Raw genomic sequence first — 60,948 nt, forward strand, 5'->3', positions numbered from 1 at the left:
TACATTTCGAAACCATTTTAAAAACCTATCTATACCATTTTTAACATAGTAGAGATTTATCTAGGGATGTAAAGGGTTTTCAATTAACCCCATATAAAATTAAATGAGTATGAAGATTCACAATTGAAAGATATGGGCAAAAGGATTATTTGAATATATAATTTATTAAAACAAATATGTAAATAGAGTTAACACTTAATTGGTAACCCATTTACATCCTGTACCTATCTTAGGTATAAATTATTATGCAAGAAAATTTTACAAAAATAATTAATATATATTTCCCATTGATAGAAAAGGTCATTGAGAAAATTGTATGTTAAAAAAAAAACATTAGAGGGACTTTTAGGTATTAACAAAGTTAATTATGAGAAATAATTTTAGAAAAAATAAATTTCTTATAAAAGGATAACTTTCACCTTTTTTTTAATTTTATCAATTTAAATATATATCCACCATTATCAAGAAGGAAGCAAGGGTTTCTACGTATAATCTCTTACCAACTGTTCAAGATAAGGGTTCATTGCTTGTTTTATTAAAAACTATAAGAAATATTCCAAGATTAAATTTGATTAATGCTTCAGATTAGCATTGTTTCTTCCATATTACCTCCTATAAAAGTTTTGGGCAGTGTCTTAATTAATCCTGATATAACTGATCGTGGTTTCAGATATAATTGTTCATCATCTTGCATTGGTATCTAATTAAGCTTTTAAGCTCACAGCTAGTGATGATCTAGCAACAACTGTTCCTCCTAAGTAATACTTTTGCAATGATTTAATTTTTTTTAATTTAATACAGTTTTTGTACTTGTCACTTACTTTTATAGTGAACAAAAAGTTGCTTTAAATTTGGTAATCTTTCATTTCATTCTTTTACTAGGCTTTGCATATTCGTTTTGCATGATGAATTTAATGATCATCTTGGAGGCAGACACGAGACAATCAAGACAATTAAAGATAGCTCAAATTAAGCTAAGCTATGGAATTAATTCAAGATGCTTAGCAAATGACAAGCATTCAATTCTTCCTACAACTCTTGCTTTTTCCCTACAAACTCAGTTTGATTAATGGACGCGCAGACAGACCACTTTTAAGGGTTTAGTGATTGATCATTAATGTTTGTCTTTTACGGACTATGCTCATAATTATGATTTCCATTTCCAAGCAGATTAATTGACACAAATAATAATATTTCTCAGCTACATATCGTTGTTTAACTTGCCATTTTTATATCCCCTTTTCTTTCTCAATTTTATTATTAATCATATTATAATTATTGTAAACAGGATTATATGTAATAAAGTTGTAGTGATGTGAGAATAAGAGCACGTGATTAAATTGAAAAAAACCACTTGATTGAATTTTTTTAGGGTATATAAGAAGAAGAGTGTCGGTAGATACTTGCCAATAGAGTAAATGAAATAAAATAAATTTATAATAAAATAGATGAGAGGATTGAAAAAAAAAATGACTAGAAACTCTTGAACATGATATTAGGATATAATAATTGACAAAAATATAACTATGGGTAGAGATCGTTCTTGGAGAGGTATAATTCATATATATAATCGAGCTTAACCACCTACCAAGATAAAAATGCTTTATGAATTTTTTTTAAATACAACATAAAATGTAAATAAAAAATATAAACTATAGTTAGAAAATGTTACATGAAACTCTACAACTATATATGAGAAATCCATATAGGTAACTAGATATATAGGTCGTGTATAGAATATAAGTGTCACATGCCAACCACCTATCAAAACCCCTGTAAACACCCTGACGATGAGTAGTATATACTTGGAGCTGAGCTCCGCTCCGCTCGGCATCTTAGAAAATTAGCATGGCCAATATTGAAAAGGAAGAGATAATTACGTACAAGCATTAGAACAATGGAGTACTTGCTTTTGCTACGGCTTTTCTCTTTTGAAAGTTTTGGAGAGAGGATTTAATATTGTTACTTATGTGGCTTTGGTGACCTTTATATATATCTCAGCCTTATCTGCCTTCTTGTGTGTGGCAGACGCTTGATTTTGCAAGCTTGATGATATGAGCATGGAGAGAAATGAACTCATTGTGCTAGATTGATTATTCTATCTTGTCGTCCTTGCTGCAAGGGTGGCTTGCTGGTAGGTAAAGGAGATGGATAACTATTACTCAGGCGTTATGGTATATATGACCAACATCCAAGCAACGTACTTGTTGCCCTCTGGTCAATTGGCAACGAGTTGTTGGGGTTAAAGTTGACTATGATCCATAGGGTTGTACTGTTACCCAACATGTCCTAGCTAAACATGGGTTGATTCTAGTTAAGGGGGGTGAACAAAATCGCACTCAGCTGCTGAGGGTCTCTCTTGTAACGATGTCATGCATGCGTCTGTTATGAAATATCTATTAAGATTAAGTTTCTTTGGAAGTAAATAAGAAGAAGATGATGATGTATTTACAAATATGACCCTCAAAAGTGTGGAATTTCGTGCTGTCTGTTTCACTCTCATAAGTGTGGACACGTATATATGCAAAGTACAACAGGGAAGGGAAGGGAAGGGAAGGGAAGTTAGTTGAATGCAAACACACGTGAATCAAGAAGGCAGAAGCGAATCACTTTTGCTAAAAGAATTGGGGAGTGGCATGACGATCCACACGATAATCTTCCCCTTCCAACCGTTGTGGCTGCTTTAACTACTGGATAATCTTACTTTATATCGGACATTATCATAGAAAATTTCAAAGAGATCTTTTGACTAAGCGTGCGTGGTGATCAGACATGTCCGCATGTCTCATGATCTCCCTCTGTCTCTGGTCGTGTGTGTTTGTTTATATTTAATCTCACCTTTAATTTGCTGCACGAAGAGCGCGAATAATGGCATCCGATTCTATGCCATGTTTCATTACTTTTGCTTCCCAGATCAATTTGGTCACTAAGTACTCCATCCCACAATTCATATATCTTTCTTTGTAGAAGCACTAAAGGGCAGAATCTCTTAATATCAAGATTATTATGTTACTCGACATAAAATTACAGGGGTGGGTTTAAAGTTTAAGATTTCTTTACGAAACCCACAGCCCAGCCCTTCAATTGATTCAAGTCAAACAAATTTTATATTACACGTAGACATCAAAAAAATTTCACTCTTAATATATCATTTCTTCTAATTTGTTTAAAAAAAAGTTAAACAAGACGTCAACCAGCGTTTCACACTGACTTCGTCATCCTAATTTTGACGGTGGGCCACAGCTTAATATGAAACCGACACGACACTTCCTTGGCGTCTGCATGTTGATATTTTTTAACCCTCAAAAATCTTTTACTCCAGGAAGAGCGGTAAAATTTTCCCGCGAAAATCCCTGTTCCCATGTGCAGCAGCAGCAGCAGCAGCAAGTCCACAACGGCTTCCTTTCTTCCTCCACGTGTCACTGTCACTCTCCAAATCCGAATAAAGAATGAAACAAAGACGGCATTAACGGTAGAATGTTCACGCGAAATGACGAAAACCCCCCATTCTCCATTAACGCAGCCGCGTACGGCCCTGCGGAATTAACGCCTTAACTGTCGGTGGGCCCCAATGGCGGTTCTGTGAATAAAATAAACGATGAATGAATGAATGAATGAATTGCACTCATATGACCGGTGGTGGGTGTCCGTTTCACCGACTGACTGGGTTCTACTAACCTATGTATATACGAAGATGAGATGGGTGGTTCCATCACCAGCGTTAGGTTCAACTGACAGTAATATTATACATTTAATTTTGTTTTAAGTATAGATTTACTTTAGTTCAATTAGCATTTAATTTAGCTCACTCAGGGTTTAAGTAATACTAATGGTATTAGTAATGCAAAGGGGGTGTCTTTGTAGCTGTGTTCAAATTGGCTAAACCAAATTGACTTAATCTGACTGCCACACTGCCAAACCACCAAAAAAAAGAAAAGAAAAATAGATTATTATTATTATTTGTTAGTCTTGAAAATTATCAAACTGCCCACCCACCTTCCCAAATCCCAAATAACTTTAGAGTAAAATTTTTTAAACCATAAAAAATGCATAATTTTTATCTCACTTTCAACCATGCAAATTAGTAACCTTTGCGGCTTAGTTTAATCGATAATTTTAAGTTTTTTACAAAGATAAAAAAATTATTATTGTTGTTAATATATTTTCTTTTTTATTGCATACCCATCAATATTTATGCAAAAAAAGCTTAAAAGTGTCTCTCATGGACATCGTGCAGAGTAAAGCAAGCAGGAGGGTCAATGCGATGGTTTTTTTTTTTTTTGGAGTATTGAGAGATTGAATTCTAGGGTCTCCATATTATTGGAAAGGGTCAGTTAAATGTTTAGTCTAAATATATATAAATTATATTCATATTTGAATTTATTTTAAAGTACATTAGAGAGAATGTTATTTATTCTTGAGAATTAGTCGGACAAAAACTCGATTATCTAGATAATAAAAAATTAAATTATAAAATAATATTATTTATTTTAAAACGAAATTTGTAGTTTTTCATTGGCCACCTAGATTTCATATCCAGTCAGCAATACTCAAACTATAAATAGCTTCTATAAATTATAATTATTTTTAAATTATAAAGAGTTCTGTGTTTGTGTATAAGTAAGCAGAGCTCACTGAGTCCAGACTGTGAAAGTGTCTGAAGAGAACTGTCGGTAGAGTTCTGTTCTTCTTCAGTTTCTGGGTTTCTCCGCCGGCCGGAAAAGTTGACGACAACAAAATTAACACCTGGAAACAAAGAGGCGGGTTGACCCACTTGTATGCCTAAAAGAATGGAGGGTCGCCGCCTGTTCGCCCAATTTCTCTGCTTCTTCTCTATGGTAGTGGTGGTAGTTCAGTGTTGGGTTGTTTCCGGCGTGCCTCTCCGCCACGTGCCTGACCCACATTGGTACCCCGCCACCGCCACCTGGTACGGCAGCCCCGACGGAGACGGCAGCGACGGGGGCGCGTGCGGGTACGGGTCGCTGGTGGATGTGAGGCCGCTGAGGGCAAGAGTAGGAGCGGCGAGCCCGGCGCTTTTCAAAGGCGGCGAAGGCTGTGGCGCTTGCTACAAAGTGAAGTGCCTGGACAAGTCCATTTGCTCCCGGAGGGCCGTGACAGTGATCATAACTGACGAGTGTCCCGGCGGCTACTGCTCCGGCGGGCGAGTCCACTTCGACCTCAGCGGCGCCGCCTTCGGCCGTATGGCCGTCGCAGGCGACGGCAACCAGCTCCGTAACCGAGGCGAGATCTCCGTCATCTACCGCCGGTATCTATACACACTTTACCCACTTATTATTATCTTTCCAATTTGTTATGCTTTTTTTTTTTTTGGTCAAAAAATGATTTTGGCGCTGAAAAACAAAAATGGGTAAAAGTTAAAACCCCTCTTTCTGTTTTCATGAAAAAAATATAATTTTATTCTTAGCAACGACTTTAATAGAGTGACCCAAAATTGCAATCTTTCTACTTTTATAGTAAAGCTTAAAAAAAAATGGGTGAAACCCTTTAATTATATCAAATACTTGATATCGTTTATTATTAAGTTTTGTGTTCTTAATAACAGATTTGATTATGGGTTTATGTGAATATATATATATTATTTAAGGACGCCATGCAAGTATCCGGGAAAGAACATTGCCTTCCATGTAAACGAAGGATCGACAGATTACTGGCTTTCTCTTCTGGTTGAGTTCGAAGATGGGGATGGCGACGTCGGATCAATGCACATTAGAGAGGTAATAACTTCATTCGTGTTTTACATTAATTTCCATTTCATTTTATTTATTGTTAATTTTTCTTTTCCATGATTGAATCCTAAATGGTCAAACTTTCATCAATTTCACGATGGACCCTTCAAAACAGGCGACGTTTTCACACTTGCCTCGAAAATGGATCAGAAAAAAAAATAAAATAAAAAGAATCATATTATATGTATAACCATTTTATACATTTTGAACTACATAAAAGGGTATTATGATCAAAATACTTTGCGCCTCACATGCACCTCACGCGTCTCTATACGCCTTATGAGGAATTTTTTTGTCATTAATACACTTTTTTATGTAGATCAAGATGTACAGATAGCATTTTTTAAAAGAAAAGGACCCTTCCAAAGACTTTTTGGTGTAATTAATTAACTGAAAATAAGATGTCCAAAGATTAATTTCTATAAAGAATAAAGGTTTTTTTTTTCCTTAATTTATTATGAATCCCTGCCGGCACCCGACATCTTAGAGCTTCATGGAGAATGGAAATGGATACTTCGACTGCCATCAGATGAATATTATGAATTGGGTTTGTTGATGATGTATGCAGGCGAGCTCAACAGAGTGGGTGGAGATGAGGCATCTGTGGGGGGCATATTGGTGCATAAATGGGGGGCCATTGAGAGGGCCATTCTCTGTGAAGCTGACCACTCTGTCCACAGCAACAACCCTCTCTGCAAGGGATGTCATCCCAAGGAACTGGTCCCCAAAGGCCACTTACACTTCTCGCCTTAATTTCTTCTCTTAACATACAGTATGTTGCCTGTCCCACTCATCAAGCCCTAGTAATCCTTCTTCTCCTCCTCCTCCTCCTTCTTCTCCATTATTATTATGCATGACCCAGAAAAAGTGACCGTTGTCGCTGTGTTTCTCAAAAGAAAAGTAGCCGTTGGGGCGTCTAAAAAGAAGCAGCCAATGCTCTTTCTTTAATTTATGGGTTAATATATTATATATAGGTAGATACATATATATATATATTTGACTGCTTTTGTAGTGTGTTTTACCCTTTTAGGTACTGTTTGTTTGTTGTAGACCTTGGGAAATTGTGGCCCTCCCCAAAGAAGGAGAGAGAGCTTCAGTTGATATATGTAACAATGTTATGAGTGTGTTAAGTAATTAATTTGTATGTGAGCTTCAGTTGAGCTTTTGTGAGCCATCTGGTTTCTTGATGTGCCCAGACCCAATTAATGCAAGAGTTCGGCGCCTGTCTACTCAATGGGACACTGATAATTGTCAGTTTTTTGGGTTGGAACCTTTTTTAAAAAATAAATATTAATAGATTAAATGATTAATTATTTTTTAAATTAAAATATAAAATAATTAAGATAAGAATGAGAAATATTTTAAAAAATTTATTAAATTATTTGTTAAATTTTTTTGAAATGTATTATAAGACACAAACGTAATTTTTTTTTCTAAGGATCAAAATATACTTATCAAGTAGGAGAAGAATAAGTATATTTTAAAAAATTAAAATAAGAAATTACATAATTTTTTTTAAATTCATCAAATAAATTTAACAAATATATTAAAAAAAACAATCATTTTTTTGGTCTTACATTTTCTTTAGCCGTTGGAATTGAAAAATTGATGATTCAAGTAGTAACTTAATTTTGGTAAGAATAACATTTTATACAAATATTACTATTTTTTTTAAATTTGTACACTGAAAAAGAATTATATATAAATTCTTTAACCACCCTTAAATTTAGTATTTACTATCACACAAAACAAATAAACAAAATTGTATAATTTCTTATAGATTATGAATGTGAACGGGGCTTTGTCCAATTGACTTGTTTGTCAAAGCCACGTGAGCTATAGGGCCAAGGATGTCAGAGGATATGACTGTTAAAAGCTGTGGAGGACATTAAAGCTCACATGCAAAAGATCTAAACTTGCTGAAGAACCAGTTCTGGTGCTTACATGTGAAGCCTGTCCCATTAAATTCTTTCACTTCTTCCCCCCACCCCACTCCACATGGATGATCATCCTTCATATGCTACGTGTGTTGCAATTTTTCTGAAATTTATGTTATTTTATTCGATAAATTTAACTTTATCAGTAACAACAGATAATATTTGATTGATTGGAGATGATCATTTCTCCTATAAAGGCACAAAATAATTTATTCTAAAGATGGGTAGCAAAGATACTTTAGGTGACTGGAATTCTTCTTTCCTATTAGCACAAGCCCAGTATTTCTTTCTCTTCTCCCATCCCATGGCTTGTAAGAGGGGATTGAATGTGGCATTTACACGCCCTGACGGAACCGCTGGCTATAGCACTGGCCCCAAAGGCAGGGTCAAGTCTCTGCATTCATTGTCATTGAGGGTAGCCATTAAAGCCACAAAGCCTTAAAGTTCACCCGAGTCGAAAGCAAATAACTCCTTCAAACTCAAATCTCAAGTCTTTCTCATGCCACCGCCAATGCTTCCTAGTAACATGCATACCATAAATTACCACAGCATACCATAATTTGGTCAGTTTCATATATAAGGAAATATAACAACACTGATAATTCTTAATCCCCACTTAGTAAAAGTTAGCTAAATGAATACTAAACCTCTGACCGTCTCTGCCAATGGTCAAAACATCTATAAAGCCGTTATATGAAGGAGATGTTTATTATACTTTAGTTTCTAAGTCCCTTTGGCTTTCGCATAAAACTGCCAGTAACAGAACATAGGCAGCAAAGAAACAAATTACTAAAACTTAAAAATGGGGTAAACACAGTTTGAGTGTCCTAAAAACAAGTTAGAATAAAAGCTGTTTGCAGCACATGCTGCTTTGCCATGAAGCATCAAAACGCGGCTGCTCTTATTCTCTATGCCGAATCACGATGGGGTGTTCCAGTAATGCCGGAAAAAAATGGATGGAAGAAAAAGAATATGAATTAATTAGGAAAAAATTACTAGAAAATGGTCAGTGAGTCATCAGGCTGTTGTAGCCGATTCAGTTTCCGCGACTTGTTTCTCATCAGTTGCAGCAGGACCTTCCTGTTTGGCTGTTGCAGTGAAACCATCCGTGGCAACAGCATTTTTAGAAGGTGAAACGGGTTTGTCTGCAGCAGCAGGATTGGCATTTTTCGTGGGCGAGGCAGGTTTGGCAGCGGCATCCTCAGCTGCTGCTGCTGCTGCTGCTTTGAGCGTGCCTTTCCCGTCCTTGTCATCCTTTCCTTCTTCGGCCGCTGCTGGCGCTGCATTTTTCTCGTCCTTTGCATCTTTTGCATCTTTGTCATCCTTTGCCGGGGGTGGTGGGGGAGGTAGCATGTGAGATGGAGGCTTCTGCTTTAGCTTCAAAATAAGTTGCCGCATTCTGGCAAGATCAGTGGGTTTGCCAGGCTTCGGACCCTGAATGACGGTTACTGAAGGCTTCCTTTCATCATCCTTCTTTCGTCCTCTTTTCTCAATATTAGCTACCTCGCGAGGAATGATCTCTGCTATCGCTTTCCAGTACTGTTTGTCAGCTTCTTTGTGGAATTTCTCTTGGTTGGTCAAGTAAAGCTGCTCCCAACACAAATTTCATTATCAGAACACTAAATAAGCAAGTATACAGAATATGCATAAGAGAGCAAAAGGAACAAAAAGATTTTTGGATTAGACCTTCTCTCGTTCTCTATTATGGGCCTTATTGGTCTCACAATTAATCTTTCTTTTCTCGTAGAAAGCTCGCTTAAACTCCTCTGCTTCATTAAAAATCTGGGTTCTCATCTCCTTCTCCCTGTGCTCCTTTTCCTCCAGATAAATGGCATTTTGGCTGGCAAGAATATATAGAAGGTTAGAAGAGGCTCAATACACAAATATAGGCAATATACCTGATGAATTAACCTGCAATATTATTAATAAAGCAAAATTATCATCTTATTTCAAAGTTTGGGCACTTGGTGTTTCTCTACCTGAGCATCACTTCCATAATAAGCCCATGCAATTTAGCTGGCTTACAAGGGAAAGAAAAGCTAACAACAAATATATCTTCTCTTTTCACATTTCACATTTCACATTTCCACCCATTTAACCCATTTCACATTTCCATATCAGTAACAAAAGCATATATCAACCAAAAAGCCAGCTAACCTCAGTTGGCTTGAGTATGAAATTTTAAGGGCTAATTGGCTAAATAAAAGCACTGCAATAGAGGATGATCATTAAAAAACTTGGACCCATGCCCAAGGAATAAATTATATGGGCTTCAAAATGAATTTCCATTCAACCCATTTCTCCTTTCCGTATCTAACAAAAATATAGCAAACAAAAACCTAGCTAAACCTCCACTAAGAAATGAATTGCATTGGCTTGAGTATGAAATTTCAGGGGCTAAAAAAGGCACTGGAAATCAATAAAAACCTTGAACCATGCAAAAGGAAGAAATTGATAATTTACTGGAATTGGATACTGATAATAACTAAAAATCCCACAATACAGGAAGAAAGCAGTAAAAATGAATAAAAATACACCACATCAGCAAGATCATCCAATGCTTAATTTTCATTTGCAGTTTAAAGGAATCTTTATTGTTTACTTTTTCTTTTCAAACATCAGTCTATTACTTCTTTATACCATTCTGCCTGGAGGCTATAAATTATCGAGCATTCTAACTTGTGTTGTACTTGTACAAGGTTTTTCCCCTTGGCACTTTTGTTAACATACATGTGGTTGACAACTCAGAGCTACAACCGTTGTATACTAAGGTAGTGTTAGTTAAAATGAGTACAATAAGGTCCTATCAAGATAACTTCTATATGAAGTTCAAGAGAAGTTATTCAAATGGGAGGAAGGGATAAATTTATCTTGAAAGTTCAAGATAAGAAGTAATGTGACTTCTTTCCAGAAAATTTAACAAACACAGTGGAAAACACTTTTGTTCAGGATGCTTTCCATATCCCCCTTTTTTTGGTCTATATCTTGATTAATAAACACTACCTAAGCAAATAGAGAAAAAAAGATTCTACCAGTTCAGGAGTAAAAAACAGTTCTCCACTAATGCAAGGCATGCCAGTGGGGCAAACATAGGCAGCTCACATAGCAGCTGCATCAATACCCAAAATCAAGAATATTCATAATGCATTCTACATACCCTCTAGTAAATTCCTTCCTCCAAGAATCAAATGCATGATTATATCTTCAACTTAATGCAGAAGATTACTATTTTATACTTTTAAGAACATCAATCAGGAAAGAAAAGGAAAAAAGGAAAATGAAAGCCTGGTAATCTCTGTACAGATGGCTGGACAAACATGAAATGATTTTGGTAGTATTGTAAAATTTCACATGATGACCCAGTGCTTGTTATGGGAGCTACAATCCACTTCGTCTTCAACCCTAATCCTGATATAGAAAATGTGAGACATGTATTGAAAATGGGAAACCGTAACTACAGGGCTGTCATCTCAGACAGCACCTATTGGTTGTGGAATTACATTGTTCATTTCTAAAATTACAACCATTTGTTTTCTGCCAAAGAAAGGGAAGAGAAACAAGAGAAAATTTGGGAATTCAATTATTTGTATCAGAGAAATATTTGCAACAAAATCATAGAACAAACATGCCTCAAAACACCAAATGCACCACATTAGCCCAAGTGACAACAACCCCTGCCAGTGCAACATCCTTAATTCGATGTTCTTAACAAAACAAGCACCAGGAACAAGTGCAAGCACAGAAAATCTGTCCTACAAGGCTACAGCCTCCACCAACCCCCTTTCAAAGTATCAAATCAAGCAAAGATTATCTAAATATTCTTTCACTTTTTGAGAAACCATGTTGATGTATTCTTAAGCCATTTAGGCTTGACTTTGCATCTAATAGCCCCAGAATAAACCGGATAAGGCTTCTGTAAAATTATATAAAATTGAGTATGCCAGTAAACTTGCTCATAATTTAGCAAATATGTCACTCTTATTCTATTATTAGCAAGCATCCTGGTAGGCTTGAAGAAGTTCGCTGACTCAGTACAATTATGTTGCACTGGATTTCTTTTTGCATTTGTCAAAAATCAAAATGGAGAAAGATTCAGATGTTTAAATGATTAAAAATAATGGAACAAAACAGTAAGAATGATTTAAAAAACCCCAGCTCGGTGAAATCATCCAATGCTTAATTCAATTCGCAGTTTAAAGGAATCTTTCTTGTTTCCTTTTCCTTTTTAAATATCTGAGTCAATTATGTAACAATGGATTTCCTTTTCTTTTTGAAGCATCCCGGTAGGCTTAACTTTCATCCAATGCTTAACTTTCTAGAAATGTGTGCTTGCTAACTTTCTTTCTTTCTTTTTTTGGGTTGATGGAGAGGACAGGAGAGAGAGGGAGGGACAATACGTTATTTTGGATTTCATACGGAGATCCATCAACCAAACACAGACAGACACCACCTCTTAATTACAACTACTTTCCTTCAAAATAAAGCAAGTCAACAAAATTCCACACTAGAAGGTTCATCAAAGGAGTAAGATAACTAAATAGTATGTACCAACAAATAAGTAAAATCTTGTATCCTTTTGGTCAAACAGAACATTCAATAAACTTAAGAGAGGCAAAAGTATGAACATAGTAGATATAATGACTGATATAGTACAGCATGAGTCTTCATCCAAATCAAGGAAGTTCCGGGAAAATATCTACAAGAATAACACATCAACCCTATGTGGGGTTAGCTACATGAATTAGCTAACCCTAAAAGCCTCCTACCAAACTTTTCTTGATCTTCATATCTACCTCTTTTGCTAAGGGTTTGTTTTATATCATCCACTCTCCTCACAGGAGTCTTTATTGATCTCTATCGATCTTCTTCTCAAATGATCAAACCATTCTAATTGTGTCTGATGCATCTTATCATCAATTGGAGCCACTTCAATCTTATTGCAAATAACCTCATTTCTAAGTTTTATTGTATGAATGCACATCTACCACAACGTTCTTATCTCTACTATACTTATATTTTGCACATGTTGATGCTTTACTACTCAACATTTTGTGCCCCATTAACTATCTTATTAAATTTTTGTTTTAGCTTTAACAAAATCTCACTATCAGATAAAACATCGAATTTCTAACCATATTACATTAATTCTATGGGTAACATCCTTAATCTTTTCATCTTTTTGGATATTTTACCTAATAAATTTAAAATGATCTTTCCTGAGATGGCTTGATCTTCAAGGTTTACCCTAACATCATTTACAATTGTATTTTTATTAAACTTAAATTCCACATATTCGACTTTGAATGTGTTTAGCTTAAGCCACTAGATTTTAAAGTGTTATTCTATATATTGAGCTCAATATTCACACATTCTTTTGACTCATCAACTAAGAAAATTTATCTGCAAATAGCATGCAACACCTTGTTTGGATGTGTTTAGTGATTATTAGGACAAAGAGATACGAGCTTAATGCAGATCTTTGATGGAATTCAATTGCTCAGTATTCACAAATTCTTTTGTCTCATCCACTAAGAAAATTTGTCAGCAAATAGCATGCAACAAGGCACATTTGTTTGGATGTGTTTAGTGAATTCATCCATTATTAGGACAAAGAGACACGAGCTTAATGCAGATCTTTGATGGAATTCAATTATAATTGGAAGTGTCTCAATATCTCCACCACAAGTTTCTGCTCCATGATACATGTCTTTCATAACTTTTATATAAGCAATTCAATCTCATTTATTCTCTAAGAACCTCTATAAGACATCTCTAAGAACTTTTTCATAAGCTTTTTCTAAATCTGTAAACACTATATGTAAATCCTCTTATATAAATCTATATCTTCTTCCAATTAGGTGCAATAACAAGTATATAACTTCTATTGTTGACCTACCAGACATGAAATTAAATTGTTTTTCACATATCTAAAAGTATTCATAATCTTTACTCAATCACTATTCCAAAAGTTTCATAATGTCACCCATTAACTTGATTCATTAAAATTTTCAACATATCCATTATTCTTTATGAATAGGTATTACAGTGTTCTTGAGTTTTGTAAATGAATATGGAGACTTGTTAATTTTGATGTCTATCATGATTCCCTTAATAATTTAGTATTTTGTTGGTTAGGTAAAGTTATTAGTCATTCTGACCCTATATATGAATCTAGTTTGCATAAACCCAAAAGGGGAACTTGTTTTATATCTAAAAGGTTGATAAGTTGTGATAAAAAGTTATCCAAAATGCTGCAGAAATGATGCTAAATATTTTCTAAGAAGAGAATGAAGCAAAAATAGAACCAAACCTACGCCTTTAAGCTGGGTTTTTTGAAAGCTTCGGGGACTGAATAGTTTCCATAAATCAGTCCAAAAATGGGATAAAAATTGGTACGAGAAGAGGTGAAGAAATGGGCTTGGTTTAGGTTAGAGGTTTGGGCTTTAAGATTTATGTATAAGTGGGCTAAGAATAGGCCCAAAATCTAGTGGGCCAAAACTTTAAAATCAAGACCCAAAAGCGTAAAGAATCAGCCCAATAGAAAACCAAAAGAGGCCAAGAATTAAAGCCCAAGATCAAATAAAATTTAAAAGAGAGATAAATTGGGCCAATAGACAAGATGTAATGGGCCAAAGGGTCCAAGGTGGACCCAGCCCAAGTAAAAAAGAAAAAAGAAAGAAGGAACAGGGTCAATAAAACCCTGTTGGTCAAAGTCAAATCCAAGGTTAATTAAAAGTTAACGTAAAAGGTTAAGGAAAACTCAACATTGATTACTTGAACTAAAGGAGATCCAACTTAGTGATTAAGATACTTCAAGTTGAAGATTACTTGAAAATGAGTTACCCTGAATCATAAAAAGACGTGTGTGTGTGTGTGTCTCTCTCTCTCTCCCTCTCTCTCCTTTTTTCCTTTTTCCCTTCTGCACATGAAAACATATGTACTGTTCTAGATAATATTCACATGAAAAAATCCTACATTTAGCTTCCAATATCCTTATTAAACCCTAATGTTTTGTGTTGCCCTTTGGCCATGGAATCAAAAGAAGATATATAACTTCTGTTCTGTTGAGACATCCAACACATAAGCTTTGAAAATTCTGCAGTTAAATACTCTGGAGAGGAAAAACCAGTTCTTCCTCCATTACTAACATCCAGCACAAAATAAGTTACAGGCAACATTATTCCCAGATTCCAGATCTGGCCAACATGTTGTAATATGGTGAAGCTTCATAAATGATGCCGTTTTGATAAGGGGAGGAGGGCCACCTGGCAACCGCTCAATGGCTGCTCCAAAACGATGGCGTTTTTGGAGCCCATGAGCTCGGAGGGCCAAACAGCAACCCCCCTTGTCGTTTCACAGCTCATTGATTCCTCCCATACTATCTTAGCACTTAGCTTGCTGCTCTATAGGCCGTCGATCCCTTTCCACAATCATATCTCCACCGCTGCTTTTGCCTATTTATTTCCACCGATTCCTCAAGATTTGTGCAAGGAAAGAAAAGAAAAGCAAAAGGTTGAGTCGGGTTGTTCATTTTAGGGTTTTCTCTCTCGTTTGTACATGTTCTACATTTTTGTTTCTGGTTTCATAGGCTGCCTTCTGATTTGTATGTAATCTTTGGGCAAATTTTGTTAGGAAACTAGTGTGTGTATAGTGAGGATTGTTGTTTGTACAGTGAGAGTGTAAATCATCTTTTCCGTCTAGTGCAGTGAGCTCTTCTCGTTGGAGCTCAACGTGGACATAACCCTAATTTAAAAGGTGAATCACGGTAAATCTTGTTGTGTTCGTTTTCTTTTATTTCCTCTTCTGCTTTATGTTTATGTTTATCTATGCTTCCATTTTTCGAATAGTCGTTTCAAATTTTGTTTTGGCTCTAAGTGTTAGAGGTGGCTGAGCCTTAACTCGACCCAACACAACATAATTTTGGAACCACAAAATAACTTAAATATTAGGCGTTCAAGATTGAAGTCCATCTCCTGCATATGATTGGAAAATCTCTTAAGTGTTTTTCAAATTAAAAGCACTCTGAACCTAAAAGCAGCATTTGAGAGACTGGTAAGCAGAAAGAATATTTGGTTCTAAATTATGTATAAGGGTACACTTTTATAGACCTAGCTGAAAAGTTTACTTTCTCTTTTATGTTAACCAGCACATCATTGCCTTTTTTGATCCTATTGAGACCTATTCTTCCCTGAATAGAAATTCAAGAGTAGAGAATTGCCTTCTACATGTCAACTTACCTTGTGATCTCTTTAGTCCACAACATAGGTATACAATGTCAAGGGTCAATAAGACGGTACCACCAAGTATGTTATACTTACCCCTGCTGAAATCCTAAATAAGACTTAGCGAAGAACTAATATATGCAGTCCAAATACAAAATTCCTCATACAATTTTCCATTCAAAATCCTGCATGTCTCCCTCCTTGCAAATCCATCTTATACAAAGCCCAGTAAAAACCTAGCAAGAACATAAATACCAACAAATGAACTTTGCCCTTTCCTCAAAATGGAAAGTATCATATTGAATCGTGTGCATGCAACAAGATAAGATTCATTAACTAAAGGGCAGATAAATATCATATTTTCTCTGTTTTTACCCTGAGGAATGTTGCTATGAAGATATTTACGAGTGCATTAATTATGTCAGTACATTTGTTACTTAAGGAGTACTGATGATTGACGAAAGCAAGAGAGTTTTGTTACGTAATTCTTCCAAAATAATTAGTTTGAATTAAAATTCATCATCAGGATTTTTGTGAGTACAACTAATGGGCATATAATATGTAACCGGTGCTTTGAAATTGAAGGGGAAAAGTACTCAACCCCTCAATTGAGTTGGGAATCACAGATTTCTGAAGTATGAGTTGACATGTTTTTCAACAACGTTAGAACTACATCATAGCACCCAGCTTTGATTGCATGGTGTGTGTTGCCCACCATAAAACAGCACGTTACTAAGGGTTTTAACAAAGGCCGGCAAAAAATTCTTCATTTAAATCAACCTACCATTCAACACCTGCTTTTCATTAGTCATGTCTAAATAACTGAACAAACAAAAAACGAAAAAGCAGATTAAATAAGACATACAAAATTTAGAAACAGAATAAAACAACAAAAATAAAACAAAATCTACTGAAAAAACTACAGGACCACCATTTACAACGGCACAATTTGCAATTATTGATACAGGCCAAGAACAAAGTTCAGATCGACAAGCAGACGAAAATAGCCAAAGGCAAAACTCACCGACGCCACTCGCGAAATGCAGCACCTTGCTCCCGCATCTCGGTGGGGTCTGGAAGGAGAGGACCTTCGGAAGCGGTGAAGAGGCCATCCGTGTCAGCTCCAATATCGTAAGGCTTGCCAGTGCCATCCGATTGGGGAACGGTCGGTTCGAACGAGTAGTCAGGGTTTGGTGCCGAGCCAAAACCGTAGGTCTCCGGCGAATGAAGATTGTTGTGGATGTGGTGGTCGCCGGCCGAAGCGAAATCGTCCGCCGCGTATATAGGCGGGTGAGGAGCGTGATCGTCGGCGGTGGCGGAGGGGAGGTCGAAGTCGTAGGGCTGGGAAGCGATGCCAGAGTCGTAGCCGTCGTTGTCGTAGGGCGGCGGCGGCGGCTGGATTTCTTCTAGGTCGTCGTTGTTGATGTTGCCGGTGGCGTATGAGTCATCGTCAAACGACGCCATTTTTCAGCTCTCTCTCTCTCTCTCTCTCTGCGTGTGGAAAATGTGAGTTCTGTTCAGATCGGAGTGGGACGAAACCTGCCGAAGAGAGCGTTGGATCAGAAAGTCCTTTTTTTCAAAAATGAAACGAGTGTCAATTTCACACGATCCACACGTGTTGTCTAACTAGTTAACGGGCCAGGCTAAGAGTTCGGGTGGGTCCGCCTCCACCCGAAAAATAAAATAATAAAGTAAATTACAAAAGGGTCTTCCCATATTAAGGAAATTACATTACGAAATTTTAGGAGTAATTTTTAATGTAAATATTATTTTAGAGAATAATTTGATATTCCTTTTAAATAAATAATAGAGGTAGATAGTCAATCTAATTTAAAAATAAAAATAAAAAATATTCTCTATAAAATTTGATATATCAAATTTCAACACTATTTGATATTAATTTACTCAAAATAATAATATAAAAGCTTGGGCTTGACAATTGGAGGTAGCAGTTTATCGCCGGATCTATAACACATAAAAACCATTTTAGAGTTTATGTAATTACTGTGTTTAGAATAAAAATATTTAAAATCTTTAAACGTTAAAACTAGAATTTCGATTCAAGTCGTTAGGGAAATTTAGAATTCTTAGACCTTATTTTTTCATTTTTTTTTTTTCCTTAATACACTTTATTAGTCTCAAAAGTATAAACGTACTTTTATAAATTTTATTTATGCGATAACAAAACATTTTTTTAGCTAAAAAGTATGTCTAAATTCGGCTCACTCATTTTAAGCCTCATTTGAACATTTGAAGGGAACATCTCAAATGTTTAGATATCTAAAATCCACTTTAAAAAAAACTTTTAGATATCTAAAAGAATTTGTTCAAACATTTTAACCTTCCTATAAAACCATTACCAATTTTAAGCCTCATTAAGGCATAAATAAAAAATCCCTCTCACATCCCAATCTTTCTAGGGACTATCTTTTTTTGAAAGATTTAGGCAACTAGAACAACACACATACTTTGACTAAAACCATTACGAATTTGTTCCGCACATTCGTCTCTTATACACACACACACATACTTTCTCTGTCTTAACTACTCTTATTTTTTTATTTGGTTGTGTTTCCTCAACTCCATCTCTCTCTCCAATGATGTCTCCTCAGCTCATTTTCTCCATCCGGTGAAGCTACAAAATTCTTGCTTAGGCAACTAGAACAACTAAGAACATAAAAGAAAAATCTAAAAAGGAAGGAAGAAGAAAGAGAAGAAGGCTAAAGCTAGAGCTACTTTGACTTTATTCATGACTGATTGCAAAGAATCATCTTCTTCCTCGTCTTCAGAATCAAGTGACAATAAAAAGAGATGGAGCTAATGAGACACCCAAAGAAAAAGAAAGAGCTAAGGAGACATAGCTAGATAGATAGAAAAAAAAAAGAGAAAAGAAATGTAACAGGAAGAAATGTATGGGATGCTAAAAAAATAAAAGACGTCAGATGAGATGGAGTTGAAAAAAGAAAGAGTTGAAGAGACATAGCTAGATAGAAAAAGAGAGACTGAAGGCATCATCAAATTTGAGGTAACGTAGCCAAAGAGAGAAAGACAACTAAAGAGATGCCGAACAGATATATGAGATGCTAGAAAAGATGTATTCGAAGAAGACACAATTGGAACAAATGCAAGAGACGTCGAAGAGAAAGGAAATGCAACTAGAGAGAGAAAAGGGAGTTGATGAAACATCGTTGGAAAGAAAGAGAGAATCGAGAAAACGTCAAAGAAAAAGAGGAGAAGGGAGTTGAGAAAATGTTGGAAAACTGCCACATCAATGTGTGTGCGTATCAGTTGTTGCTTAGGTATTTAAATGAGTAATTTTACAAAGTTTAAGGATATATTTGGAACCACAAAAAGTTTAGGGATCCATAAGAAAAAAACATAAAATTTCAAAGGCAAAAATATACTTTTAGCCCATTAAAAAATAAGCACTAATAATATGATCTTAAATCTCTTTAATTACCTTTTTATCTAGCAAAAAAATAAATAAATAAAAGATAAAAATTACTCCGTTGTATACAATTTTAAACCTTTCAACAGGTTACTTAAGTCAATTGTATTTAGTTATACAAAGAGGCTTGAGTAGTGATGGGTGATTTTTATATAAAAGTTAAGAAGTAAATCATATCATCTACTGTTATAATTGTGACATGTAATTTAAATTTGACTGAGATTGAAATTCTTAATTTGACCATGATTATAACTTCAAATTTAACTGTAATTATAATATTGTCAAATTTGATTTTATATGAGATTTATCTCATTTAGAGGAATATTCTTATGCATCATCTTCTGATCAGGATATGATTTCCTGTGTTCATCCATAGATGATTTTAGATCTATAAATAAGTGTTCAATACTCTAAAATTTGTTGCAGCTATATCACTTTTGTATTAGTGATATTTTGTTTTTTTTTTTTTGCCTTAGTTTTTCTTAATTTGCGTTTTCCACGTTAAATTTGTGTTCGTATGTGGTTGATTGGTTTGATTATGGTTTGTTGTCGATCCAATTTCATAACAAATTGGTATTAGAGTCGTTGGATCAAACCATCAACATTTAGTAGATCTCAACCGTTGGATCTGCATCATCATCTGCATCAGCTGGTTTCAGATTGCCCAACACATTCAACCCCCGCCACCACCGCATGTCGCCTCCTCTTTCTCCGTCGCCAACAACCTCGCCTTCACCATATATCGATCGTGTGCCCTTACCCTCACCATCACTTCAAATCCAATCATCTTCCTCTATCTCATCGGTTATTTGCCCTTCGTCGTTCGCACTTTTGTTAATTGGAACATTGCCAGTTGTTGTCAAACTTATTGTTGTAGATTTGCTCTCTCTTCCACCGTTAATCATCGGCCAACCTTTGTCGCCTTGCTCCTCTACCGTTGACTATTGACTTTCCTTGCTGCTTGTCGTTCATCAACACAGTCGCCATTGCTGATTGGGTTTCCCTTATTACATGAAGCTTTAAGCTTCAAGATTTTAACACACTTAGATTTGGCTCAGATCTTGGTCGACCCAACTCAATAGGATTCGACCCGCTTGGCTGCACTCTCACCCTGTAATTAAAACACAATAAAAACACATTAAAACTTTTATATTTTTTTTCTTTATTTTGGTAAGAGGTTTATACTCGTCAGTGTACGAGTACAGTTGTAGTCCAAATTTAAATTTATATTTTCTAGACGAGTCCAGGTTGTCCACTAAGAGATTTATTTATGACAAAAAAAAAAAAGAATGTCACACACATGCACACGCATTTGGACAAATTGGCAATAAGATTTTTTTTATGTATTTTTAGATAACAGATACCAGGAAATAAAGCAAGGTAAAAGTTGAAATAAACGCTAAAGGTGAAAATATGAAATTAGATAGCACTTGAATTAAGACAATTTCAGCACCAACCCATTGATTCCCAAATTTTAGTAGAAAAGATTAGCAATACTAATTTAATTTCAGATATGAGGGTTTGTTATTAAATGTAATTAGAGATGATGATAGTTCTAGTTTAAGCAATCCTCATACATGATATGTGGGATTCTAATTTAAGCAACTACCATAAATTCAATTGTAATTAATACACAAAACAACTAAATTAATCATCCGGATTTGGGTATGATAGCGTTTCCAGTTCTAGTAACTCTCATACATGGCATGAAAGCTCTAAATTAGGCTTACGCTCCAATCCAAACCTAGTGATTTCTCAATAATTACTACACATCCATACTGAAATTTAAATTAATATTACTCATTTAAAGTGCAACTTTCTTTGAGAATCATTGGCGTTGGACACTGTTCTTGCCTTAACCCAAGGTTGGATTTAGCTACTCATCTCTATGTAAAAGTTAATTGACAGGAATTTAAATGGTATAATTTAAATGACAGAAATTAAAATAGCAGAAATTAACCGGCCATTTAGGAGGTGGATAATAAAATGACAGAAATTAAAATTACAAAAATTTAAAGGCAGAAATTAACCGGCCATTTAGGCGATAGATAATAAAGTAACAATAAATGACATAAAAATTCAAGATAAGAAAGAAAGAAAGTAAGATCACAAGAGAAAACAATAGAGAAAATAAGAGAGAATAAAAATAATTCTCAAAGAGAGAATTCTAAGAAAATAACTAAGATTTGATTCAAGAATAATAATCACCCTTACAAATACAATCAAGTGAGTTATTTATAGCCCACAAGATGCAATACAAACCACACAATTTCAATTATTCAACTAGACATAATTATATCTAATGGGCACTCACACACTTAAAGTTAAATGGATTTTAGTTATAATATACACCTAAAGTTAAATGGATTTTAGTTAAAATACACACCTAATAAAGTACTCATAAAGTTAAATGGATTTTAGCTAAAATACATACCTAATAAAGCACTCATAAAATAAATATTAAAAAAAATAAAAATAGATTTCTACAATTGGGTTTTTAATCTTCATTAGGATTAAAATTAATATTTGGGCCTTTTCCAAATGATGTCTTCCATGAGCTTGCTCAAGTTGGGCCTTAATTCTTTATGGGCTAGGTTTGAATTTTTCATTCTTCAGTCTAATTTTGAATCTCCAAGCCCACTTTCTTCATGCCTACAAACAAGCAATTGAGTGTTATTAAATTATATATTAAGTATATATTTATATAATATATTATATGGTATATTATATAGATGCTTCATTCATGCACTCTATTGAATATATGTATTATATTATAATATATATATTATATTTACATGTTTATTATAATATATTATATTATATATATATTACACATAACTATTCAATTAAACCAATTTAAAATCAAAACAGAGGTTATAATTATAACAAAATTTTACAAAATTAACCACTAATCACTGCTTTAAATCCAGCCAACTAGATTTACAGATCCAATTCTGTTTTTATGTCAAGATTTGGCCTAGATCTAGTATTTCAGTTCGTTTTCAATTGGGATTTTGTTTATGAACCACTTGGCATTATTTGGGGTTATTTGATCTTCATATTGGCTATCTTGAAGTATGATATTCTATTATTAGATTGAAATATTTATATTGATATTGTTAAATGTAGAGTTATTAAGATCAACAAAGATATGTTGAGACTGATATGTGGTTATGCTTTAAGTACGGTTGAAAATATCCATTACAGTAAATTTTGTGTGGATTTGAGTGGTATTTCCTGTGGATTTGGCCTAGATCTGGTATTTTAGTTCGTTTTCAGTTGGGATTTTGTTTATGGACCACTTGGCATTATTTGGGGTTATTTGATCTTCATACTGGCTATCTTGAAGTATGATATTCCATTATTGGATTGAAATATTTAGTTCTCACAATGGCAAGTTAAGATACTTGTAATTTTGGATGAATGGATTTATATGAAGGTAGAGTTATCAAAGGAGATTTATATTGATAAATGTGGAGTTATTAAGATCAACAAAGATATGTTGAGACTGATATGTGGCTATGCTTTAAGTGTGGTTGAAGATATCCACTATAGTAAATTTTGTGTGGATTTGTATCAGAAAATTAATTCTTTGTGATTTTGTTGAAAGAAAGAATTTTGGATAATTCCATATTTAAATTTCGTGTCAAGGTGGATCTTATTACAATTATGACTTAGAATTCAAATTTGACTGAGATTGAGACTCATAATTTGACCGTAATTATAATTTTGAATTTGACTGTAATTATGATGTTGTCAAATTCGATTTTATGTGAAATTTATCTCATTTGGAGGAATATTCTCATGCATCATTTTCTGATCAGGATATAATTTTCTATGTTCATTTATAGATAATTTTAGATCTATAAATAGATGTCTAATGCTCTAAAATTAATTACAGCTATATTACTTTTGTATTACCAATATTTGATTAGTGATATTTTATTCTTTTTGCTCGTAATTTTTTTCGATTTGGGTTTTTTACGTTAAATTTTGTGTTTGTATATGGTTGATTGTGGTTTGTTATCGATCCAATTTCGTAACATTTACCTTTCACGTCTAACCACTTTCAACCAAATAATTATTAAGAAATTTGTATAACTTTACAAAACTATTGTTATTATTGAAATATAATAATTAAAATTTATTTATTTTGAAAAAACTCAATAAAAAGGCCAAGCGAGAACAAAAGGTGTCCATTGTCCAAGAAAACAGGGAAGTATCCCTAAAAAGGTTGCCCAAAGAGGTTCCTCCCTTGTTATGCAAGACAAAAAGCAATTAGAAGTCACGTGAGAATTTCTTGGGTGCAAAAGGTGAGAATTTCTTTGGGTGAGCCCTTGATGCTCAAGTTAAGTGTTGCTATGGTGGAGAAAATATACAGATGCAGGTGAATTATGCAGTTGGTGTGAAAGATATGTTCAATTGATTGACCAGAAGTATGAGGCTATTATCGACGAACTACTCGAAAGAGTCATTCAAGTCACCTAAAGAGTCGGGAAGCAAAAGAGATATTGGATCCGAAATAGAAATTTGAATCCCCAAACAGGAGGAGTACTTATAGACCTTAGTTGGCAGCTGGGACACGTGGCACACGCGTGCGAGAGACATGCAACTCCTCGAATTCCAGGTTGAGTGGCTCTCTTGGCCACACGCGGCTCTCTTGTGGTTAAGATCATAGGGACTCTGGTGAGAAACCTCCCAGGAATTGGTCCCCCAAAGGATGGAGGCGGGCCACATTATGCGGAACAACGTGGGTTATGCAGTGTGAGAAATGGCCCTTCCTGATGACTTGCGTGGGAGGATTGCTCAATCGGGTGATTCACGCAGAACAAGCCATTGGGGAATTGGCCACAAATACCTCTTCCAGGAGAAGGCCCTCTCCCAAGAATGATTGTCCCCCCTCTCCCGAGGGCCTCTTCTCGAAGACTTCTCCAAGGAAACTGTTACCTTCGATTACAACAACTATAAAGATACTTAGGATACCGTAAGTCTGAGTGTATCACTAAATTATATTAAGGATATTTTGATATAATTTTAAATAATTAATATAATTTTTGTAAATCAAGACATACTCATGCTCCCCATACTAAATCTCTTGTATGCGTCTGGTGTAATTTATATAAAATAATAATAATAAAAATAAAATTATCCTTAATTATCTTTAAAAGTTTGACGACTGCAAGAGGAATGAGAAAATAATGAATATTATTTAATTAATATTACGTGAATAGCCAATAATCTGAATCAGCCTTATTGTCTCACAGGAATAGATTTTTCTTTGACTAAGAAAACCAAGCAAAGAATACTATTACTAGTTACTAGCAATACAACTGAACCCATTCCTCCATGTCCAGGCAAGAGCAAGCTTTCGGCAGGCCAAACTGCAGCTTCTTCCCATCATGTTTTCTACACAACATTGGCATTGTGTCCTAGTACTATCAGAGTAATATGGTAGCTGCAAGGGTTTCCCGATCGAATCGGGTCGGAAACAAAACCAGAAGAGCAGCAGTAATCACTCTTTCTGCACTAGATGCTCAACATCTCCAAGCTCCAATTCACTTCCCGGCAGCTCATGTTCACCCTGAAACATCAACTCAATCTGCTCCAGAGACTTCCCTTTTGTTTCTGGAACACACGTGTAAACAAAGGCGATAGAAAGGGCTGAAATGGCTGAAAAGATGAAGAAGGTTCCGGACACCGAGATTGCCCGGGTAACCGAGAGGAAGGACATCGAGATGAGGCCACTGCAGACGCGATTCCCCACTGCTCCAAGTGCGGCTGCCTGCGCACGCACCCGCAGCGGGAATATTTCAGATGTCAAAACCCAGCAAACAGGGCCAATTCCCACAGAGAAGAAGGCAACATTTCCACAGACTGAGAGTATTGCCAAGCCAATGCTTAGAGGCCCATCCTTTAGCAAGGCTAGAGTAAGGCCTACGCTAAACAAACAGATGGTCATGCCAATTGTGCTCACATACAGCAGTGGCTTTCTTCCGAGTTTGTCGATGAGGCAAATGGCAACCAATATAAATGCGGTCTTTGAAACGCCGACTGCAACAGTGGCTGCAAGAAGCTTTGTGTTACCTTCAATGCCGGCTTCTTTGAAGATTGTAGGGCTGTAGTACACGGTTGCATCAATTCCGGTGATCTGCTGGAAACACTGGATTCCAAAGCCGGTGATCAGCATTCGACGAAGCGATGGAGAAGGGCTCAGAAGTTCACGCCACACGGGTTTTTCTTCGTGCTTCTCGCCGTTGGTGTTTCCAGCTGCTAACTGTATTTCGGCGAGTCTCTCCTCCACCTCTGCCTCGTTATCGTTCGTTTTAAGTAACACTGCTCTTGCTTCATCAACCCGGTTCTGCATGACCAGCCACCTTGGTGACTCGGGGATGATGAACAGAGCAAGTGCGATGAAGACTGAGGGCAGAATTCCTACAGCGAGCATTATCCTCCAATTTGTATGAGCTGGAAAGCCTGAAAATGCGTAGTTAGAGACATAGCCAAGTAGAATCCCAAGATTTATGAAAATCTCCGGGAATGAGGTGAGCGAGCCTCTGGCAATAGTTGGTGATATCTCGGCTATATAGATGGGGGCTATCATAACTCCGAAACCAATACCAACCCCAGCCAAGAGTCTTCCTATCATCAGCACTCGAAATGAAGGAGCAAGTGTCATTATAGCTGCGCCGGTTTGGAAGACAATTGCGGCTAATCCCATCGTCCATTTTCTGCCAATGGCGTCCGAAGTTCTTCCACCAGCTAAACTACCCAGAAGGGAAATGACACTCAAACAACCAACAAGCACTTCTTCTTGCACATCTGTTATCTTCAGATCTTCTTGAATGAATAGGATTGCTCCACTCATAACACCCACATCTACAAATTGAACAAACTAATTAGAAACTTCAATTTTAGTTCATCTCAAGAAACTCTCCTACGAACAGAAGACGGGCAATACAGATATGAAGCCTCTTCCGAATTTCTAATGAACAGACTGTATAGGAGCCTGAAATGGGGAAGATTGGCTAATTCTAATTCGGATGCTAACCTGCAGAAGTCCAGATTAACAATGGGAGAGATTATAACCCCTAACGAGCACTATAACATGAAGTTGCTTAGTTTATAATTGTCCGAGATCCTTGAAGCATAAAGATTCTACTACTGGCATAGAGTAAAAGATTCTTCTACACAATGTCTTTATCTTGTTATAGAAGATCAAGTTTTCTACCCACTTCAGCATCTAAAGAACGAAAAATATGCAAGAGATGTAGGAAATTATACAACCAAGAGCTGCTCGATGGGTGAAACAGATGTAAGAACATCAGTTATGAATTCCTCTGCCAAAATGGTCTTCTTTTTGCTTTTTCCGATGACAAGTGTGACAGATAAATTAAACAAGAATCATATCGCAAATGTCGTAGATAAATCTGACTATTCCACAAGTAATTGAAATCATAATTTGATATGAATCTGCAATTTTCTCATTATTATATCAAGTAGGTAGGCATTTGGCCTCTCTAATCTATTCTTTGCTTTCCCAAATTTTTATCTCTAGAAACCATTGATTAACCTCCAACACTGATATTTCAAGTGTCAGCCGACTGCATTTTGTGTGTCCTAGTTTTAATGCTTTTTTTTTTCCTGGCATGCTTTAAAACAACCAAAGAACCCCCAAAACGGAAAGTCCAACAGGCGCCTTACTACCGCTCCCATTTCCATGCTATAAAGAATTTAAAAGCAAAGTTGGTGCATATAGGCACAAAACAATTAACAGTTTTGATTCATGATGGCCAGATCAAACTATTAGGATCGGATCAGGAACACCAATTACCCAGCTATCAACAGAAAAAGAGAAGACACAAATTTAACGTGGTTGGCCCACAAATGCCTACCTCTACATCCCACAACAACGGAATAATCCACTAAATCTATAGTTTTACACAGACAAACTACAAAGCCCGACACAATTTTTGCTCAGAGAATACTAGAAACCATCCCAAAACGGAGGAAAGAGGTCAAAGATTGAGGGGAATTGCTCACCATAGCCCAGAAGCACGGAATTTAGAGAGGCAAAAACTGCACAAGCAATCACATATTTCCTAGTGCTGCTTCTGCTTTCCTGCTGAAGATCACCATCGTCATCGTAACCCCCATCTTCCCGGAGCTCAGAGTTCATCCTCTTGTATTTGTTCTTGCTTCCCAAACCCATCTGGGCGCTCCCATTTTCTTGGGCACCCATCAATCCTATCTCCCCTTTCCCTGATTCTGCAAAGATGCAACAGACCCAGAAAGATTTATGGGGTTTTTGAGCTCTCCAAACCGAGTTCAGGACTGGGTCTCATTCAGATCTGCAGATGAGAAGTGGAGGCGAAGACTTGAAGCAAGTGGGACCCTTTTGGTGTAGTAAGGAAGTGCTGCTAGGGAATTGGCAATCGACAACTGGGAGATATTAATCGGTGTTGACCTTGCACTTTCATTAGATAAAATGGAGTTTTCTGAACATTGATAAGAGCAAGGATGAGTTCTACTTCAGATCTTGTATTTAAATTTGTTCATGTGAAAAAAGAAACAAATTCAAATATGTTTGTTCTTACAAAATTTCTTCTCCAATGATTAATGGAAATAATGATATGAAAAAGCATTTTTAGTATATAGGAGAAAGTTAGATTGCACGAAAAAAAAAAAAAGAATATTATATAAAATTAAAATGCAAAAATGATATTTTTCATAAAAATTGAAATATAAGAAAATACATAAATAAACAAATATAGAGTTTTTTTACAAATATAATTTTTAATATAAAAAACTAGTTATCTAACACAAGTTCCATTATCTATAAATTATAACTTAATAATTAAAAATTAACAATAAATCTAAAAAAAATTATAAAATATAATACAATTTATAAAAATCCGATTAATTTATCATCATTCTCTTTCTCTATACATACGTTTACAGAATATATATACATACATAATACATAATTAAAAAATATATATACAGATGAGATAATAAACACTAATTGATTAAGAGCTCGGAGTTGTAATTGCTGATCAAAGATGAACAAAAAGACGATAATAGTCGATGAAACCACAAAATGGTAGAAAATCGAGAAGCCGAAAGGACGACGAAAGTGAACAAAACGACAAAATAATAAAAGATTGAGAAGATAAAAAGACAACACATAACATTTTGATTTTTGCAAAATGAAAAAGGAAAAACAAATTTAGGGCTGTAATTTTCAATTAGAGATAGAATTTCCTCCGACTCTAATATGGTTGCGGGGGTAGACATTTTTAATATTTTTATAATATTGCGCTATGGTTTTGAAACATTTCTAAATTTATAAAAATAACCTAGAAACGTTTGTGTGTGTGTTTTTTGGCATTTTGGTCTAAGAAATGTTTTGAAAATGTTAAAACGATATCATTTTGATATTTCCGTACATCAAAGTAGGAAAGCATGTTTTTATGTATAATTTTCTTCTTGCAGAGTTGACAAATATTTTTGTAACTTAATATGATAGTATTAGGATCAAATCATGCATAAAAATAAAAACAAAGAAAATTTAACACAATAGGAACTTCACATATATATTTACAATTCCATAATAATGAATAAATCCATTTAATAAACAATAATGTAATTTTTTTAGCTCAAAATAAGAAATATAAACAGCTTACAATATAATTTTTAAATAGGAAAAAATATAAATTCTCCTAAATCTCAAAATAATTGGGCCTTCACTTTTTAGATGGCTTGATTATCCAATAATTGCATACTCTTCTTGGCATACTAAAATTGTATTTACCAAATGAATACATTGATATTTCTATTTGATTTAAATTTGAGAGTTTATTAAAGAGTGGATATTTTTTTATTCATCTAGATGAATACATATTTATTGGTTATTTCCCCCACTATTTGAGATGAATTTAAAGTTAAAAATATAATAAAATGGAGGAATTAATTTACTACTAACCAATTGATTTTGTTATATAGTTCATTTCATCTGCTCCTCAAACTGAATGTTGATTATAAGATAATAGTGAAAAGGAGAAAATTATCAAGGATAATAGAAAAAAAGAAAAGGCATAACATAATTTTTTTTTATTTTTTTTATGGGCACCTTTAATTTAATTGTGAACAAGCTGGAGGCCAAAATAAGGTCTCATGAATACTGAATAGGGATATAAAATCATTTCCATGATAACTCTTAATTCATAAAAAAAAAAAAAAGATATTTGGGAATTATTTGTATTTTTTATATAAAACACGACATAATGTTATTTCTTTTTATGTTAAGTGAAAATTACAAAAACTAACTACAGCTTTAATAAAAAATTTGTTTTTAACTCTTTTTTTGAAAAAAAATATTTTTATCCCGTAAAATAAATTAATTATATTCTATAATCACTTTTATCAGTGCAGTTTCATTTGGCAGTTAAATTCGATTACGAATGTAATTTTAGTTTCAATTTTTTTACATAATTTTTGGTTCAAATTTATCTTAATATATTCTACTTACAACCACAATCGAAATTGACATACAAAGTGGTTATAAAATATAATTAAATTGGTATAAAATGTAATTAATTTGTTTAAAGAGGGTAAGAACGTTTTTTTTTTTTTTTTCAAGAAAAAGTTAAAAAAAGATTGTGTGTTTTTGGTTAAGTGGAACTTAGAATAGCCTATGGATAGAAGTGGATGTGAGTGAGAGCATGAAGTAAAGTGCATGAAGCCGATTCAATCCATTTAAAAAGCCCCCCATTTCTGAGATACATTTGACCAGGATCCATCCTCTTCCTTTTAACATTGGTCACCGGACACTTTATTATTATTATTTAAACTATTTAATTTTAGAGTAGCACATTGTCTTAAATATGTTATAAATAAACAAACTAATGATATGATAATATACTTGATAATTACACGTAATTAATATCATCAACTTAATTACTACTTCACACAACCATTATATGACCACTTTCACTCTATCCATCCATCCCACCCATCAAAATTGGAGTCCCCTCCAAGTGCTAGAATTAACAACCAAAACTCACAACAGTTGGGTACTTTAATTACAGGCAAGGCAAGAAATTCTAGTGCTGTGCTGTGCTGAGCTGAGCTTTGCTTTGTTAAGCCAATCCGACGAGCTTCTCGCTGACCTCCCATAATTTTCGCGCCTTCTCTGGATCGCTGGCTTCTTGCGAGAGCCGGTTCTCGAAGGAGGCAGAATTCTTGTTCCAGCTCCAGTACACCCCGGACTTTGTTAAACTCGCTTCACTTACTACCTGGATCAGAACTAAGGGAGTTGAGTTTTACTAAGCCAAAAGCTTACAACAAAACCAACATTCCCGCGTTTTGAGGGTTTCTATACTGACCTGTGCAAGTCGCTTCCCGGCTTCCTCTTCAGAGACATAACCCTTGGTGATGTATTTCTGGAACGGGGGGAATAGCAGCCTGAACAGGGGGATGTGTTCCCTGAACAAACCGGTTGTGGCAATGCAGCCGGGGTAGAGGGAAGCGAAGGTTATTCCTGTCTCCTCGTGGTATCGCCTGTGAAACTCTTGCATTGTGAGCATGTTGCATACTTTGCTGTCTTTGTAGGCCTTGGCACCGTCAAACTCTCCCCCATCTATCATGGCCGAGCTGTTTATCCCATTCAATCCTCCTCCCAGTCCCCTTAGATCCCCGAGATTTGCCTTTGGAGGCACATTCCCGGCTATGGTGTTTGTATTTCCTGAAGTTGAACCCCCAGATAAATCAAAAAATTAGCGTTGAGAAATGACAATATATTAAGATAAAAAATCGAGAAGGGGACATGTTCTATTCTACTCTGCATTTTCTACTCTTGTTAATCTGTGAACTCTTATTAGAGGGTCGCATATCCAGCCCATTGTCATAGTTTTCTCCAGTTGGAATTGATAATAAGAATCTAGGAAATAAGCATACACTGCCATATACTAACCGATAGGATTCGGAAACAAAGTATGCACCTGTTATGGAGCCAACGATTATGAGACGCTTTAGTGGGTAATCTGATTTTTTCATGTCATCAAGCAGCAGCCTTGACAAAAGGAAGTGCCCGAGATGGTTAGTGCCAACACTGAGTTCAAAGCCTTCAGCAGTGAAAGTTGGCTCCTTGGCGGTGGGCAAGTAGACTGCAGCATTGCAAACCAGCACGTCGAGGGGCCTCCCTGAACGACGAAAGGTATCCACGAACTGGCGGACACTGTCAAAGGAAGCAAGGTCTAGATGCATGATGGTGTAGTTCTGCTTAGGAATACCGACAGATTTTGCCGCTTTCTCAGCCTTGAGAAAATTTCTGCATGCCATGATGATGTGCCAATTTTCTGCCTCAGCCAGAGCCTTTGCTGTGGCTAGTCCCAGCCCAGAGGATGCACCGGTGATTATCACATTGCCCTTCCTCAAAGTTTTCTTTCCTTCTGGCGCAGCCTGGGTGATTCCTGGAGTTGTGGCAGCTGTTTGAGCTACAATAGGTTTAACAGAGGATTTTCTCTTGAATTCCTGCAAAAGGCAAGGAAGGAAAAATACAAATCCTCATCAAGATTGACAGTATAAAAATGCAAGAACAGGATTGTCAAGGATCAAATCCACCAATACCCAGAAGAATAGTTTAAACTTCCCGTGGTAATTGCCTGCAAGGCTCAAATCAGGCCTTAAGAGGTTCCACTTGATTGAATTTGATTTGTGTATTTAGTCTAATCATGGGTGGAAACATTAGTTTAGAATTTAGGCTGAGCATGAGAGACTGGTGGGATAAGGGCTTGATATGCTGTTGTTTATGAGAGACTAGCTAGCATGATACTGAATCCAATATTGGAAGTTACATAGAAAAGATTCAAGTATATAAGAAGAAGCAATGAATCTGATTGTCAACTCATTAATTAATCTCTTTGCACGAGTTCTTGACTCAATCTTTACATGTCACTGAGTAATTAATGTGAAAAACTCCCCCTAGAATTGGTACTTTATCTGTTAAACATAAGAAAGGCCTACCATGACAATAGAAGATATGCACTTGTGGGTGAAAAATCTAGCCCAGACTACAGGCAATTAACAACTTCAGTGTCAATATGATTCATTAAATTGACTCTAATATATTTGATGCTATCTGCTACTTGGATAAAATTTTCTTTGTGAATGAGTATTCTGTATTTTACGGCACAAATATTTTCTCCTTGAAAAGATAGACTAGAGGCTCTTATTGAAGATAAAATGCATGAGACATAATTAAGATGATTTGATCATGTGAGAAGAAGACTAACATAGGCTCATGTGAAAAAAGTGAATGGAATGGGACAAGTATTTAGCAAAAGAGGTAAAACAAGAACAAAAAAAACTTGATGATGGACACTTGGCCATCCTATTAGCTATAAGGGCCTTATCTTCTATAAGGCCATAGATAACAATGACTGATGAATTAAAATTCATGTAGCCAACTCTACATAAAGGGTGTTTGGCTAAGCGGTTTGACTGCTTATAAACTATTAGCGAAACTTAGGCGTTGTATAACTTATTTAGTTATACATTTGTTAAAAATTAGAGAATTTAAATGTTGCCGAGCTTAAACGCTATTTGATAGCGTTTTAGAAAAGTTCCCCGCTCTCAACTTTTCTCAAAAACGTTGTCCATAGCTTATTTAGTTAACCAAGTATTTTACAATTTTGCCCTCCAACAACTATCATATTTTCAACTATCATAAAATATTACAAAACTCCCTCTGCCTCCCTCATCTCCTTCTCGTCGTCGCCTCCATCTCTGTTCATTGCCTCCATCGCCACCTCTTCCATCTCCATCCATCGCCATCGCCTCCATCGCCATCCCTTGCCCTTCTCTTTGTGTATATATATATTAATATCTCAACATATATATTTAACATTTTTATGAAACATACATATTTTTTAATAATTGTATATAACTTATCAACATCTAATGGTAAAAATTTTATCAGTTGAACATCAATTTATAATTTATTTTTATTAAAAATTAGTATTTTATCAATTTTATTTGTATTATTCAACAACATGTCCATTTTAGTATTTTTGTTAAATTCTGATAGCTTATCAGTTTTTTCAAACTAAACATATAATTATATAAATGACATTTTAAAACACATTTATCCAAATATGTTATCAACTTAAACGCTAGTTAATTTTAAAACTTTACACAGCTTTTAAGTAGAAAAACTTAGAGGGCATTTGGCTACGCAGTTTGACCGCTTATAAGCTACTTATATAGCTTATAAGCTGTATAGCATTTTCCTATTAAGTGTTTGACAATATTAATTAGCTTAAAAGCTATGTAGCTTAAACACAATAGTGTTTTGCAAAAGCTGGTGCCCCTAGCTTTTGCAAAAACACTGGTAGCAAGTTATTGGGTTGACCAATTAATTTACTATTTTACCCTCAAATATTTTCAATATTTACAGCCTTGTCCCTACTATTAACGTTGCATGTTCTCTCCATTGCTCTCCTCTCCCATCTTCCCCTGCCTTCTGGCCATTACCGCAACCCCTCCTCCAGATCTGCTATCGCTGTCGCCCCTTCTCTAAATTCGTCGTTGTCGTCATCCAGTTGGGCTGCCGCAAGCTGCCGTCGGGTTGGTGGGTCTCGCCATCGCCATAAGTCGCCACTGGGTTCCATGTCAACCTCTTCCCACCACCACCGTCGGCCATCGGCCATTGTGCTTCTCGCTACATGTATATATATATATATAAAACAACAATAAACGTAATATATGTTATATGTATATATATAACACATAATAATATATATTTTTAATAATTATGTATAATTTATCAACATCTAATGGTAAAATTTTACATCATTCAATATCATGTCTGTTTTGATCTTTTTATCAAGTTTTGATAACTTATCAGCTCTTTCAAACCAAACACATAAATATTAATTAATAGCTTAAAAATACATTTATCCAAATACATTATCAGCTTAAACCCTACTCAACTTTTAACTTGAAAGCTAAATAACTTAAAAGCTATGGAAAAAAAAAGGGTAAGCCAAACACCCCCTTAAAAGCTATCTTAAAAAAGGGTAATGCCAAACACCCTCTCTTAGTAGAATAAAGACTTGGTATATTTGCCCCCACGGGCATAGCACAATTGGTTCTCAGGTAGCATATTGCACTCAAAGATGCAAGTTTGAGTCATGGCAGCCGCAGTGTGAGAGTTTCACCTTCCTGTGGGGTGGCTCTTTGTGGGCACCATACATTGTGCCTCCTACCTAATGCGCTGCCATGTACCGTGATTAACTCCTCCACGTACGTGAGACAATGTGTGGGGGCCCTTAAGGTGAGGGATTTCACCTTTTGCACCCAAGACTTGGTATATTTTTATTGTTGCAAAGATAGACTTGAGATTTTCACTGGAACCATGTACCTGAATTGCACGCAATATCAATGAAACTAAGGCATTGCCTATCAATCTACTTCCCACGTTATAAACTTCAAGTTTTCTCAGGAAATGAATCTCATTTTCCATTTGGGTAATGCAGTAGAAAAAAGGGGCTCTCCACAAGGCATGGGAGAGTCGTTTTTACAATTTCCATAACGCAAATTAGTGATTTTCCAGTCACATGTAAGCAACCTTATCGAGCACAAGTAGGATCATTTCAATGGCAAAAAATTCTGCAAGTACATTTCAATCAGGGTTTCTGAGGGAGGGAAAAAGAGCGAGAAATCAGAGTGTCTTACCTTGCTTGTGATGCTGTACGTGTTGAATTCGGCTTTGAGATGATAGACTGAAACTGATCCAAAGAAACTTGTTTCCCTAAGAGAAGCATTGGGCTTCCCCTGAAAAACACAAACTCAAATCCAAATTAAACAGAGACCCAGAAAGCATTTGAAGAAGATGAAATGGGCATTTGAACAGTATACCTCTTTGCAGACAGAAATCGCAGACGGAAGAAGAGAAGCTGCTTGGAAGGCCATCTGAGCTTCAAGGCAACTCGACTATAATGGCGTTTCTCCGGAGCCTTGTATCCGTGCCCAGTGGGTTTTTCCGTATGGGTTTCAGAGGAGATTGAAGGGGATAAGATAGCATTATGGGGCTATTGATGGAATTGCCATTTCAGCTTCAAATTGGCCAATCAGAGTTTGAGTTTCGGATTCTCATTGATATTTACACAGTTGAGTTGTGCGCGCTTGCCCATCCAGAACTTTCCATTCCATGCTTCTCTCTGCTTTGGGTTGGGCTTCAAGAAGATGATTGTGGGCTGGGCCACAATAAAAAGAGGCCCAAAATAATAGTTTGTCATGGAATGTCTGATTGAAGTCCTAATTATTATTGTTGAAAAGATGAATTTGTCACCCGAATCCTACCACAGTGCATCTGGATTATGCCATGCATTCATCACTCATTTTAGTATTATGGATTTGGTGCCCGATGAATATAAGATTTGAACTCTAGATCCAATAATTTTTTTTTTAATATATAAATATGAATTGTATTAATTGAAAAATATTGTAAAACGTCTACCAAACAACTACTAAGGTTGCGTTCTCTTTATTGTTTTCAAGTCATTTTTAATTTTCAATTTTTTAAAATAATGAAAACGCGTTCTCTTTACTGTTTTTAAAAATATATTTTTGAAAATAAAAAAAATTGTAAAGAAAACTCAAAACAACAAAAAATTATTTTGAGTGTTTTCATCCAAAACAAACTCAAAACTCAAAACACATTTATTTATTTATATTTTATTATTATAATGGAAAAAAATATTACAAAATTCATTAACTTTAAAATGTAAATATTTTTTAATAATTTATAAACATTAAATATTTTTAATTTACTGAATAATCAAATTTATTGAATAAAATATCATTAAAAAATTATTTTCAAAATTTTAAAGAGAACACGTTTTCTAATTTTCTGTTTTGAGAAATAGTTTTTCAAAATAACAAAGAGAATGCGTTTTCAATTTTCTAAAAATAAACTACCAAAACAGAAAACTAAAAATAAATTTAAAACTCAAAATTAAAAATTAAAAAGCAAAAAGAACGCAGCCTAAGCAACTAAAAAACCTTAGCACCAAAACAGAAGAAAAATAAAAGAAGTCCAAAATAAGAATGTACAACTGTCGTAAGTAAGAGTTGAAAGATGATCAACAAGGCAACAAGCACTAACTGCAATCGACAAAGAAAATGAGGCCCTAAGGATTATGCTAGATTCAATTATATAAAGCTCACTATTATGCGGCATTTCTTGGGATACTCACTAAAATAATCACAAGATCAAGAATCATCAATTCATAAGGCATAATCCAAAGTTAAATAAAAAAGAAGGCATCAATTCATAAGGCATTATGTTTAATGTTCTAATTAGATGATTCATCATCTAACTTGAGTTTTGTCCCTAAAATATTCAAAAGTTTCAGATGTTGTTGTGGCAGATACAGGTGCAAAAAATGTATGTGACGGCACTTGTTAAGTGCATAATGATTATAAAAGTGATGTATTTAAATTTCTACTACTTGAACTTTGAACGTTTTGAAAATCCATAGTGTAAGAATTAATTTATGATCAATGTTAGAATGTTAGGTTCGATATTTGCTTCCGCTATTTATGAATATCTAGTCTACCTTATTTGATATATAATACTTTTCTATGTTAGATAGATTGGTGTAAATTTTGGGAATTATATTATATTGAGTTATATATCTAAAAAAAAATATTTCAAAATTCCCAATTTATAATATGCCCGAGAAAGTGAGATGTTACGGGAAGAGCCTATGCACGGAATAGTCTTCTTTTATTTTTGTTATTTAAAAAATTACAAGGTTTAAATAATTTCTTATATTGTATCAATGTAAATAAATTTATTTAATGGGTATTCTTTTATTAAAAGATAATTTTAAGATTTAAATAAATTCAATAGAACATCTAAAATTTATTAATATAAATAAAGTCATTTATCTGTATCATTTTATTTTCTCCTTTTTCGTTTGGAAAGAATTAAATCAAACGAATTTTTAAAATTTTATACTTCTAAATAAATGTATTTTATTGATTGACCTATCATTTTTTTTTTTTTCTTCTATTGAAAGGAAATTTTCAGGTTTAAATAAATTCAATAGAATTTGCAAAATTTTCAGGTCCAAATTACAAAAAGGATTTGAGTGAAATTTATTTTTTTTAAAATTACTAAAAAGGCATATTTAAGACACAAAATCGTCATAGCAAAGTCATTTTTTTATATAACTTTACGTTTGTTTTAAGAAACTTACTTTTACAAATCAAACTAAATAATAAAGAAAATCTTAAACTCAAATCAATAAAGATCTTTTATTTTTATTAACTTATACATACATAACACGAATTACATCTCTAATCAACAGTAATAAAAGAAAACCTTAAACCAACACAGAAGCATGATGCCTATGGCACATATAAAATCTATAGAGATTCAATTGAAGTCATGTGCTTAATATGTGGGTGTTAATTTGATGGGTTGCGAGTTCGATTTTTATTTTATGTAAGGGTTAAAGGCTCAATCTGTAATTTACCTCTCTTATATAATTAAAGACATAAAGATCAAAGGTTGTGCAAGAACAATCATCTCAGAATTCAATTAAAGTCGCTTTAATCAGTCTCTAAAAGCATTTCCAAGGGGGAGTGCTATTTTGAAGTGCTAAATTACCTATTTACAACTTTAAATAGTATTATAGTACTTCTAAAAGATAAATCTGCTCTAATGGCAGGTGCCAAAATAGGGGTGTCATTTAATATTTTAATATTTTTTATCAAATTTTAAATTCAAATAATTAATTAAAATAAATTCTAACAATTAATTTAAACTCTTAACAATTAACTAAAATAAAAATATTTATTTTTATATATAATTGATAATTAATTAACTAAAATAAAAATAATTATATATATAATTGATTATATATAGCCTTCTGCCTTTCCAGAAACTTCCTTCCCCTTTCTGTGTCTTTCTCTCTTGCCTCCTTCTCCGTGACGGCTCGCCCTCGCTCGGTCGCTCCTCGTTGCTTTGCCCTCGTCGGTCACCGCCTTACCCTTACCGGCTCTCCCCTCAGTTGGTCGCCACACTCTCGCTTATTGCCTCTCTTGATTCTTCTTGCTCCGTCGCTTGTCGGCGTCGCCACCTCGCCCTCGCCCCTCCAATCCTCATTGCCTCTCTGGCTTTCTCTCCCTCCGTCACATGCCTTGCCTGAAAACCCATGCTTCAGGTAATCTGTATTTATTTTATAATAGAAGTTGAAATAGAGCCGTTGGAAATGGCAATTGGAATTTGCATCTCTTCTTTTTTTTCTCTCCAGTGGTTATAAAAGTGGCACTATAAGAGGGTTGTTGCCATTTTACAACCCCATATGCCACATCTGTTGAAGTGGTTGATTTTTAATCTGAGGTGCCATTTCAACAGTTATGAAAATGGCACCCCATATGCCACTTCCCCTCGGAGATGCTTTAAGCATGCAAGCTTTGTCTCCTTGCTATCTGCTCCTTATGCTGCTAACTGCCTGCCCTTGACTGCATGAAGAGCTCAATCTCATATTTTAAGGTTGGGCTGACAATGCAAGCCTACCTAATGAGATGCCGACACATAACATATTAGTTATCCCACTTAGGTGTTGGTTTGAAGATGAAATGTGTGCTCATGCATTAAAAAGATTTATAAAAAAATTTATAAGTAGGGGTGAATGGAATACAAGAAGTTGTTTTTAACAAAGAAATATGTTGGTCCCTTAGGGTATGGCCACTCAAAAGGGGGTGAATTGAGTGATTATTATTTTTTTCAATTTTAATAAATATTCTTGATTAATAATTTTATTAAAAAATATATATTTGATAAATATAATAAATTATATTTGAGATTAATAATAAATGTAAAGTATAAGATATAACAAAAATAAATATAATGAGGCATAACATAATTTATAGTGATTCGGTGTTTTCATATATACTTAGTTCACTTTCTCAATGTCTAACCACCCTTGAAGTTCCACTAAATCAAAATCACCAAGGTTTTCATAGTAGCTCACCTTGAAAATTAGATATACACTTAGATTACAATAGGTTCTAGGTAACCACTACACCCAGGTTTTCTCCTTAGCTTACCTTGGAAACTAGATTCACCTAGATTTTAACGGATCTAGGAAACCTATACAATTTTCAATAATAATTTAAATGTTTATAAATAATTTGTCCACGTTTGGACACAAATAAGCAATTTAGAATAAATTATACAAGGCAATAATATTTAAGTAAATAAATTTGTAACCTCAAATATGGAGAAGTTCGGATTTATCGTCGAAAACTTAAAGAATTTTTCTCCTCTTGCCTTGTGGCTCTTTGGTGGATGAATAATGAATCTTTGAGAGTCTTGAAATATTTGGAAATTAGCTTGAGAGATTTTGGGAGCTTTGGATGTGCAATATGTGTAATAGATACTCAAAAAATGAGTTTGATGGATATTTATAAGCATTTTAGCCACTAAAGAAATGATTAATATGAAGTTTGAAATTCAAAAAATGTTTAGGCTTTATCAAACAATAAGAAAACATGTCTCACCTTTAATTCAAAATAAATTTACTTTTTGTATGAGAAATCAAGATTTGAAAATTCAAATATAAGCTTTTGAGACATAAATTATTAAAACAAGAAAATATGTCTAAAAGCAATCTCTTTTAATTCAAAATAAATTTACTTTTTGTATAAGTAATAAAAATATTTATCAATAAATGAAAATTCAAATATAAACTTTTGAGACATAAATGTTCAAAAAAAGGAAACATGTTTAAAGACAATTCACCTTTAATTCAAAATAAATTTACTTTTTGTATCCACTTTTAATTCAAAAATAAATTTATTTTTTTATATGAGAAAGAAATACATTTATATCATAAAAATATTTTTGTTAATAATCAAAACTTAATTAATATGAGTGTAAGCACCCCCACTCGGTTATCCCAACCGTCCGGTCTATCCGAACGAAAGCACTTACATAAGGGAAGAAAAATAGACATAAGACAAAAATACTCTGGCATGCATACATACAAAAAATACAACAGCGGAAACAAAATAATATACATGCACGCCCACAAGTACCCTGCTGAAACAACAGTTAAGGAGTATATAAAAATATACAGACACCTGTGCCAACAAATAAAAGATACCAGGAACAACCGGGCACAGTAAAAAATGAGAGTCAGAACTCCTAACAAAACATTAGAGAAGACGAGGGCAACTAACTATACACCCGACCAACATGGCTGGCTGCTAGGTGGCGCGGTCCTCGCCCTCGACTTTTGCTTTACCCTTACTTGGAATAATGGAAAGCAAGGTGAGTCGCAAGACTCAGCAAATTTATATGAAAAGGAAAGCTGTAAACGAAACAGAAGAGGAGATCACCCCAAATATAAACCCACATGTACACATAAGCCATGTGATGCAACAACGCAACAGTGCCGCATAATAAAAACATATACCGGTCCTTGGGGCCCACATAAGATACCTGGCACCCAAGTCCCATACCAACCTGTCGCTGCCCTGAAAGGCAACATAGATCTCCAACAAACTTGTGCGCATTGTCTCGGGTTGGTACTCCTGTCACCCGTATCCCTGCCAGTACTCCCAACAGCCGAGCCATAGGCTCCCTTGGAACGGTACTCCTATTTGAGAACTAAATACTACCAGTAACCATGCAATGCATATAAAATGCAATAGCGTAATGAGCATCAACGTGATACAAGGTGCCCATACATTCAGGCATCAGGCCATGCTCCGCCCATATAGTAAATCACACGCGATGCATATGCCCGTGCTGGATGCAACCTGACCAATCTAGAATGTCCGTGATCAAGCATAACCAAATCATGATAATCCCAACATGCAGCTCGTACCCATGTGCATACCAAACCATGCAACAAGAATAAAACATAACCAGGCATGCTATAATCACATAACGACAGAGCTAGTCAGCAGTGCTTGGCACCGGTCAGCGATCCATGACTAGGAGAGACCATCTGACGGCCTAAGATAAACCGTACGATAGTCACACCGTCACCGAACAGCTAATCCTTGCCCCCACTACACAACAGCTCTAGCCAATAAATAACCAAAAATCCAATAATAATACCCGACAGCTAAGAACCTAGCCCCGGGTGAGTACGATATCATTCCCATAGGCTTGGGGGTGGCACAAACCCCCGTAGGCAACCAACGAAGAAAACTCTTGAGACCAGTTTAATAAATTAATTTTTAAAACAAACTGTTTTAAATTCCATAATTTATTAACAGCCGAAATCAACGAAGGGAGGTCAAATAAATTGACATCGAAAGAATCGACAATGAGGGTATAAAGAACTTGCCTTTCCTAAGATAGCCTTAGGCTCGCTTTGATCAAACACGGTCAAAGTTATACAAACTGTAATATCCCAATTATTGCTAAAATTAATAAAATTGGACCCTAAACAAAATCTCAACCGCATAGAATATTAATTACTAGTTTAATTACATACCTGGATAATTAAATCTGGGATTAAACGGATTTTAATCCGATTTTTGAAGCCCAAAATCTTTCAGTTTCACGTCGCGAGCTCACTGAAATTTTCTATAATTTTTACTGTTTGTAGGCTCAAAACACGCCCGAAATTGGGCTTTAAATGCGGCCAAAAGGAGCAAAAAGGGGGGCACCACATGGCAGCGCACGGCCAGCCGCTGGGGGAGGCCACCGCCTCACCGAAACGACGCCGTTTCGGACGTTCAATGGCTGAATTAATTCAACCAAAAATTCCCCCCCTCGCACGCCTGCCCGCGGCTTCGAAGCCGCGTCCATCGCCTGGCCGCCTCACGCGCGACTGCTCATGCCCGCACGCTCACCTTAACCTATATACGCCACCATTTAATTTAAAGGGATTCTCGATCCCTTTTCCGAAATCGCGCCAGCCTTCCTCCAAATTCCATAAATCACACACACACCCCTATTTTAATTACTCTAACACCTTGAACTTTCAAAAATCACACAATCTGATTTATTTTAATTTTTCTCTAATTCCAAAAATTCCTAAAATAACAAAATTAATTATCTTAATTTCCTATTTCCTTAAACTCACAAAATTTAATTTTATTTAATCACAACCAATTATTTTAATATTTCTTTTAAATCAAGTTATCCCAAAATGAATTTAAATTACCATTAATGGGGCATTACAATGAGCAAGTTGGTTCAACAATCTCATCTTTTTTTATGATGACAAAAAAATGATTTATGAGGTGATTAATGTGATAAAAAAAAATTTGAACTCCCCTTTAATTTTATACTATAAGCTCCTTTCAAAAATACTAATAGCATAAAAATATTTTTTTATAGAGTTTAATAGATAAAATAATTTTTAAGAGTTTTAAAGACCAAACCTGATTGCTAAATCTGATTGCTTTGATTACACCTGCTTAATGTCATATCTCTCAGATATACTTTTTCCTCATATACACGAAAAAATATCATAATACATTTTTCTTCTTCCATACAAAAATAATATACAATTCACACTCTCATACATACAATCTCTCATCTCATAACATCTTATTCTTCTCATTTTTTTTTTGTCATAAACAAAAAGACATTGTTAACAAAGAAAATAAAGATATATAAATAATATAGCTCATGAGAGAAATATATCGAGTATAATCCACAATATCGAGCATAATTTAAGATTACACAACATCAGAGAAAGTAAAACATAGTATAGTCAAGGGATATAGTAGCATTACAAAATTTACAAAACAGTAATCTAAGGCACCCACGTTGATAGCTTTGAATTTCGCAGACGCTCAATGCTGATGATGGTTGCCGAACACGACGGATCCAAGTTCATCTATATCATCTGGGAATGGCCATTGGCTGTTGCTAATTTCGACTGGGTAATGTTGCAAACTAGCCTCTTGGAAATAAGGAAACGACACATTTTCTTTTTGAATGACTGGGTTTTCAAAATTTCAAATAGGGTTTGGATCATCCACGAGGAAAGATCCATTGTCATAATATGGATTTGAATTGGTTTCTGGGTGAAACCCATTTTGAACATTGAGAGGGTTTTCAAATAATAATTGCTCCAATAAAGATAGATGACATTGAAGATCGGCGACTTGCTGTTGGAGGGAAAAAATGTAAGATATACAACCATAAATAGGATCTTGAAGCCTAACTTGAGTTTCATACAAGAGTGTAGTAACAGCCCCATAACAGTTACTAACCAGAAGCTGGTCCAATAGTTTTGAGGCATTACTGGCATGAAAAATCTTATGAATAGCTGCAAAATCTATAGCTCATTCTTCATGACATAAGTAAGGGCAAAGACACATGATTGAGTACATTTTTTTTTTAATACTTTGCAGGCACTGCATGGAGAACCGGGTCCTAACATGATCTTCTAGTTTTTTTTATTTTATTTTTTATTTATTAATTAATAATAATAATAATAATATTATTATTATTATTAATTTTTAAAACAATGACTTGTCACTGTTTTTAGGGTTTCGATCAATAGAGGTGAGAGGGCAAGGGCGAGAGTAAGAAGAAGAGGGCAAGAGCGAGGGTGAGAGCAAGAGAGCGAGGACAAGAGCAAGACAGAACAGTGAGAGGAGAGGGAGGCAGCGAGTGACGAAGCAACAAGAGACAAGGGATTTGGGAGCTGGTGAGCAGGCCGCGGGCAACAACAACAACAACAAGGATGTTGATGACTGTAGACACGACAGACGTTGGGCGACAGAACAAACAAACAAACACAAACACAAAGATAAACAAAAATGAACAATGAATAATCGTGAAACCCTAACAAGAACAATCACAAAGACAACAAAAAAATGAAAAAAAAAATACAAATGAAATGGAGCTCACTGTGAAGTCGAATGAGGGAGACTCGGGACACGTGGATTCGATCGATGTCGTGGATCTGATCAGTTGCACAACAGAGAAGGGGCAGTGAACGAGGGAGATACCGAAAGAGGAAAGGCAGTGAATGAGAGAGATGCTAGAAGTGGCGACGAACGAGGGAGATGCCGGAGATGAAGAGATTTGAGGGAGAAGACTACTTTCACAGTGAAAATCCGGTTGGATTCAAGATCAGACGGTTGGATTTTGAAGAAATTGGTGATTTACAACAATGTTTTTGGAAGAGATTGAGAGAGGGAGATAACAGAGAGAGGGTTCGACCTTATTTGGGTCGGCTCATTTTTCTTATTTATTTTTATTTTTTATTATTTTTTTAAAATTAAATAGTTTTAACTTTTTGGATACTTAAATTTATTTAATAAAATATCATTAAAAAATTATTTTCAAAATTTTAAAGAGAACGTATTTTCTAGTTTTCTATTTTGAGAAATAGTTTTTCAAAATGACAAAGAGAACGCATTTTTAATTTTTTAAAAATAGGCTACCAAAACAAAAAACAGAAAATGAACTCAAAAATCAAAATTAAAAATTAAAAAACAAAGATAACGCAACCTAAGGAATTGTTCTATTCATGTTTTAGTTTTTAATTTTGAGTTTTAAATTCAATTTTAATTTTGTATTTTGAGTATCTTTTTAAGATTGTTGAATTTTTTTTTTTTGTCATTTTGAAAAATTATTTCTCAAAACAAAAAATTAAAAAACGTGTTTACTTTAGAATTTTAAGAAAAAATATTTTATGATATTTTATTCCTAAACTAACCACAACTGCCGCCACCAACGGTCGCCGCCGACCATCGTCGACCAAAAATACTAACCACAACTGCTGCCACCAGCGATTGCTGCCAACCATTGTCAACAAAAAATTTTCATGATCAGAGCCTATCATTAGAAATGCTAAGTCTAGGGGGTTAACATACACAAAAATGAGCCAAATTTAACGGCTGAATTTTCATATATCTAAATTTTAATTTTGACCAAAATTTAAAACATGCATTGTTAGTTGCCACTGGCCACCATGGCCAGTGGTTTCCAGCGATCAAAGGCAACCACTCGACACATTTATCCCCATCGACCAACATACCCAAAAACCAGCAAGATCCAGTAGAATCTCCATAGATTTAAGCTCAAACTTTTGGCTAAACCTAATTTTTGGGTAGGCGAGGTAGAGAGAGAGACGGTGGTGGCGAGAGCGATAGCGGTGCGAGCGGCATGAAGGGTTTCTGTGGCCAACGGGGTGAGGGCAATTGAGTAGATGTGAGTGGCGTTGGCGGGGGAGACGACAGGCGACAATGGTGGTAGGCTTCTTTCTCAAGCCCGAGGCCGACCGGGTGTAGGCGACGATGGTACAAGCAATAGCAATGGTGATGTAGATATGATGACCAAAGCCCTTGGTTGTCGATGGCAGTGGCGGTGGCTGGGTACTTGGAGAATGGAGAGGACAAGGAAATTGTGGAGTAGGTGGTAAGTGTAGAAAGAGAGAGAAAGGGTGGAGGGGTGTCCATTTTTGGTGTTTTAGATTTTTCAACATGTTTTGGTTGAAAACACTCAAAATAATATTTTTAAAAATATTTTTTTGTTTTGAGTTTTCTTTACAATTTTTTTTATTATTTTTGAAAATATATTTTTAAAAATAGTAAAGTTAAGACGTTTTCAGTGTCTTGAAAAATTGAAAATTAAAAATGACTTAAAAATAGTAAAAAGAACCGACACAGTTTTAAGAAAAATCAAGTTTAGTTAAAGGTTTTGGCACGTGTAAGAGTTAGAATTCACATAATTAGATTAATGATTATTAAACTGTTATTATTGTATATAATTAAATAAGTTATAAGTCATAAATTATCTTTAATTGTGATTATATTTCATGTGATGTCATTGTGGGTAAAGCATAACATAACATAACATGCTTCGGACTTTCTTACCAAATTTTTGTTCCCACCACGGCATTTGCCAATCTTTTCAATAAGAAAAGACTTCTTATATTTTGTTCATTTTTTTTATACAAAACACTTAACTATAATAATCGTAACTCACCACTTTTATATTCAATAATGTCCGCTCAACCTTAGAGAGTTTTTATATTCAGTTGTTAATTAAAGAATAATAATTAAGCTGGACAAGGGAGCAATTGATTGACTAATTGTTTAATGGAGAAGGCAATCCAGGCAGCCGCACCATGACATTATCACTGCCGGGCTTGGCTTAAAGAAATGATCAGAGGCTCCTACAGCCTCTGATATTTTCTATTTTTAACTCACTAAAACCTTTCTTAATCATATCATTATCCGGCCTCCAATGTCATGCTGCTGTGATTAACAAATTAATCATACATGATATCATGGGTTGGCAAATGGGTCCCTATCTTACAACATCAACCACAATACTTAATTGCTTAGTTCTTCCCCATTATGTGATGAATTTCCCTTTCTTTAATCTTCTCTGTGATACAATACATGTAATTAAAAAAAAAAAAAGAAGAAGATAATCTCACAGTCGTTCTCCACACAATTTTTTTATATTTATTTCTACTTAGCAAGAGTTAAAAGATAGATAGATTATGCACAAATGGCATACTGACAATTTCGTTTGGAATCTGTTCCGTCATGATTAGAGTGTTGTTCTGTGATCAAAATTTAGGACAATTAGGTTTACTGATTTATCTCTTTCACCCTACTCTAAAACTAGTAGATGAGGTTATAAAAAAAAATGATAAATAGGTTATATATAATTTTACCTTTATTTCATTAAAAAAAATCCTCTGTCCTAACTTAAAATTATAACTTATTAATCATGAAATAAAAGTCTTATTACTGCTATTAAAACTTTTCTGAACTCAACATCATAAAATTAGTGTGGAATCAAAAGAAATGATTTTTTTTTCTTAATCCAAAAGAAGGCATTTAACATTATCTTTAAGCACTAGCTTCCTCTCATCCCACTAATTGTCTGGTGTCTCTTTAATTTGTGAAAACTGCTCCTGTGAGTCATTTTGGTTTGGGGGGTGTTTGGGGTACTGTTTTTTAAGATGGTTTTTAAGGTTTTCTGTTTAAAAGTTGTGTAAACTTTTAAAATTAATTAAAGTTTAAATTAATAACGTGTTTAGATAAATATCTTTTAAAATATCATTTATATAGTTATATATTTGATTTAAAAAAAATAATAAATTATTAGAATTTAATAAAAAGACTAAAATATACCGTCCTGAATAATATAAATAAGATTAATAAAAATTAATTTTTAATAAAATAAATTATAAATTAATATATAATTGATAAAATTTTTATTATTAAATATTAAAAAATTATATATAATTATTAAAATATTTATTAATATAACATTTTATGTTTAAATTCAGGTTTAATTCATAAAAATACTAAATATATATACTAAGATATTAAAATATATATATATATATATAAAGAAAAAGGCAAGGGGATGAAGGCGAGAGTTGTGATAGAGGTGGCGGCCACCACGGAGATGAAGGTGATGATGGTGATGAGGAGGCGACGCTGATGGACAGAAATAAGGAGGCAGTGACAAGAAGGAGATGGAGAGAGGCAGAGCTAATGTTTTATGATAATTAAAAATATAATAGTTATTAAATAACAAAATTATAAAATATTTAGTCAATTAAATAAGTTAGGTATAATATTTTAAAAAAAGTTGAATTTTTGTTTTTTCTAAAATACTGTATTTAAACTCGAGAGTATTTAAATTCTTTAATTTTTAACAAATGTATAATTAAATAAATTTTAAATTTTGCTGATAGTTTATAAGCTATTCAACCGCTTAGCCGACCTTCTTAGTTAGAACTAGACATGAGTGTTTGTCTATCATCTATCATAAGAAACAACGGGAGTGTAAAATTTATAATATTATAACCGACAGTACAAATAACAATAATAATTACAAACCTTAACCTATAAGCTACGCTGGAGAAAGAAAAATGTTTACAAAGGATGGAAATGATCAACTATATTAGTGAAATAAACATGGCGTGGCAATAATGTGACAACAACACATCTCACAATGTACAGAGGAAACATAGAATAATATTGATCTCATCCTCATCAGAGCTGGAAAAACAGAGCTTGTGATGGATGGAACAATGGTGGAGATCACAAAACTGTCTCCCTTCTAACCCTTAACTATCTATATCCTAAACAACATCAACTACAATATATATATATATATATATATATCCACTAAAACATCAACAACAGCCAAATACAAAAGTAAAGAAGCTAAGCATAACATAAGCCATATGGTTGGTTCTAATTAATATTGCTGCCAGAAAGGCCTAAAATATGCAGCCTTTGTGGAAATGATCAATGGGAAAGCAAGTCAAAATGGTGGAAAAGAAGTCGCAATGCTCCAAAGAGAATCACAGGTTGTCGGGTTAAAAAATCTGCAACCAGTGACAGTGAGAGGGAAAGAAAGAAACGGAATCACAGGCTGTTTCTCAGAAAAATCTGCAACACCTAGTGAGGAAATCTGAGGAGATTGTCTAAAAACTTTTCTCCATTTTCCAGAGAGAGGTAGCATGGTTGGCAAGGAAGTGAGAAGAATATAGAATCGACTTGAATTGGTATGGATATCGTCAACCTTGCACACTCAGGTAAGAGTCTTACCCAATGCAAGTGGACCAAAGGAGTTGAATGGACTGTAAAGATTAGTCCTGATCTTTCCAGAGGAAGGGCTTCATTGGACATGAAGAGGATGACCCCGAGAACGCGGAGTCCGGCGGTTTCTGATCGGAACCAGTGGAATCCGGCGGGAAGGGAAAATTGGAAGGCAACAGAAGATTGTTGGCAGTATCAAAATCATCCCAAACCGGGCTGCCGGGGCCCCAACCAGACTGTATCGCATTCAACCAAGCCTCCGCCGTATAGCCCCACGCCAATTCCGACGACTCCGAAACAGCTTCCCCGGCGGAGCTCCCGGCGACGACCTCAACTTCGTCTCTGCTAGCGGCCTCGCCCTCGCTGGGATTGACATTCTCAGGCTGCGGCGGCGTTTCCATGGCGGAAGCCTCCAAGTTCTGGCCCTTTGACGCCGACGACGACGACGACGCCGGCTCCGTCGAGGCAGGTCTGTTCTTGTTGAGGAAGAGTTCGGGGAAATTGAGGCGGGCGTTCTCTCCCCGGAGTTTAAAGGCCTCGCGATCGTAGGCCATGGCGGCGTCTTCGGCGGTGTCGAATGTGCCGAGCCAGAGGCGGTGCCGGTTTCTGGGGAGGCGAATTTCAGCCACCCATTTGCCCCAATGTCTCTGCCTCACTCCCCGGTAAAGCTTGGTGGGGGAGACCGGTGGCAATGGTGGCCGGAACAAGCCCCGGCTTTCCTGCCCCAGTCGGCTCATCATCATCATCCTGCCACGTGGACTCAAATTCAGCGAATCACTCCAATACTGCAGCATCTGCTGCTGTTGCTGGTGCAGCACCGCCGCGTCGCCGGCGAAGTAGGGAGGAAATCCGGCGGCCTGGGGAGGCGGAGCAAAAGAAATCATCTGCTGCTGGTTTTGATTGTAGAGTGGCAGAGGATGGGGTCTGAATTGGTGCAAGTTTTCCATGGATGGCTGAGAACCATCGACGGCAAAAGGAAATAAGAGCCTTGAAGAAGAAGAAGAAGAAGAAGAAGAAGAAGAAGAAGTAGGAGGAGGGGGGAAAGCCATTGATGGGGCATCAGAGGATTGAAATGGGTCTTCTCGTTCAGGGCTTTTCACCTTCTTCAGGGGCCTATTCGACATAGAATAAGCTTCATCAAAAACCGGCTTCCATTGCTGGCTCTCCGTTTCTTCAACGCCCTTCATCGACTTGCCGCTTTTCCTAGAAGCCGCCATTGCCACAACAAACAAAAGCTCGAAAGCCCGCCGCTCGCTCTCACGGAATCAAGAGAACTTCAGATGGATCGCCAAATCAAATAAAAAAAAACAAGAACCAAACTCAAATGGGTCGAAAACCCACTTCACCAGAACAATAAAAGTCCAAAACCCAGATCCCAATTCGGTCCCAAATCAAAAAAACAAGACCCAATTCCGAATCTGGACTTCAGTTACCCGAAACCCCAACAGAAGCACCAAATTTAGAGCGACCCATTCCGGCGAGAGAGCGAGCGGCACGGACGGCGATCGGAGACGAATCGAACCTTCGAATTTGCTATATTTTTGTTTGTTGTTTTGGTGCGGCTGAGAGAATCAAGAGCAGGAAAAGCAGCGGATCGTTTTTGATAGAGAGTGAGAGGCGAAGGGGGGAAGCTAGGTGGCTATATAAGAGGCCAGCAAAAGATCCTCTGCGAGACTTGTCAATTTCGTTTTTTTTTTTTAATTATTTTTCGGCTCAGATATTTGTTCGATTTTGTAGATTTTTCTTTTGTCTAGAAGTTAGAGATGAAGAAGAATCCCGTCTTGGTCTGTGCAATGTGGTGGGTCCCACGCGGCTTCTGCTTCTTCTTGCTTTCCGTTTCCGTTGCTTCTACTCCAACCTTTCTCTCTCTAAAGAAAGCTTCTTTTTCTTCTCTCTCTCTCTCTGCTCTGCCTTTCAAATACTGCTCGCCACATGGCACCCTCACAGTACGGACACCCATGGCTTAGTCCGCGCAACACATGGCAATTTCTGACTGGCCCTTGGGAGAAACGTTGTTTGTGTAAAAATATGTGTGAATTGAGTGTTAATTTATTATGTCTTAAATTCGAGTTTTAAGGTACAGTTCCATCCGTCGTCCGAAATCCCAAATGTAGTCTCCGAATCTCGAGGTAGTTTGGAAAGGACTCGAACGCTCCAGGAGGGTAAAGCAAGGACAAGAATGGAAGTGAACAAAAGTGGAAATATTTGTCTAGAAAAAGGTTACTAAAATAAGAAAGAAACAGCAAATTTAATGCAATTAAAGTTGGTGTTTGGTGTTAGTTTCCGAATTTATTTCGAAATAAAATCTAAAGCAGTGACGAGCAATCAAATGAGCAAAATGAACTGGCCTGTTCCATTCCATCAAATAAAAATTAGAAAAGAAAAAGAAAATTTAAAAAAAAAAAGAATTTTACATTAATACTGTTAGGTCAACAACATAGACTTTACAGTTTAAACTCACCTTATTCAAAGTTAATCACAACCTGAATAGTTAAATTTGATTATTGAATTTACTTATTAACTTTTTTAATCACGTGATTCACAAGCGATGATTAGTTAAAATAAGAATTAAGCGCATTATTGGTAAAATTTTACTATTCTGCTTTAGTTAAAACGTCGAATAACTTACTATATTTTATAAATAAGATATTATATTTTTAAATTTAAAATCACTTAAATTGTTATAATCGATGTCATATTAACATTTTTTAATAACGTCAATTCTATCCCTAATGATCAATTTAATCTCAAAACCAAATATAGCTAGAATTAATAAATGGTATTGCACGTAATCTTTGTTTATATTTCTGAAAGTTCCAAGGGTGGAAAAGGGTTATAAATCAATATTGATGTTGAACATAAATATGCATATATTAGGGATGGAAGTGATAATTAGAGCCAATAGGGGGCCGGGAGAGGATAAGTCAGAGGTACGTGTGTGGAGAAGAGTGATCCAACGTGGAAGGATTATGTGGGGGGGGGGGGTGGGGGGGGGGCATATGCCATGCCATGCCATGCCAATACATATATATAATTATTAATTGATGATGATGATGATGATGATAGACATATATATAGAGGTAGGTAGCAGGAGGAGGTTAAGGGTTATATATATATATATGTGTTGTAATAATAATAATAATAATAATATGATTATAATATATTAGAATGCATGTGGTGAAAACAGTGGAAAGGAAGAAAATAAGTATAAAAGAGAAGTTGGTTGTTGCACTTTCGGTGGAGAAATTCAAAGATGATATGGTAATGCGTGCGTCGTTGTTCTATTTGGTCGTGCAATATCGTGCGTAAGACAAAAGTCAACCGGCTTAATTTGCTTCCGTAAAAGGGTCGGTGACATTTGGCCACCTGTCGGCGCCCACCACCTCCTCCTCCACCTCCTTCCCTTCGATCATTCATTCCCTTTGAAACCCCCGCCCCCAACAACGACAACAAAATATCTACTGCCGCCCTCACCTGCTCGACACTTGTCCTCCTTTCATGCCCTCCCTTCCCTGCTGGGTTGGCGCCCATTTCGTTGCATGGGTCGTGGATGTTATTGGAACAAAATACGGCAATTAAACTAATAAATTACTTTTATTGAATTCAATTAACTTAAGACTAACATAAAAACTTATTTGTAGACTATATAAGACAAAATAATACCGTCTTAAGAATATTTTTGTTTCTACGTAAGAATTTTTTTAGTGTTCTTTTAATAATATAAATAAATATTAAAAATTATTTAATTTTTACTTTGCTTATTTTTTTATATGCAAAACCATTAATTAAATTTTTATATTCAAATTTAGAAATCAAATCTTTTGAATTAACAACATAGATAAAAGTAAAATATATAAAAATGTAAGAATTGAATAAGTAAAAAATATGAAGAGCGTATAAACAAGTACTATAAATTAAAAGTCATCGATTTATTTTTATTTTATTTTCTTTAATATCCAGATCAATATAGATTTTTTAAACAAAATCTTTGTCGTTCAAGCAATCATCTTATCAAATTGTTCTATGAAAATAACGCCACCTTTTGTATTTTTTTCGTCGCATTACTGATTTATACCTCATTATTCATTACCTAATATTAAAAAATAATTTATAAATTTGAAGAATTGGAGGTCTCCTCATCAAAATAAAATAACAAAATAAAAAAAAACATGAATTTAAACAAAAACCAACATAAAATAAAATTAATAATTTTATATTTTAAAAAATAAAAAATAATTAATTAATTAGTGATTTTGGAGCCTAGACGTAGACGTCGGTGGACTGTGACTTGAATCCAATCAACCTAATAAGATATAGCTTAGTAAAAAATAATTAAATAAAATAAATCCAATCAAAGTAAAAACCTAATCTAACTAATCTAATTTTGAATAATTTAATCATATTGTAATGTAATTCTCTACCGTATCTTTAAAATGAAAACAGAAGGGATTGGTTGAAGAATTAGAGGAGATTAAGCACATTAATTAATTAAAATAAGATTGTAGGGAGAGCTCCCACTTTATATGCGCCAATGAATTTGCAAGGTGACAGAGATTGGGAGTCGCTTTCATTGACCCATCCCTCCCGGCCCCTTCATATCATTACTCTCCCAATCCCTCTCTCAAAATAACCCAACACACACCATGCAACCCATAAAGTAACAGATACCGGCGTGAGGCTGTTTCAATTCACATCCCCAAGTCAACACCACATTAATCATATTTGTTTGGACGGAGCCCATAAATTTGATTTCTTCTGATTTTGATTTGCAGTTTTTGTTCTTTTACGATTTTGAATCTAAAATAAATTATAATTAAATTATTAAATATATAAATAAACACATAATTTAATATTAAAAATTCACATCAAGAAAAAATCATAAAAAAAAAAATAAAATATCACAATAATAATATTAGTGTCATAATAGTGATATATCTATAATAATTTTAAAGTATTAAACATTTATTTAAAAATCTTGAGATAATCGTCTTTGTGCGACTCTCGATTCTCGTGTCCTTGATTACAATAGAAGAGATAAATTGTAGGTTGAGTTTTTAACTCTTACGTAAGGTGATAATCAAACTTGTAATTTATCGAATTGATACTTAAATATTACTCAACTGACCGCTCAACCTATAGTTGGAGACAACACTTATTTATAAATCTTAAACTTATAATAAGTGGACAATAAGAAGATGATTAATTGGATGGTTATAAGTTCACATGATAAAGTGCTAGTTGATTGTATCTCTTTGTTCATGGTACTAGCTAATGGGCATATTTATATTTATTATGGCACCGTTGCGGTATGGTACGGAGATAAATTTTAATAATTGTGACATTTATTCTTCTTATTCAAATAAAGTATGAAATTATTTTATTTTTAATTATTTTTTTTCACATTTTTTTTGGGAAATCTACATAAAGCTTACCTTAAAAAAAAAAAATCATATTTTGCAATGTACCCATAACGGCAATAAAATTAAATACTTATATGTTATATCATAAATAATTTTACGAAATACTATTGATACCACTCAATTATATTATAATTACATTACAGATACACCTATTGTAACGTCCCGTTTTTCCAGAACGAATGTTAACTCGAGATTTCAGGATTTTTTTTTTTTTTTTTTTAATATCATCATACACACTACATATATACCCTCGTCATAGTCATTTCCCGACAATCTCGATCATACCTTCTTAGCATATCAAAATTTAATAATGAACTAAGACAGGTATTAACAATCACATCAGCGGAAGCAAGATAGAAACCTCAATAATATTTAACCGATAATTCCCTTAACCGACAATTCCTTTTACAATAATCAAATCGATGTTTCACATGAAAATATCAAAATATTACATAACCTCTGAACATCGTAATCATGGACAAAACCTACGAAGACTAAACGTAGCCGCTACATCTCGATGATATTCTTTCCCTTGGCGCCACTGCTTTCACCTGGAACGTTTGAATATTCCAGGGACATAGTCCAAATTAGATGTTGAATCATCTAAGTGAGAGTTCAAAAACGTTTTCATGCAGATATGAAAAATCATATACAAAATCGATAAATCCCGACATACACCAGCCTAAGAGAATCTCACACAGCATTTAGCCCTAACCGGAGAAAATGCAATCTCTCTAAAGGCGACATGACCATATCAACCCATTGGCAAACCGATCATGCTTAAGAGGGACAACCTCGACATATGAACTTGGGAATCACCCCATTGTCATTGTTAGGCTTTACGCTCCCACTCAAAAGCATTCCAAAATTCAACGCAACCCTAGCCTCAAGAGTGTCATATCAGCACTATCCTCGGAATCGACGTCACCTCGGCATTAATGCTATTGCTCAAAGGAACTGGGGTGGTGTCCACTCGCAGCCCCACCACTTGAGCCAACAACCGGTGTGGTGTCCACTCTCAGCCCCGCCACTTGGGTCCTGTAGGGTGAAGTCCGTCTCAACCCCGTCCCAAGTGGGTCACCTAGCATTAATCCTAGGTACGCATCCCGAGTGCTGTCACTCTGGGCTACGTCACAAGTTACCAACCCACGTCCCACATGGACGACACAAAACAAGCCAATGTCGAAAATCATAACATGCATCACTTAAAATCATAATATGCATCACTTAAAATCATAATATGCGTCACTTAAAATCAACACTTAAAATCAACATTTAATGCACGTGTAAATAATCATTTGGTCAATCCATCACAAAAACCCAAGCCATAGGGATGAACACTTATAGTAAACCATTCACGTGTTACTTGAAATCTTTTCGGGTAGAACCACTCACAAGTCAAAACAAAGTTGGGGGCGAACACTCACCTTTAGGCGTAATTCGAATTCTTCTTGAAAAGCACGATTTGCCTTAATTTGCGTGCCTGCCTCGATTCTCGCGCCAGACGCTCTTATATTTCAACCTCGAGTTTCAATGATACCCTAGACACCACGTTTGTTCAAAATCATATCAATATCTATTTTTTCAATTTTCCATAATTTCTTCCTATTTTCTTTATATTTCTCCTCAAAAATTCTAATAAATGCCTACTCAAGGTTTTTCCTTGATTTTTCTTCACAACAATTCATGAATAAATATTTCCTAACTCCCAGAATTTTCTAAAAATTTTTCAATACCTCCTCCTATTTTCATAAGCCTTATTTACTTTGAAAATTACAAAATGACCATTTTTTTCAACATTTTTCAAAATTTTCTTCCACCATATTTTTTATTTTATTTTTCTCGAAATAATAAAAAAATTGCAAAATTACCTGGGCCCTCACGCGCCCTCACACGCGGGCGAGTGGCTGACAGCAAAGGCTGGCGCGTGGCAGTCACGCGCCACCGTCTTCTACCTTGAGCCGGCCGGCGACGGTTGTTCCGATCACCTCGAAACCGGTACCCTCCAGAAGCGCTTGAGAAGTCGATCCTATCCCCACCGGTTTTAGGCCGAAAGGCCACCGGAAAGCCCTCCAAATGGCCGGTTACAGGCGACGGTAGGCGGTCCGCCTAGCCATTTCCGGCCACCTTCGAAATACCCTCAAAACACCTCGAAACCTCACCAAAATTTCCAGAAACGCTCATCTCGCCTCAAGGATCAAAATCCCCTTATTGGCTTCCCTCGATTCGCTCTTAAACTTGAGCGATTTGGTGCTTCAAATTTGGCCAAAACCCTTGGCTATTTATAGCCCAAATCCGACCCCACGTGGCCGATTTTCGGCCAAAGCTTCTTCCTCACGCTTCCTAGGCCACCCTAGGCCACTCCCCAATCGATCCTAGGCTGCCAAATGGCCGAATTTTCTGGCCAAAATCTCGGCCAGATCTGCCATCTCTGAGCAATTTTCTGAAAATTGCACTTTAGCCCCTTGAAACTTCTCTTTTGCATTTTGGCCCTTCACCTCAAGCCCCTGATCTTTCTAACACCCTCACTAAGACCCTCAAGATTAGTACTTCTCGTTTCTCCCTTGAAACTTTGGAAAAATTACCGTTTTGACCTCCCTCGGGCAATTTTAGAAAAATTGCACTTAGGCCCGATTGATTTATTTAACCTCAAATCCACTCGATTGAATCTGGAACCACTTAAGAGTTGTTCTAGACATCGAATACTAGTCCTTGACACTCTCCGTTGAATTTTTGGACATCGTTTATAACAATTCGGTAATACGACCTAATTGGCAGCTGTATTTTTGCTGTACCGAAAATTGTTCCCGATCTCATTTTTTTTATCACTAAAAATCATAATTTTAATTGCCCATCGACACTATACCATTTTCCTTGGCTATCTAGAGTCCGAGGTACTTCATCTGGTATAATTCGGTCGTCCAACGCTGCGTTAGTGTGCCCTATAGTCTTATTTTTCCCAAAATTCCAATTATGCCCTTGATTAAATATTATTTTTTTATCCTCAAATTATTCTCAGGTGTTACACCTATGGCATACCCTGGATATCTCTTATATTATATTACAAATACCCCTACATTGTACCATAGATATTCTTGTGTTATATCGTGATACCCTTACACTATACTACAAAAATCTCTTATGTTACACCATAGATACATCAAATGTTTTGAAAAATATTAAGCGCACTTAAGCACAAAAAGTCTAAGAAGATTAGAGGCAAAGCACATATAAATAAAATAAAAAATATAATTTTTTATAAGCATAAAAAACATAAATTATTAAAAAAAATTAAATAAGAATAAGAGTTAAGAATTTAATAAAATATGAGATTTTTTTTTATTTATATTTTATATTAGTTTGCAAGTTCATCAAACATAGCAAAAATACATAAGGTACATAAAAAAAGAATAAAATCTAGTCAATTGCCGGTTCTGGTAGAATTTAAAAGACAAACTAGTTTGAACTTTTGGTCTAAATATATTGCTTACATGTGCAAATTCGATATATCACTTATCCAACCACTCGATTTATACCCTGGAGACAATGCATACCCTTATCTTATACCACAGATGTACCTTACCGTATGAATACTCTATGTTATATCATGGGTAACCTTATGTTATACATTAGATATCTTCAAGTTAAATCATGGATACCCAATATTTTGCCACGAACACCCATATATTTTACCATAGATATCTCAAAGTTATACCACAAAATCCTATGTTATATAATAAATACATAAACATTGTACCATGTTATACTATTGATACCCTTATATTATATTACATACATTTCAAAATTATATCACAAATATCCTTATTTTATACCACATATATCTTTACATTATACCACGAGTATCTTTACATTCACTACAAAAAAATTGACATTTAGCAGCAGTATTTTTTTGCAAAGAAATTTAGTGGCGGATTTGAAAACCATCGCTAAAACAGCTGTCGCGGAACATTTAACGACAGTTTTTAACAACAACAAGAGTAACAACCGCAAATTATATTTTTTTGCAACGGTTTGAGAACCGTTGCGAAATAATAGATTTAGTGGTGGTTCTTAAAACATTTAGCGACAGTTTCAAAATTGTCGCAAAAATATTCCAAAAATCTTGAATTTTAGCGGTAGTTTTATTTCCGCAAGTGCGCCTCTGGCTGTTTGTTTGCGCGCCACATGGCAATGCTAGAAATTTAATTCCAACGCCTTCCCCTTCTTTGGTTACGAACCCAAGACTTTTCATATACACATCCGCGCGCGAAACCATCTGATCTACGAAACCTTCTTGTTATATACCCACACATATTAATTATATATTAATCTAACCACTATTTTCTAGAATTATATTTTATATTTTTTAATATAAATAAAAAATAAATTAATTGTATTAAATTAAATAAATTAATATAAATTGTTAAAATTTTATATATTTTTAAAATTTTATTTTTTAATTATTAAATTATTTTCTAAATTTCGTCTCAAATTTTAATTTTTAAATGAATTTTAAAATCATCGAAAAATTTATTTTTTATTTTTTAATTATTAAATTATTTTTAAAATTTTGAGACAATTTTTCAAAAATTATTGTAAAATTTAATTTTTTAATGAATTTTACCACAGTTCTTCAAAATCGTTGCAAATGTTAATTTAATTTAATTTTTGAATTATTAAATTATTTTCTAAATTTTATAACCATTTTTAAAAAATCGTAGCAAAATTTTAAAAATAATTTAATAATTAAAAAATAAAAATTAACTTTTGCAACAATTTTTTAAAACAGTTGCAAAATGTTAAAAAAATTGCCACAAAAAATTAATTTTTTTTGTAGTGATTATATCACTAAAGTATCTATGTTATACCGTGAGAACCCTTTTATTATGCTATATATATGAATACACCAATATTATACTATAAATACTCTTATGTTAGTATTTATATGTAATATCATGAATATATTTGTATTATATAATTGATTTCCCTATTTTATACTACGAAAACTCTTATAATATAACACAAATATCCTTATCTTATACCATGATTATCACAAAATTACATATGGATGCCCTTACATATAATGATAGAAATCCCTATGTTATACCATAGATGCCATATGTTATACCACAAAAATTCTTACGTTGTACAACTAAAATTCCTATATTATATCTCATGGATACATCTTTATTATACCACATATATACTTACATTACACTGCATATACTTTTAAGTTAAATTACAAATATCTCTACGTTATATCACAAATATCACTAAGTTACACTATGAATAACTTTACGGTATACAAGGGATACCCCTATCTTATACTAAGACTGCACCTTTATTATTCCACAAATACTTATACGTCATATCATGAATACATTTATGTTATATTATAAATATTCTACATTATATCATGGTTACACCTACATTATATCAGGTAAACCTGTGTTATATCATAGATACATTTACACCATGAATAACTTTATTTATACTAGGGATATTCCTATTTTATACTGTAGATATCCCTATGTGATGTCTTTACGTACCTTATACAATAAATACCCTAATATTAACCACAAAAAATCTTTTATTTTGATAATAGGAATACTCCTATGTTATATCACAGATATCCCTACCTTATACTACTATATCACTAAGTTACACTATGGATACCCTTATGTTAATTATACCAGTAATACCCCTATATTATACCATAATAATCCTACATTATATCATAAATTCTCTTACCTTATACTGTGAAAACCCTTATGTAATCCCATAAATGTACCTATAATATATTATAAATACCCTTTGGTTGTATCTCTAATATCCCTAAGTACGTTACAGCACAAATATTCCTATATTATATCACGAATACTCTTAGTTACACAACAAATGCACCTACGTTATATCATGAATATCCTAGATTATACCACAGATACCTTACATTATGTTATCATAAATATCTTATGTTATATCAAGACATTATACCAAAGATGCCCCTACTTATACCAAGGTTATGCCACGTATATCTCTATGTTATATCTCAAGTACTTTTAGTTGTATAAGGTAGATTATAACATGGATATTCTTACATTATAATATGAAAACCCCAAGTTTTATCACAGCTCCTCCTAAGTCATGCCACAAATACCTTCTATGTCATGTATTAGATAACATTTATATCACAAATATCTCTACATTGTTCCAAGGTTGTACCATAGATATCTTATCTCATACCACAATTATCCTTGATTGTATTTAGGTTGTAACATGGATATTGTATGTTATACTAAAATTGTACCACAAATACTCTTGCATCATGCCATAATACCCGTATGTTATATTATAAAGATGTCTACGTCATACTATACATACCTCTAGGTTATATCATATATACTTTTATATTATATCTATATCATACCATGAATACTTTTATTACATATGCTTAAGGTTATATCATGAATAACCCTATATTATACAATAGATGTTCCAAGATTGTTGCATGGATAAACAGACCTTATTTATGGTTGAGTTAGGAAAATGAGTCGCAGTGTGATGAAGTAGGGTAATGTGTGTTGAGTTAAGTAAGGT

The 60,948-nt window shown here is 34.8% G+C and overlaps 5 protein-coding genes across 5 annotated transcripts; 1 reads left to right on the forward strand and 4 right to left on the reverse strand.

The window, feature by feature from the left end:
• The first annotated feature begins 4,619 nt into the window (after positions 1-4,619).
• On the forward strand, positions 4,620-6,970 carry LOC127792623 (expansin-B3). The gene is made up of 3 exons (XM_052323207.1): positions 4,620-5,266; positions 5,606-5,735; positions 6,316-6,970. Exons 1-3 carry the CDS (start codon positions 4,779-4,781, stop codon positions 6,511-6,513), a joined length of 816 nt encoding a protein of 271 aa, XP_052179167.1. The 5' UTR covers positions 4,620-4,778; the 3' UTR covers positions 6,514-6,970.
• A 1,180-nt stretch (positions 6,971-8,150) lies between these two features.
• On the reverse strand, positions 8,151-17,481 carry LOC127792622 (clathrin light chain 2-like). Its single transcript, XM_052323206.1, has 3 exons — positions 16,931-17,481; positions 9,371-9,524; positions 8,151-9,271 (listed from the first exon to the last, which is right to left on the reverse strand). Exons 1-3 carry the CDS (start codon positions 17,368-17,370, stop codon positions 8,702-8,704), a joined length of 1,164 nt encoding a protein of 387 aa, XP_052179166.1. The 5' UTR covers positions 17,371-17,481; the 3' UTR covers positions 8,151-8,701.
• A 7,061-nt stretch (positions 17,482-24,542) lies between these two features.
• LOC127792648 (probable polyol transporter 4) lies at positions 24,543-27,835 on the reverse strand. Its single transcript, XM_052323247.1, has 2 exons — positions 27,395-27,835; positions 24,543-26,230 (listed from the first exon to the last, which is right to left on the reverse strand). Exons 1-2 carry the CDS (start codon positions 27,591-27,593, stop codon positions 24,867-24,869), a joined length of 1,563 nt encoding a protein of 520 aa, XP_052179207.1. The 5' UTR covers positions 27,594-27,835; the 3' UTR covers positions 24,543-24,866.
• Positions 27,836-30,226: 2,391 nt separating this feature from the next.
• LOC127792545 (protochlorophyllide reductase) lies at positions 30,227-35,458 on the reverse strand. The gene is made up of 5 exons (XM_052323070.1): positions 35,273-35,458; positions 35,090-35,188; positions 31,354-31,885; positions 30,739-31,097; positions 30,227-30,648 (listed from the first exon to the last, which is right to left on the reverse strand). The coding sequence occupies exons 1-5, from the start codon at positions 35,324-35,326 to the stop codon at positions 30,493-30,495; spliced, it is 1,200 nt and encodes a 399-aa protein (XP_052179030.1). The 5' UTR covers positions 35,327-35,458; the 3' UTR covers positions 30,227-30,492.
• A 12,694-nt stretch (positions 35,459-48,152) lies between these two features.
• LOC127791353 (ethylene-responsive transcription factor ERF054-like) lies at positions 48,153-50,553 on the reverse strand. Its single transcript, XM_052321168.1, has one exon. The coding sequence runs from the start codon at positions 50,146-50,148 to the stop codon at positions 48,982-48,984; it is 1,167 nt and encodes a 388-aa protein (XP_052177128.1). The 5' UTR covers positions 50,149-50,553; the 3' UTR covers positions 48,153-48,981.
• Between the last annotated feature and the right edge of the window lie 10,395 nt (positions 50,554-60,948).

This window comes from Diospyros lotus, chromosome 15, assembly GCF_014633365.1.
Source record: "Diospyros lotus cultivar Yz01 chromosome 15, ASM1463336v1, whole genome shotgun sequence".
In the NCBI taxonomy this organism is placed as follows: domain Eukaryota; kingdom Viridiplantae; phylum Streptophyta; class Magnoliopsida; order Ericales; family Ebenaceae; genus Diospyros; species Diospyros lotus.

Bases quoted from the DNA above. Each gene is read 5' to 3' on its own strand.
- LOC127792623 (XM_052323207.1), top strand. From the start codon at position 4,779: ATGCCTAAAAGAATGGAGGGTCGCCGCCTGTTCGCCCAATTTCTCTGC. The intron at 5,267-5,605 runs GTATCTATACAC...ATATTATTTAAG, and splicing joins ATCTCCGTCATCTACCGCCG to GACGCCATGCAAGTATCCGG. The intron at 5,736-6,315 runs GTAATAACTTCA...TGATGTATGCAG, and splicing joins GATCAATGCACATTAGAGAG to GCGAGCTCAACAGAGTGGGT.
- LOC127792622 (XM_052323206.1), bottom strand. From the start codon at position 17,370: ATGGCGTCGTTTGACGATGACTCATACGCCACCGGCAACATCAACAAC. The intron at 9,525-16,930 runs GTGAGTTTTGCC...TATTCTTGCCAG, and splicing joins GCATTTCGCGAGTGGCGTCG to CCAAAATGCCATTTATCTGG. The intron at 9,272-9,370 runs GTCTAATCCAAA...TGTTGGGAGCAG, and splicing joins ATAATAGAGAACGAGAGAAG to CTTTACTTGACCAACCAAGA.
- LOC127792648 (XM_052323247.1), bottom strand. From the start codon at position 27,593: ATGGGTGCCCAAGAAAATGGGAGCGCCCAGATGGGTTTGGGAAGCAAG. The intron at 26,231-27,394 runs GTGAGCAATTCC...TTCAATTTGTAG, and splicing joins TTCCGTGCTTCTGGGCTATG to ATGTGGGTGTTATGAGTGGA.
- LOC127792545 (XM_052323070.1), bottom strand. From the start codon at position 35,326: ATGGCCTTCCAAGCAGCTTCTCTTCTTCCGTCTGCGATTTCTGTCTGC. The intron at 31,098-31,353 runs GTGCATACTTTG...GTTCAACTTCAG, and splicing joins AATCGTTGGCTCCATAACAG to GAAATACAAACACCATAGCC. The intron at 30,649-30,738 runs GTCAGTATAGAA...GTTCTGATCCAG, and splicing joins CCGGGAAGCGACTTGCACAG to GTAGTAAGTGAAGCGAGTTT.
- LOC127791353 (XM_052321168.1), bottom strand. From the start codon at position 50,148: ATGGCGGCTTCTAGGAAAAGCGGCAAGTCGATGAAGGGCGTTGAAGAA.